Below are 71,306 nucleotides of genomic sequence, written 5' to 3' on the forward strand. Positions count from 1 at the left end.
ACAATGCTGGTGTGTGTCAACATACACCATCAACGAAGTGTTATCTTTCTGCAGGAGCTCATGATGATTCAGTCCTGGAAATGTGGCGTCACCTTGTGGAGCTTTTGACTCTCTGCTCCACTTAAACAGAAACAATTTCCACAACACCAGACACTCCCCACACAAATGTTTTTATTGGGTATGTGTCCTTGATTAGAATACATGAGATACATGGCAGAAATTAAATATTGTAACCACGAATCATTTATTTGTGATTTTATTAGCATAATGTTGTTTTATTCTCTTAAAAAAACATAACATGGTGGCTCATCTACTCATTAGTGTATCCGTGAAGATATATCCTGATAATAAAGGGGGTGCTCCTTCAGTTTTGAGTTTTCATATTCACAGCTAGCTTGTTCACATTATTTATGCTGTACAATAATTCACTCAATCACATTATGCAGAATTCAATATGATATTTATCAATATAAACATTTTATATAAAGCTAGGGAAAGCACTGAAGGACATTGCATGTACTTTGGACATAAATTCAGAGAATCAAACAAAGTGAGGCACCTCATGATGAGATGTAGCAGTGGACACAGAATCATGGCACAGAACCAGAAGCTACTCTGCTGTACATACAGATTATGTATAAGGCAAAAGTGACTTGAGCTGGACTTTCAGAGTGTTCTAGTACATGTGTGGAGGCAGGTCCAGGAAGGTAGCACTGACATGTGAACCATACGCACAAAACATTCCAGTTTTAGAAATACGCTGTGTTCTTTGCTATTCACTGAATTACCCATTAATCAAAAAAGCTCCTCCTCATTAGTCAAACCATTAATCTGTTTTTCTGTTTACCTGAATGATGAGACACCAAGGAGCCAATGGTACGTCTTTGGTGATGAAGACACACTGATCCAGCTAATGCTCTAATCACCCAAAACAAAGCCAATTCAACAGACTACATTCAGACAGAAGTGCAATGGAGCTTGATGGAAAAAACAAAGATTTCACCCAGACAAAGACAGTCCTTTACCTCTCATACACGCATGGAATATAATATTCGATGCAGAGCACATCACAGTTGTTCTGAGGTGAAAGAACTCATTAAATCAACATGTTGGTATAAAACTGAGTGGAAGGAGGAAATTCTACGCAAACATGGATTCATGGACAAATCTGAAAAGCAAATGATTAGGACCTTTCAGACATTCAAGAATAAAATCATCTACATAAAAATTTGTTCACTTGCTTACTTGCCAGAATTACAACTTCCTATCCATAAAAAACAAAACAACAAAGAACGCATAGTTTATTCAACAGAGGCTAGGATGGAGAATGAGAGAAGTAAGAGGATGAGCTGACACTGTCTTTTGTCTCTGTGAGGTGAGTCCAACTGTTTCTTTTATTTGAGTTTTTTAATCTGTTGGTTCGTGTTCTGGATCTTGTCATCCATCCTGTCCACTTTATTCATCAGAGCATCAATGGAGTCGTCCTGGTCGTCAATCTCAGACTGAAGACCAAGTCCAAGGCTTTTTAGTCGACTCAAACCATCACACATCTCGTCTAGGTAATTCACAAAGAACATTAGTTAAACTGTGGACTGGCAGAAAATACTTTAAGACAGATTATTGTCATACATTCAAAAGAATAAAACATTTCATTGTAATGGTGTTTTGATGTAAGGTAAACTATGGTAAAAGAAGTTTTTTTGTTATACAGAATTCCAAAAATTGTAACATTATCGAAAGGTTCCATCTCCTTGTGACTGTGTTGTATAAAACTATATCATAATAATGTACAAAAGAATTAAAACAGAAATGTTTTTTTACCTAAATTTTTGTCGAGGGTATGGTGAGCCTCTCGGAGGTGTCTGTTCTGAGGGTATCCATTCTGTCTAGACGAGCCGTCATCTACTGATGAAGAAGCTCCAAATCCTGAAACACAGAAAACAGGAATGGTGGCAGCCACTTCGTGCTATGGTTATGCCACGCTGAGGTTCTTGTGCAAACTCTTACCTCCTGTATCCAACTTTCTTAAGTTGGGGTGGCTGGCTTGGTACTTATCTTCATGTTCTCTGCTGCTGGCCAAGGCATTCTGTAATCTGTCAGATAAATCAGATAAGTATATTGTTCGGCCGTTTAGTGAAGGACAGTCAATAACAGAAAGCTGTACATGGATCAAGCACCAATTTTACAGTAAACACTCATTTGAGTCACTGTTGTAATGACTGTGAAATATGATCACCAACTTGGCTCCAGATAGCTTGAATATAGAAAAGTAATCTGTGTGTGACATGAAGACATTTACCTACTGTTGAGGCAATGGATCATAGATTACACAGATGCATTAAACATATCTAATAGTGTTCGTCTGTTTGTGACTTATTCTCCATCAGACTTTGTGTCACACTCATGGTGACAGGTGATTCTTACAACTCAAACAAAATATACTAATACCATGGGTATACTAAATTGATAGAGACTATAAAATATCTGTCTGTTACATAACTGCCTGGTCAAAACAGGTGGAAAATACTGCCCCTTCCCTTTTTAACTTCAGTGGGTGAAGTCCTACTACATCTGAGACTAAGGCCTCTCTATTGTTGACACAATGTACCGACTTAGAGAGCAAAGGACAAACAAAGTATATTTGAGCAGTCAGTGTCAGAAACACTACAGTGCAGCCATGTTTAATTCAACTCTCACCTTTTTCAAGTGATGAAAATAATTGACTGAGGTAAGATGCGAAATTATGGGACATAATGAGCAATGGAATAGTACACTAAATGAACCATGTAGCATTAGCGTACAGAATAAAATACATGTACTATTATGTCCTTATAAACATGATGAGATCCTAGTAGAATTTAGCCATAGGTTGAAATGATGTTGGTTCAGTGTTTATGTATGTTCATGTAAGAGTCTTGGGTATGTTGCATACTTTCCTGAAGAAGTCAGAAATTGATAATGTCATTGTATTGTTGTTTTAATAGGGCTGGGACACATGCCACATCTTAAACCGCCTAGAAACCGCAAGGTCAGACACTGGGTGTTACTCTTGTGCCAATTTTAAAGAGTGCTGAGGCAAGTTGTGTCTGAGGTTGCTAAGCGACCACAACCAGCCTACTTGCCAGAAACCTAAATCCCACATAATATTTTTGCCTTCTATCCTGCCATTAGTATAATATATATATGAGTCTTTCAACTATTTGTAAATATGATTTAAAATCCTATCACCTCATTACATATTTCAGAAGATCAAAATAATAAGAAATACATTTGCTTCAAAAAATAAGCAAACAAAATTAAACAGCAAAAATTAATTCTAATTTTCATCACATTCTTTGAGGTACATTGTCTTTGTGGTTTAAGAATTCGAACTATGGCTGAAAATCATACAGACGATAAACAGAGATTAACACATGACCATTCTGAGAATACAGGACTGAATCTTACTTTTCACTGGCCTGGTAGGCCTTTGGCTCCTCAGGTGGTGGCTTTGTTTCTGGCTTGGCCTTGAAGTAATTGACAAGGCCGCCCCACACACTCTTGATACTGTTAATGTGCTTCTGGCTGGTCTTCAGGTCCTGGTCCATGTTGTCCATCATCTTGTCGGCCCTCTTCAGAGCTTCACCCTGTCGCATCAGCTCCTATAGACACATAGACAGAAAGATAGATAGAGAGAGAGACAACGAGACAGAGAGAGAGAATCATTTGTGAATTGCCACTCTCTTAGAGACAATACAATTCTCTGTGTGTGCCAGGGCAGATCTCATTATTACGACATACCTCTGCAGTTTCAACGCCCATCTTCTCTGATTCATAGATGAGGCCGAGGGAACGATAACTGCTGTCCACAGCAGACTGAGCTGTACGCATCACTTCCTGCTGGAGGTACCTCTGCCTTCGCTCTGCTTCACTCAACCCACTGTCACTGGGGTCGTCATCGAACCCCCTGTTTTTGGGCCTAAAGTCCTCCTCATCGTCATCACTATCAGCAAAAGGGTTGTGGGATCTAGGGTAGGCCATCTGTGGAGCAGACACACAGTGTTTTAACAAAATAATCTTAACTCAAGGACTACAAGCCTTTTCCAGACTTTCTACCTTCGCAGTTTTTTTTTCTAAAATCAAGAATGAACTTTCAAACTCTCTGGTGTTTTATTCTGTGAACAGCTGGCCAGTGGGAATGTGTTTGAAATGGGAACAAGAAGAAACTAAATTGGCTAACAGATAATTAATAGGTTTCAATTTAGATATCGTTTGATAACAGATATAGTTTTGATCAATTAACTCTAAGAGTTGTTCATCTTCATGCCATATCACTACAGATAGAATAGGATGACATGTTGGATGATGCTGGTTTGAGAAATCATAAATATTACACCATTTAACATATCTTTTAGGCTCTGGTAACTTGCATGTATCAGCTTTTACCATTATCCGTTATCCCAACTTTAAGAGAAACGGATTAACCCTACCTTTGGACTGTTAGCGTCAGCTAGCCTCAACTTGCAATAATACGAGTTCTGAGCAATGGAGAGAGCCGGTCAAGATGTTTCACACTAATCATCTGCTAAAACAACCACTGGGTCGAATTAAAGCTAAATAATTCACACTGTTGCTACAACAGCTAGTGTTATGTTTTGAAGAAGCTAGCTTGCCAACGGGTGTTGGCTGGCTAATTAACGATGATTGCAAGCTAGCCAAATAACCACACCCATAAACCACGACAAGCCGGCGCTGTGTCAACATTGGCGTTTCTTACTCGTAGAAAAGATGATAACTAACATAAAACTATTAAGATAAAAAGTAATATGGACTTAAAAGACAAACCTTTGACCGTTACGGCTGTTGTCGTTGCTGTCGCTGTATCAGCTGACTGTTAGCATCTGCACACTTCCTGTCACGTTCGGTGACGTTGCAGCGTGCTGTCCCAAAGACTATTCCTGCGCAACAAAAACGCACACAATAATATTAAAGTCACACGTTAAAGAAAAGCGCCTAAATATGACACTAGGTGATATTGTGTCTTGTTGTTTTTGTCATTTTCATAAATGTAGAGGTTTAATTGTCTAACTGTCAAATATAATGCCACTAATGTAACTGTGAGCTCTCGTTAGGTTTGTCCGCGCTGGGTTGCCGTACTGCGGCTTTGCCAGCGCCAGCTGCCGCGGCTTGCCAGTTTCCTCTCGTCTCTGAATTTCGCTCGTTTGATGTCGGGGTAAACATGTCTGTAATGGGAGGCGGTACGAGGGGGTTTTATTTCAACACAGTCCTGTCGCTGGCCCGATCTTTAGCTGCCCACCGTCCCGCACCGGTCGAAAAGGTGAGGAAGAAGAAACCGAATGAGCCCAAGTCATATTTGTGTTAATTAGCCAACGATAGTAATGTTAAACAACAGCGCTGTTGAGGGTGTAGCTCCGCTTCCGCACAGGCAGAGGCTTATTTTGATCACTGGCGTGACAGCCAAGCTAACATCTGACAGGTGTGTTGCGTCTGTTTTCATTAATCGCGGGGGTCTTTTACCTGTTAGAGTGACAGAGAGCAATGCAGAAGAAAGTGGCGTCGCTGTCCGTGTGGTGCCTGTTACTGCATCATACACGCAGAGCAGCCAGGCTTTATCAGCACTGCAGTCAAACAGGCTCTGTTTAGCATGACAGATAATACCAGACCAACCTGTTGCAGGGATGATCAGTTGTACATTAAACGGGTTTTGTGGTCAGTATGGTGGATGAGTTAAAAAGGGCTAACTTTCATTTAAATTTGGTGCAGTCAAACAAAGCATTTGAGATAATATCGAGGCAATCATCCATACAGTCACCGAGTATTGCTATTTTATGCATCATGTGGTTATGTAATGTCAAGTTTCTGTGCGCAGTCTTGAGGTATAGTGACCTAACTGTCTTGCACTATATCGCACATCACACTATGATTCTAAATATATCCCCAGAGTTAAAATGACAGCCTGCAATAACATGGTCTCTGGAGAGTTAGGAAGATATCCACTCTGCAGTTAAAAAGAGAATTATTGGCTACTGGGGGAGGCTGATGGAGGGTAAAGAAACTAAACTCAGTCCAGTAATGTACAACTATTTGCTCAGCCAGCACAATATGGGTGTATTAGTGTCACCATGGGTCTTGCAGGTGAAGCAGATACTGGATGAATGTGACTTGTCTTACCTCTGGCTCATACAAAGTGTAACAGCATCAACTGGTTAAAACTAACTGTTTAACAGAAGCTAAAAAAAAATCAGTTTATACACAAGTGGCAAAGTGAGCTCAGAAGTATGACATCAAGAGTTTAAACTGGAGAAGTATCTGTTGCATGAAAACTAAAGTACAGACAGGCTATCTGTAATTTTAGAGTAAATGATACCTAAATTCCTAAAGTCACTGGGAGATATAAGGGCCGGACAGAAACCAGAGGATCTGCAACCTCTGTGACGATAATCATGTGGGAGATGAGTATCATATTTTGTTTGAATGTCTGAGTGTAAGCTTATTGACTTCCAGAGAAAGGTATTTGCCAAAGTATTATTTAAACCGTCCATCTATGTTTAAATTCATTTTGTTATCACAATCAGGTAAGCCAAAAGTAATCTGTAAACTAGGTGCTTATTTAAAGAATGTCCTTCCTTTGTTTAAGTGACATTGTTTGTACTCCATACCATGTGATATGGTCATGAGTCAAATACATGATATGAATGAATGAATGAATGAATGAATGAATGAATGAATACCATATAGTGGGCAGCAACATAATAGCTTATGGTTCCCACCTTAATAGCTGCATAGAGTAATCTTAATTGATCCCCAGGAGGGAAATATGCAGATAATGTAGAAACAGAATGCAGACAAATGTGTACAACTACTATAAAAATCTATGATAAAAAAAAGCATATATAGTATGTAACCACAGAGCAGTGTGGCAGGACTCTAGCAAAAGTAAATGCTCAGTATTGGAACCTGCAGTCACTCTCAAACACATATTTCATTGCAGCACAAATCCAATGACTCTATTTTGTCTGATTTTCAGGTCCAGAAGCTACAATGTATGTGTCCGGTGGAAGTCCGCGGTGTGTTCACATTGGATGTGCGTCGCAGAGATGCTGTTATTGCGTTGGCTGTATTTCTGGTGGAATCTGGCTTACAGGTGGGTGGTGGTCACTGAAGAGTCGAGCTGTAGAGCCCTTTTGAACACAGTGGGTGGGTTTCATCATCACTTTAAACAATAGATCTCTAGGCTGTCTTGGCAGTTGCATGATATATTTAGAAATTATGTGTATTATTCTATTCAGCCCTTTTTTGCTGCCAGCCTGTCAGCAGGACTCCACATATATCGCCATGATAAGCTTATTCCCATAATCTGATTAAACTGACGATTAGACACTCAGCTGGCTGTGTAAGCCTCTAACCTCATCACACTGAGACACAGTGTGGGATGCTTCCCTGCCATCTGATTATGTAAAGATTGCAGCTTCACTTTTCAGTGTCAGTAAAGTAAGGTTTGATGTATTTTCTTTTACCCACATTTGAGTCCTCATAGTTTTTATTTATCAGTGCTTGTTAGGGAAACAAACGTGCTGCTGCGTGCCGACAAGTGCAGTTGTTTGTGGTGTGTAATGATTTGCTTCACTCTGGCAGCACAAAGACATACTTGTTTCCTACTTGCTGAGCCTATTGAGAGGGCTACCACGGGTCCAATGGATCGAAGAGAGCTCAGGAAAGAAAGGAAAGGGTGAGAACAATCCTCTTATCGTGTGGCATTTTGTTTTACAATGGCCTCTATTTACTTGTTGTAACAGCGCACTGAGTAATATTTGTAGTTATTCCTAATCAGTTTCAATGCTGTCTCAAGACCTGTTGAGATTGTACTGATATCCATAAATTGCTATGAGATGGCAGTTTTGACTTGCTAACCGAATATTTGTGTTTTGTCATTTTCTGCTCTTCAGAATTCCTTCCTGTAGCAGAAAACTTCAGCTACTGTTTAGTGACTCTGTTGTCGGATGTGGCTCAGAGGGACCCAGAGTCCCGACAAGAGGTTCGTTTGTTAAGTTAGAATAAAATATTCTTAGGTTAGGGTGCACTGCAGTTAAAAAACAAGTTATTTTACTTATTCTACTGTTTCCCCTCCAGATCTTAAACACCATAATGGAAGTCATGCAGGCATTGCAGGACATGTGCCAAACCCCTGATAATCATGACAATGGTACACACACACACACACACACACACACACACAAAGGCAACAAGGTGCATAACATAAGTCCATCAAAATCAAAATGCTTCATAGATGTTCTCTCGCGTCCAGTCTACTTGTGCAGGTATATTGTCCCCGGCCTGCTCGGCATGACTCGAGCATTTGGCCGTTACAGCTACACAGATGACGCCCTGCTGTCCAAGCTGTTCCCCAAAGATTCGCCACAAGCCCGCTGTGTCACAGAGGAAACAGAAGGAGTGCGGCGCAGATCCTTCAATGACTTTCGTTCTATCCTGCCGTCCTCACTGCTTACAGTGTACCAGAGTGAGACGCTGCGCAGAAGCACTGGGACTAACCTGGATTCCTCTGGACAGGTGTGTGTGTGTTTTAACAGACACGTGTGTTCAGAGCAGTTGTCATTCTCTGCAGAATTAAATTATATGCTCACATGCTTTTTGATTTTATTTTACTAAAACCTAAATGTGTTGTAATGTGCCTCGTATGTCTCACAGGTCTGTACAGATCCAGGAGGCCACTCACCCTGCTCTCCTACAGCTCCAGGCCCACATTACTTTGAAGGTAACACTCTAGAAACACAAGATGCTTTGATTAAATTTGTGTTTGCCAATGTAAACCTGGATTCTGTCAAGTCATCCTAAATTATCATTGTCAGACATCAGCATTATTATCAGTTACATACATGCATGTTACTTATATTCCTATATATCCTAAATGCATGATATTTATTGGGGTTACACTGTTGACATATCTCACATATGTAATAATACAGTAATGTATACAGTTAAGGGGTATTAGGGTATTAGTATAAAGTTGTAATTTAAAAAGAATACAGCTGTAATTATATGAGGAAAAAAATTGTAATATTACTTGATTAAATTTGTAAATTTTAAAGAAAAAAAAGTCAGGTCCCCGATGACCTGCAGATGCGGTGGATGAATGGTTAATAATTCCAGCCTTAATCTGTGACTTTTTCTTGTGAATTTATGAGTTTAATCACATAAAAATGCAATTTGTGTCTCAGAAATTACAACCGCAGTCCTGTAATATTACAACTCTTTTTCTTGAAATAGCATGACTTTATCCTCATTAAATTATGACTTTATTATCAAAATCTAATTGTTTTTCAGTATGGCTCTAATCTTTCATTGTTTTGAGGTGTTTTAATTTGGGTGAAACTTTTGTGACATACTATACATCCAGTGTTTTTTAATGCCCTCTGCTCACCTTCATTTCAGGTGCCTACGTCCCAGACAGCAGTACAATAGATCCTGATTACTATTTCTCTACGGTCAGCTCCAGTTTCTCAGTTTCTCCTCTCTACATTGGAGCTGAAAACGAGGTGGAAGTGCCCGTAGATCTACTCCGGCAGCTCCTTGGCATGGTACAGTAGCCCGCTACCCCTTTACCAAGATACTGAATCTTTTGCCTCCTGTTCTGTGTGCGTGTGTTGCGTCTTTACCAGTTGTTGTGTGTATTGATTTTCAGGTGAAGAAGTTTGTTTCCGACTCTTTTTTGAAAACTCTGGACGCCACTCTGACGGAAGTTATTGAGGTAACTATGTAACCACTGTCTGTAAGAAATTGTAAATGGTAAATTCAGAGTTATATTTGTGCAATAATCAGTTAAATAATCTTCTGTGTTATTGTCTCTTCTGTTTGTTGTTAAGTCTAATCCTGGAATCAGCCTCTATTACAAATCCTTCAGTGACACTCTGTATGTGTGTGTGTTCAAAATGCTGCGGGACACACTATACCACATGAAAGGTATTTATCACACATTAAAACCATATTATTGTCGTATTCTGTAGTCCATTGAATAGCTTACTTCATCAGATTTTCATACTTTCTTCATGTTCTCAGCGTTGCAGCCGGCATTTGTACGGGAAGTGCACGACTTTGTACTGGAACAGTTCAGCAGCAGTCAATCTGAGCTGCAACGGGTACTTCATGACACGGGGGGGTTGCCAGGGGAACAGAGCCCCCTCAAGCTTCGTTGCCAAGCCAACGCTGCCTGCGTGGACCTCATGGTGTGGGCTGTCAAAGATGAGCAAGGTAATCAATTGTTTGAGAGCGTGAGAAAACCATCATGTTCAGATGTCAAAATCAGAGGGATGCTGGCTGTGTTTTTTTAAACTTTTATTTAACTGTTATTTAACCAGGAACTCTCTGGGGATTAAGTTTTTTTTTATCGAGAAATACCTCGCCAAGTTAACACGCCGTCGCAAGGTTGCAAACATTGTGTTCTGGTTGCATTACTTTTTCCAGGAGCTGAGAATTTGTGCACCAAGCTGTCAGAGAAGCTGCAGTCGAAAACCTCCAGTAAAGTCATCATTGCTCACATGCCCCTGCTCATCTGCTGCCTACAGGTATAACACTGCCAGGTCGACAGAGCATGCAGATATTAGATAATAAAAGTAAAATGTTACATAACACACTAGATCATGGGATTTTGTCTAGAAAATAGCCTTACTATACTCAGTGGGCTAATACACATCCTTGTCTGGTTTTGAAACTTACCCAGACCTGTGATGCATGCCATAAGTTTCTTGGGGGGTATTTATTTTATTTTATGTTTTGATTGTCTCCCCGTCTGTTTCAGGGCCTGGGTCGTCTGTGTGAGAGGTTTCCAGTAGTTGCTCATTCTGCCACAACTTCTCTCAGGGATTTCCTGGTGGTTCCTTCCCCTGTTCTTGTAAAACTCTACAAGTATCACAGCCAATACAGTACAGGTACACATATTTATTTTTTTATTATTCAATATATATCTGTAACTCCTTATTGAAACTAACAGGAGTTAGTCTGAAACTACAGCTACAAAATGGCTGAAATTTTGAAATGTAATATTTAACCAATTGAGATTTATATTTCGTAATTTAAACCAAAACACAATGTAACACCTTAAAAGTCAGAATGTATCTGTGATGTGTCTAGCAGGAACCTCCTTGTCCCATATACAGTACAAAGAACCAGAGCCAAAAGTTAATGGGACAAAAGTGCTTTAGCTGATGATAGAGAGCAAATATATGTCAATAACAGTCACATCTGGCTCTCATCCACCATCGATCTGAACAGAGTGTTCATTGATGAGCTGCTGCAAATACAGACAATTGGAAATGCAGTTGAGGTTACTGGTTATTCTGTGTTGTCCTTCACAGTGTGCTGCCTTTTCATTGATTAGCTGCCGATTTGTCAGATTGTAAAAAATAACATGCAGTTAAGATTTGGCTCTGCAATCAGCCCTTTTCTGTGCAGGGTCAAACTGTATACTGTGTCATGTATAGTGCTTTAAATTGTAATAGATTTGGCAGCTTGTTTTGTATTGATGATTCTGACTTTGTGCTGTTATCACTCTTCATTTAAGGCACAGGAGAAATTAGGATTAATGTGACCAATGAGCACTCTCAGGCCACCTTCAACCTCCTGTCGAACAGGAAAGACCAGCCGTCCATGTACGAGCAGCTCAGAGACATTTCCATTGACAACATATGCAGGTCAGACACGGACACCAAGCACAGCTGTGATTAGAAGAAATTATTCGTGCATTTTTTTTGAACTGTCATTGTTTATTTTTGTGTATTTCTTATTTCTCAGGTGTCTAATAGCTGGTCTGACCATGGACCATGTGATAGTGGAGGCCTTTCTGGCCAGTCTGTCCAATCGTTTATACATTTCACAGGAGAATGACAAGTGAGCAACAATTCTGCTTGAAATACAGCCACATTTTGCTTTGTACTCACCCTGAATAAAATCTTCAGCACTGACCAACAGCCACTCTAAAAATAAACCTTGTCTCTCTGCCAGGGATGCCCATTTGATCCCGGATCACACCATCCGAGCACTTGGCCACATTGCAGTGGCTCTGAGAGACACTCCTAAAGTCATGGAGCACATCCTGCAAATCCTTCAACAGAAGTTCTGCCAGCCTCCGTCACAGCTGGATGTACTCATCATCGACCAGCTTGGCTGCATGGTCATCACAGGAAATGTGAGTTCAAAGATACAATAATAACACATTTTTAAAGCGTCTTGCCTCTTTTATATGATACATCTGTGGTTTAAAGAGATATCAGGGCAGCACATAGCCACCAGGCGATCAATGAAAAGTGTGAAGCACTGGTACAGTTATAGGGGGAGTGCAGATTTAGGCCTATTTGATAGTGACAGTATTATACTTTAACTATCACTTAAATTGAAGTGATGTACCCTTTAATTCTTAACTCAGAGGGGCTGACATGCTGTAATTACTGGCAACCTGCTGGCTGCTGTGTACTTGGTGGTCTACTGCACTGATATCAGTGCAGTAGACATTAAGAATAGGTTTCAGTATTTTAGTTGGCATCCCCTCGGAGCGTAATGAGGTGTTTTTGACAGCCAGTGTACCCAGAGTGTGATAGACTACAATAAATGCAGCAGATACAGATCACTTACAAAATACCTTCCTTGGTAATGATGGGGTTTTAGATTTTGAGAGAATTGTAATTAGTAAGAGAAGATTAGCTAACAAACAAAGCATTTTTCATTTTGTCTTTCTGTCTTTTAGCAATACATCTATCAGGAGGTGTGGAACCTGTTCCAGCAGATCAGTGTGAAGGCCAGCTCGGTGGTCTACTCAGCCACCAAAGACTACAGAGATCACGGCTACAGGTCAGCATCTGCTCTCACCCTGTTCACAGAATTACCAGCTGCACCAGGTCACTGTTGATGTATAGGTAGTGATAGTTTGGGAGAATGTTAATAATTGTTGCTCTTTGCCAACAGCTGCTAAGTCGATAGCAGTAGTAGACAAATGCACATTCCTTCAGCACTGCCAATGCTTTTCCAATGGAAGTAGCTAGAATTAGCTCTAGCAGTCCTCAGACGACATCATATGCTCATTTATATATCAGTGAGGGCATCGCACGTTAATTTCTACAGGATAATGGAGACATTGAAACTTCACTGAACTAGAATCAATAGAAAAGTGCTCAACAAAATATTTAAATAGTTTGAGAGCTATGGTGCTTATACTATATTTCACCACTTAGCTGTACCTTTATGAGCTCGCTAAAACTGAGCTCCCACTTCTGTGGTGAGTAATGTCTTCACTCCTCCTGCCTTCCCCACACCTACTGCATGGTGCAAGAGAAGAGAGGTGGAGAGACCCCATGCTGATAGTGGCAGAGTCGTGGAATATGATTATTATGAGCAGCACGATGGGAATAGATTACAGTGCAATTATTTCTCTCTTTTTCCCTGATGATTTGACTAAGTCACTAAATTTGTCGCTAGTCGTTTTTTAAAAATACAGTCACCAAGAGAGTCTGAAAAGTTACATCATGTGTTCTGTAATGTTTGATAAATAAAAGTATATACTTTACTTTTATGTCTACATTGGAACTGTGTTTAACTGTTCCCTCTCTATGCTGTCTCTCCCTCCTCAAGGCACTGCTCTCTGGCAGTGATAAACGCCCTGGCCAACATCGCAGCCAACCTGCAGGGGGAGCAACTGGTGGACGAGCTGATGGTGAACCTTTTAGAGCTGTTTGTCCAACTGGGCCTGGAAGGAAAGAGAGCCAGTGAGAGGGCCTCAGACAAGGGACCAGCGCTGAAGGTACGTGCTCAAATGCACAAACATCTAAACACAACAGGAAATTGCTAACAGCAGTGTTGGTAAAGTGGTAATGACTCTTTATCTCCCACAGGCATCAAGTAGTGCTGGAAACCTTGGAGTCCTCATTCCAGTGATTGCTGTGGTGAGTGTGTGATGTCTGTGCACGCTGCTGCCACTGTAGAGACAATTCCTATTTATTTAAGACAAGACTTTGTGTTATAGAGCACATTCAGAGCACAGTTAAATGATGAACAGTGAGTGCTTCAGATGGTCAGTTAGCATTTAACTCTGCGGACAAATATTTACCCAGTTAGCTGCAGTACAAACATCTGTGTCACCAGTTCACTGCTGCATGTCGTCACAATCACACAACCTTTTTAAAAAAAAAAAAAAAAAAAAAAATCAGCAATAATTTTATATAATTATGTATTTTAAGAAAAACTAGTTTTTATGAATAGTCCTATAGTCTTGTATGAATAAGTAATATTTTTATTGTACTGAGATAATAATGATTTTAAATATTTTGATGTAGTTTGAAGTAATAACTTAAAAATTATCATGTGTTTTTAATTAAATAATTACAATTAATAAAAAAATAAGATGACTTTTCCCCATTAAAGTTCTACCTTTTCAGAAAAAATAATAATGTAACAATTTTAAGCTGTTTTCATAGAAATTCTTAGCTTGTAGTTTTATATATTATTTTATTATCCCCTTCTTGGTGTTATTCTTGTTTCCATAGTCTTTCTGCACTTATTACAATATCACATTAGGGTAGTGAGGGTTGCATAATGTCAGTTTTTTTAGTACATTTCTGCACTTGCTTCATTGCACAAGATAAAACATTAACAGACAGATAACAAACTTTCATTGATACACTCAGACAGACTCACAGCACTTTGAGAAATAACGAAAAGTTTAAGTGTTGAGAACGAGACTACATACACGTAAAGACTCATTACTTGAAGTTACATGCACATATTGTACTAATAAAAGTCGCTGATTATTAAAAAACACCAAAATCAGAAATGTTTTAGTCGGAATATCAAACCAAACTTGGGATTTGTAGGCTAATAGTTTAGCTGTTTAAAAGTGCCTTTGGGTCAGATTTAGCTCTGCGAAGGATTGACCACCCGGCCCATGAACACAAGGCAGTCTGTGCGGTGCTCGTAGATCAGGAAGAGGAAGGGATGGTCCACGGTGAAGCGGATCTGAGAGGAGAGGGGCATGAAGCCCACCTGGGTCAGAGCAGCAGCCTCAGTCCCCTCCTCATTCACAGTGATGGTTCCCTGGTGCTTCAGCTGGGGAGGAAGATCAGAAGGCTTCTGTTATTTTGAACTAGTTTGTTGCAGTTTATAAGGTGTCCAGGTGACTGAATGTTTGATGTTTGCCTCATGGCAGATTTAGTCTTACTCACCCAGTTCATGAAAACCTTTTCAGAGGTCATTTCAGAGAAATCTCCAGCCTCCTGGAACAAGTCAGTGAGGCCCATCTCCTTCATATTTACAATCAAGTCGTAGTTCTGCTCCAGTTTAAACCGAGGTAACACCACCTCTCGAGTTCTGAAGGGAAGAAAAGTAAGGTTTCCTCATGGTATAGCTTTTAAATATAAATATTTTCATCATTTAAACCCAAGCCAGTGTGTTTTCTCAGCTATTCATTAGTTTGTCGGGAGAGTGCCGCTGACCTGTTTGTCATGTTCTTGAGCCACTTGTTGACAACAGTGGGAGAGATCTCCTGCTCCAGGGTCCTCATGCCAGTGATCTTCCTGGGCAAGGCGATGAGCATGCTGATTTGTCCTGTGTAAGGGAGCTATGAATAAGAAAGTTTACATCATTATTATGCAGCCTAGTTGACTTGTTTGTGGATCAGTTTGTCACTCTTCAGATGCCAAGTTCAAATTTGAAATCAGTCCAAAGCCCCCCACCTGCAGGACGTCGCAATCTAGTTCGTGGTCGGCAGCAGCCAGATAGTTTCCTTTGTTGGTCATCATTGGCACGCGTACATTTGTCTTTTCTGTAACTCGGAAGTTGCGATAGTGAGTCATTTCTTTAGGGAATTTCTGTTCCCATGTACCTGTTAATACAAACAAACAACAAAACAGATTGTACTGTTACTTTCCTCAAAGTTCTGCATCATCATTTAAAGTAGGTGGAGGACAGTGTGTCTCTGTTTTCACTCACCTTTGAAGTACAGGTAGTTGAGCAGCATCAGCACCATATTTGGGTCCACAGTCTTGAGCGGTTCCTTGATCAGACCTTTGGTCAGCTTTAGGATGCGACGGTTAGCCTTGTTCAGAAAGGCCGGGTCCCTGAAGTCCACTGACTGTGGCTCTGCAAAATAATAAGCCTTTGTCTCTGTACGGAACGTGTCTTTCACTGTGACATCCTTCTTCACGTAGACATCGTTAACAGAGCGTAGTGTGTAACCAAAGTTCCTCCTGAAGAGCCTGTGCGTCAGCTTCCTGAAGAGCTTGTGCACTGTCGTGTTGTCATAGTGATGGCTGGCATTGACAAACTCGGCGAATCCCAGAGCTTTGTAGATCTGATCGTGCGTTCCAGGTCCTGCTCCCAAAGACATCATCCCCATGGCGATGGAGATCCCAGCGGGTGCTAGCAGGATGTTGTCAGTCTGGTTGACGTCGTTACGAAGACTTCGATAGAGGTTGAAGCCGAAATGGGCGTTAACAATGTTGAGGCGCTGGAGGCGAGACCGACCTTGGAACAGTCGCAGGAGTCTGGCACGGCGGATCTTTGGGTCGGAGGGTTCGGCAAAGATGTCAATGTCTGGGGCTGGTGTGGCAATGTCATCTATCTCGTCCCCTTCACTGAGAAATATAAACTCATTATTCAGACATTCAAAAATCACTCTGATCTTGTTTTGGTATTTTGTTCCAGAAGACTCAAAGCACTTCATTTTACAATCTGCTATATATGTAACTTGTCTTTTTTGGATGCGTAAGTATTTTATGACACACAATATTTATATACACTTTTATACGTATGAATATTCTCGGCATTGAATCGGGAAAATCCCGCCAAGTTGGCACCAAGTCAATGATAAGCGCTGTCGCTGTTAGGCCTCCACCAGGCAACTCATATATTTTTATTTAATTACTTCACACCTCAGCTTTTTTCCTCAACATTTTCTTTTTCATATAATCCTTAACAGTTAATGCTCACATGTAGTCATCACTGCCAGCAGCCAGGATCTTTTCAAAATCAATATAATCTTCGTCCTCGAAGCCATCAAAAATCAGGTCATTGGTGACAGTGTTTTCTTTGTGGAACTCCAAGGGGACGGCCTCCATATCTGTTGCCCCCCCTGCATCAAAGCCTCTGGGCTCCGGTTCAGGTTCAGTGAAGTGGGAGCCGAGGTCTTTGATCCCAGCTAGGGATGGACTGACCAGCAGACAGGCCACAGAGATGACGGTGATGACCCGCATGCTGAAGGCTGAGGCAAAGGGACTGTACATTTAATATGACCTAATTAATGATCAGATCAACATTTAGAAGAATTGAAATTACGTTTTAGGAGTAAAGTCAGGCCTTTACTGGGTAAAAATACAAAATATCTTCCATAAAATCCCCTTAACAGCAGTCCCAAATGTCTTACCTTTACTGTGAGCTGACGGGAAGTGCTGTGTTGCTCTTGTGTGTAGGACTAAGAGCAAAGAATTGAATACAAAACTGAACTTTGATGTGGGCTCCTCCTGAACAAATAGACCAGATCAAACAGAGCAAAAAGTGCTGTGACTGACTAAAATCTTTAACTCTTCACAATTCAGCTCATCTCTTAAGAAAATTTAGTTGTAATAAAATATTTTAGGGCTAGTTTTCAGTTATTGTTCTCTTTAATTTATTCTGTTTGCAGCTTATTGAAAATAATTTTAGCTATTTGTATATGAAGGAATTCAACATGTATTACTCCTTTAGATTCCCTTTTGACAGAACGAGACAGTTTGAGTAGTGCAACAATAATCACTCCACAGTTTTCACCCTTTTCTTGTGTACATTTTTCTAACTCACAGCTGACCCGACGGCTTCCGCCAATCAAAGAGGCCAAGCCCCGTCTCCAAAAGCTGTTCAGGGACTTCTGGTTGTACTCGGTGGTCATGGGTTTTGCTGTGGAGGGATCAGGTGAGCAACTGATTTCAGCGTGCTAGATATTTAGTTGAAACCTTTTACACTTCTGGATAATGTCACATAAATTGAGTGTGAGTTAATTTATAAAGGCACACTCTCTGATTTTGTTACAGAGTCAACAGCTTCCCCAAATCACAAAATGTCTTCCCCGTTCAATATTGTTGTTTTGAACTCAGCTTTGACCTGTGGCATTACAAAACATCAGGGTGCTCTTTGCCTTCATTTGTAGGTCATATATCTTATTATCTCAGTTTACCCAGGCTATCTCAAGAAGAGTTATAAGGAGCTGCTGTAATAACACCATGAATTTACCTCAAAGTAATTATGGAGATTTGTTTCACACCAGATGGGGAAATAGAAATATTTTATCTGTGTGAAAAAAATGGTTCATCAAATAACCAATTAAACAGATGTTTGTTTTTTCTCTTATCAGTATCAACCCACATACTGAGAAGTGTTTTTTCACAGCTCTACATAATTAATTCAAAGCAAAGATTTTACCAACATCAGCGTCAGACATAACTGTCCAGAGGTTTCCTGCATTTCTGGAAAAAATTTATTTGTACCTTTCAGGGCTTTGGCCAGAGGAGTGGTACGAAGGTGTGTGTGAGATTGCCATCACGTCTCCTCTTCTCACCTTCCCCAGTGGAGAACCTCTTCGCTCCGAACTGCAATACAACTCTGCCCTGAAAAATGATACAGTCACACCGGTACAGTGTTCACAATTTAGGCTTTTTTCTTGGAGTTAGGAAGTTAAAAAAACTTCTGAAATCATAAACATCGGGACTAAATTTTAAAAAGTACACTTCTGTCCATTAGGCCGAGTTGAGTGAGCTGCGGGCAACCATCAGCAATCTCCTTGATCCACCTCCTGAAGGATCTGCCCTCATTAACAGGCTAGACTTCGCCATGTCCACGTACCTGCTCTCAGTCTACAGACTAGAATACATGAGGTCAGCTGCTTTACTCTTCTGTATTTGGTTTACATTGCTCATTTTGTGTTTATTGTGACATCAAATGATGACACTTTGTATTATCTTTCAGGATGCTGCGTTCCAATGACCCTGACAGGTTCCAGGTCATGTTTCGGTACTTTGAAGACAAAGCCATCCAGAAAGACAAATCTGGTAAGTGCTTTACGTCTGTTCACCTTTGGCCATTTTTTCTCCTCATATAGTCTTATTCATTTTCTCAAATCCCCTTTTTTAAAATCTTCTCAGGCATGCTGCAGTGCATTATTTGTGTTGGCGATAAGGTGTTTGACGTCTTCCTCCAGATGATGGCTGAGAAGGTTGGTAATATGGTTTCTCTTCAATTTCAAAAAGCTTGGACGTCTCGTTGACCACATGTTGTATTCTTTGATATTACTGAGTAACAGTCAAATCATGTTTCTCATGCTTTAGCCCAAGACCAAAGAGAATGAGGAGGAATTAGAGCGACACGCCCAATTCTTATTGATCAACTTTAACCACACCCACAAGAGGATCCGCAGAGTGGCGGACAAATACCTTTCTGGTTTGGCTGAGACGTGAGTGTTAATGATCCAAAAATTGTGTATGCCTACCCCCACCACCACCACCATGTTGTACACAGGATGAATCCTATTTCTCATTTGTTTTACTTCTATAAGTTTCCCCCATCTGCTTTGGAGCGGTCGTGTGTTGAAGACCATGTTGGACATCTTGCAGACACTCTCTCTGTCACTAAGTGCTGTAAGTATGAACAGAGGTCTGGTGTGAACAACATAGTGTCAGAGTGTTTGTTTTAATTCCTGTGATAAACAGGAGTGGAATATTAGTGGGATATTCTCTTTATATTTAGGACATCCACAAGGATCAGCCGTACTATGACATTCCAGACACCCCGTACAGTATCACTGTTCCTGATACATACGAGGCCCGAGAGGTGAGTTTGGCCTGGTATTACACTTTGGACCACTAGAGGACAGCAAAGCATTGGTTTTGAAGACAGTAGCCTCTTTTCTCCCTCAGTCTTTGCTCTTACTGGATTGTTTAATTGTGTTTAGTGATATATATTATTGAAATCGATTGTTTAACAGCCCTTCTGTATTTCATAGTCTGTATTTCATAAATGGTTGAATCCTGGTTTCCTTATCTCCTCGTAGAGCATAGTGAAGGACTTCGCTGCTCGCTGTGGTGAGATCCTGAAAGAGGCAATGAAATGGGCCCCTTCAGTCACAAAGTCCCACCTGCAGGTGAGTTTCTTTACCTTTATGTTCCCTCAGTGTGGAGATCTCTTCTTTGACATCAGAAAGGTCAGTGTAGCAGACACGTTAAGAAGATGGTCAACACACACTCAATAAAGAGGGTTGATTTAATTGTAGCTAGTGCTTCCCTTTGATTAAGACAAAAAGAAGAGTAGTTATTCTGAAAATAAGAAATAGTAACCTAATACCCCAAATAACTCATTTGTTTTTGAGGGAAATCCTTGCATATTTTGACTATAGAGGATACTTGTCATTGTTGTTCCATTACTGCTTCTCCTTCTCCCCTTTTCTCTCTTTTACTCCATGCTAATATCTAACCTGTGTGTTGTGTCTTGTGCAGGAGTACCTGAACAAGCATCAGAACTGGGTGTCAGGACTATCGCAACATACAGGCCTGGCCATGGCCACAGAGAGCATACTGCACTTCGCAGGCTACAACAGACAGAGTACTACACTGGGCGTGAGTGTCACACACATGTGCGGGCATCCCTGCATGTTTGTACACAAACCCTCGCCCCACATTAAGGGCGAGCTAGATTTATACAAAACTACACATCCCAAATTAATGCTTAGGTCTTAATCTGAGCTGCCTGTTGCGTTTTTGTATATTGTAAGGCTGCAGGAAAAAATGTCAGTCTGTCACTTTAACGAAACATTAAAACCACAACAACCACAACGACACAGTCTTAGCAAAGTTTTGTTGTTTAAATATTGAGGTTACCCCAGGCAGTGAGAAATGCCTTGTCACTTCCTGAAGTATCAAGAAGGACGCAGCACTTTTGTAACATTGTTTGAACATACAGCAAACTTAAAACCAATATTTGTGTTCTACCTTTGGCCTTTCGGGCTTGTTGATTTGATGCTTATTAACATTTGTCCAACATTAATGGCTTTTTCAGTTAACAAATGTGCCATTTAGTTGCTTTGTCGAAGTCTTTGGAGTTTTGTTAACACTGAGCAGAAGTGTCTCGTATCTATATATGTGTTTTATTATGTGTTCTATTGTACTCTCTAGCTCTCTAAACACTGGTCTACTTGTCTAGTTGTGTATAGTATTGTACGTCCATGTGTGCATGCTTACCAGTGTGTGTGATGTTATTTTGCTTGCTATGCGTTGCCTTTGTGTTCTTGGGCTTGCATTCTGCTATATCTGTCTTTTCATTTGCTTCATTTGTTGTATTTTGTCTTTATTAAACTGCACCGAACTACCTACCTGGTTGCTTGGCTGGTTTGCGGATTTGCTGGCTACCTGGTTACTTACCTGCAATGGACGGGTGGGTTGATTGGCTGGTTGCCCATTTGGCTAACCGGTCATGCTGGTGCTGTCCTCCACCATGTGGCCAACCGTAGGCTGCTTTCCCTCAGGTTGGTCTGAACTCTAAATACAGAGAGACAGGGCTCAGACATGATACCTTCAGTATATCCAGAAGTGTCAGAGTACAGCTATGTATCTTACCTTCGTAGCTTATGATAGTGTGGACCTAAGTGGCCCCTAAACTGTGTTATTCATTAGACCACCCAGCTGACTGAGAGACCAGCATGCGTGAAGAAAGACTACTCCAACTTCATGGCATCCCTCAACCTGCGCAACCGCTACACAGGAGAGGTGAAGTCTTACTTTTATGAAGGTGATGTGACTTTCTTAGACTGTCTGCATACAGTTTGATTCACACCTGTCTGTTTATGTGCTGTCAAGGTGGCTGGTATGATCCAGTTCTCAGAGGCGACTCACAGCCAGTCAGACCTCAACAAGCTGATGATCCATCAGATGACTAGTGCTCTGGACAAAAAAGACCCAGAGGCCTTCACCCAGGCCATGTTCAAGATGGCTGCTCTGCTTATAACCACCAAAAGTGAGCACATTCTATTTTGTATTTAATGTCTTTCAGCAATAGTGCTGGTTATTTATTTATTTATTTTTTTAGATGATTCAGTTTTGGTAACTTTCTATATTTTGTCTTTCAGACTGCGATCCTCAGCTGCTGCACCATCTGTGTTGGTCTCCTCTGAAGATGTTTACAGAACACGGCATGGAAACTACTATCGCCTGCTGGGAATGGCTCCTGGCTGCACGCAACGGGGTGGAAGTACCAGTATGTATATTTATTACTTTTCCTAAAATCACGTTACAGTAGTCAAGTCTGCTGGGGATAAAAGCATGAGCAAGTTTTTCAGTGTCTTAAGATAAAAGAGGTACGGGCATTTTGGGCAATGTTTCTAACTTTGGGGTTCAAAACACAGGTCACAGTCGAAAATAACACCAAGGTTCTTTACTTCATGCTTTTTGTTTAGAGCCAGCTTTTGTAAATGATGGGGTCTGACTCTTCTTCTCCTCTCTTTTCCACCTGCCTAGTTTATGCGTGAGATGGCAGGAGCTTGGCAGATGACAGTAGAGCTGAAGATGGGTTTGTTTTCGGAGGCTAAGGTGGAGACCGGCCCTCTGGCTGTCTCAGAGGAGAGTCCACCTGCACCCTGTGCACCTGACGTCATTCCTCACTTCCTCTGGATAGAGGTCAGTGACACACTGACATAAACTACTGCTTTTATTAATGGTCTGATGATACAGTGATCTGGATCGCTATATTGATTCAGTGACCAATGATCCAATATCATAGATGCAAAGTGAAAACATTGATACGTACCATGATCTTTAAGATGCATTTTTGTTTTCAAACTCCTATGGCATTTTGAATCATATTGTGGCAGACTTTGTTATGTCAGCATCATCAGTATTGTTGTCCAAAGAATCAACATTATATTGTATTGTGAAGAAACCTGTGAGCTTCTATATTGCTTCTATTTCTTACACAGTTAAATACAATATTTTCATTATGTAGAGTTTATCCTTCCACTGAGTTTCAGTCTGATTTTCACTAAGAATGGTTCTATCATTCGACGTATTTTTAATAAAACTGAGTTATTTATTTAAAGGGTAGATTCATTATTCATTCTTTCTTTCTGTTCTCCCTTCAGTTCCTAGTGCAGAGATTTGAGATAGCCAAGTACAGCAGTGCTGACCAGGTGGAAATCTTCACAGCCATTTTGCAGAGATCTTTGTCTTTGAGCGTCGGGGGCCCCAAAAGTAGCCTGAACCGACATGTTGCTGCCATTGGACCAAGATTCAGGTACTGTGTCTCATTATTACAACAGCAGATTGGTTTTTATCTTACATGCTGTAGTAATAACCTACAAGAAATACTGTATACTAAACATGACAAGACTGTTGTGTCATCACTTTGCTTTATTTCAGACTGCTGACTCTGGGTCTGACTCTTCTGCATGCTGATGTTGTGACAAATGCCACCATCAGAAATGTGCTCCGAGAGAAGATCTATTCCACTGCTTTTGACTACTTCAGGTAATAAAAACTGTAATCTGTTTCGTAGGCAAAAAAGGAAACTCTAATCTCCCTGTTCATTAACTTCATTGCCACCTCTGTCTTTGTGCAGTGTCACTCCAAAATTTCCCACTCAGACAGATAAGAGGCTGAGAGAAGACATCAGTATAATGATCAAGTTCTACGCCAGCCTGCAGTCTGACAAGAAGTATCTGGCAGCCAACCAGCTGGTTCCTCCAGGTACAACACTTAAAAACACAGTGGCCTCATCTTCAACTAATGATAACTGAATTAGAAACTTCACACAACCCAATAATCTACACTTTATGTTTGATTTTCCTTTGTGTAGATCCCCAAGACATGTCTGTGAACAGCCTTTCTGTAGTGGCAGTGACAGATAGCAGGAACAGTCTTGATGCAGCTGTGGGCCAGAGGCAGCAGGTGGCTCAGGGGTGGATCAACACTTACCCTCTGTCCTCAGGGATGTCCACCCTGTCAAAGAAATCAGGTAAAACACACACACAGGATGTTAAACCTAAAGGATAACTTTGTTTTTGTTTTTTTTTAACCCGGATGCTATTTTCCCCTGTTTTTATGTCTAAGTGACTAATGGAGTTTCTGAAATTGGTCTGCTAGTAAGCAAGAGGGCTGCAGCTGACAATGTTGAAACAAACTTCATTATTCATTAGGAAATTGTGCACTTTCATTTTACATCCACTAAAAGCGCTTGTTTTTGCCACTGACAGGCTCAGACTGTTGTAATAAGTGTCTGACAATATACTGTAATTGAAAGGTTCCCTACAGTGTTGTTAAAACAGTCATGAACTTGCTATTGCCAAAACGCCAGACTCCATTTAGATAAACAGTAATTTTATCACTGTAAAACACACATCATGTAAAGTCCACAAAGAAAACATATGACACACTGAAACCATCTTGGTTCGTCTTCCCACCTTTCCAACAATCACCAACTCTGGTTTGACTGAAGTAAACCCTTAACTCACCAAGGTAGATGTGAAAATATGCTGGCTCTGTACATGCTAAAATTACTCATTATTTAAATGGAGTCTGGTAGGTTTGGCGATAGCAAGTTCATGGCTGTTTCTGGTTAAACAGAAAAGATCTTACACTTCAGCAACGCTTAAGGGATCCTTTCCATAATTTTGTCAGACTCCTTTAATAATCTGAGCCAGTCAGTAGAAAAACAAACACTTTTAGTGGACATAAACTGACAATGCACAAATGCCTGTAAGGTTAAATTGCAGCTTGTTTTGCAGCTGCTGGCTGCAGTGGTCTCCTTCAATACTGGACCAGTTTCAAAAATTGTTATCTCCATTAGTCACTTAGATACAGAAACATGGGAAAATATAGTCCAGAGTGAAAAATACCAAAGTCATCATAAAATGAGCTGTGCTAGATCACACTATGTGCTGCAAAAATGGTCACAGTGAACCTAAACCTCCATCTGCTTCTTATTCATCGATGAAACAAGCTTTCGATAATATAATATTTCCTCTCTCATTATGTATCACTGATGTATTGCTCTTGTTACGTTTCAGGACTGTCTAAAAAAAGCAACAGAGGCACTCAGCTGCACAAGTACTACATGAAACGCCGAACTCTTTTACTGGCTCTACTGGTATTTACCTTTTTTCAACCACTATCTGTATTCACAAATGTGTGATAATAAAGAAAATTGCATCAAACATTTCTGCATGTAGATCTATACTTAACACCATATTGGGTCATTATGATGAATCCCATTCTCTGCGTGTCTCTTTTAGGCCAGCGAGATTGAGCGGCTGACAACATGGTACAACCCATTATCCACTCAGGAGCTCGCTATCGCCACTGAGCAGTCGGTGGAGACCAGCATTGCTAACTGGAGATCCAAATACATCAGTCTGACGGAGAAACAGTGGAAGGACAACATCAACCTGGCCTGGAGCATAGCACCTTACCTCGCCCTGCAGCTGCCTGCTAGGTACACAGAGAGACAAAATGCATTACATCCCCAAGTTTCATCAGTAGGTATAGGTTTTGTCTAACAAATAAAATTGTCCCACACAAGCCAGGAAGTGAAGTTTTTAAAAGCCGAAAGCCTTAACCATCGCACATTGTTGCCCTTTACTGCAGCCAGAAGTAATCGAGTGATGGTTGTAGTATAACACAACAAAGCAGACAGATAATTCAGTGATGTACTTGTGACATCATCCTACAGCATTATTGTGTGTAGACAGCTACAATTTCTAGCTGAATGAAACTACCCTCAACATTTTTCCTTTATGTGCATTATACATTCACCAACAAATGGCTGATGCACAGACTATGATTTACTTATACTGCAACTTAAGCAATCTTCTTGTTGTCATCAAGCAAACATAACTGGCAAGTGGACCTGTCAAGCACCGACTTTATCCATACACAATGTAGTTCATACACACATAGGTGCAAGTTTATTAAACTGCATTTTATCTGAACAGATAAAGTCAGTCATTGGGCATACACCTATTCAATTTGTTTTTGTTTTTCAGATTTAAAAACACAGAGGTGATTGTCTCTGAGGTGACTCGCCTAGTGCGAATGGATCCGGCTGCTGTATGTGATGTTCCAGAAGCAGTCAAGGTGAGGTCCTCCACCTGCCACTACAAACTGACAGGATGACAGTTATGTCTGCCATCGTGTTATTGATATGTAGATAATGATAAAATAATAAGGATGGGGCATTGGTGGCTTAGTGGAAAGAGCAGGCGCCCCATGTACAAGGCTGTTGCCGCAGCGGCCCGGGTTCGACTCCAGCCTGTGGCCCCTTGCTGCATGTCATTACCCCTCTCTATCTCCCCCCTTCATGCTTAACTGTCCTATCTATAAAGGCAAAAATGCCCCAAAAAATATCTAAAAATAAATAAATAATAATAAGGACAAGGACACATTTTTACTAAGTGGGTTTAAGTTCTGTAACAGGTTTAAGCCTCTGGACAAGACTGGTTTCTATGAACCCCACATATTTTGTGGCTAAATTCTGCTCATGCATGTTTGGTATAGTAGGCTTTATTTTTCTACCAGCATGTATATTACACTTACATGCTTACTCATTGCGTGAGGTTTGATTGCTGTCACTGTACCGTGACAAGTTGGTAGTTTGTCTTTCCACTCCGCTCATATTTTTTCATCACTTTTTCTTTTTTTATTTTCATGATAAATCGAAAGATCTGTTGTGACTAACACCCTTTCTTGACCTCATTTTGCATTTGAATGAAACATATATAGAGCCATTACAGTCATCTATAACCATAGCTACACTTTTATCTTCAGCAAGATTTTTGTCATTTCATTGAGTGCTGTTGGCTCTCTTTGGTTTTTGGTATTTCAGTTTTCTCACGTGATGTTTAAAGTAATTTGTTCCTTGAATTCTTAAGTTCCCACTTCTCCATGCTGTTAAGTTTCAACAAAAGTTAAACGTAAGAAGTTTGTCACTCAGTGTGTTGCTCTCACTGACCATATTCTGTCACTAGAGAAATGTTGTCAAAGTAATCTCTCTCCCTCCAGCTTCCTCCAGTCCTCTTCATTTAATTCTACCTGACTGAAGTCTTAATGAGCCTCTTACCTGCCTAAAAACGAAGCAGGGGAAACAGAGCACGGCCCTCCCCAAAGGCCACCATAATTTAGTACATGATCCTCCTTGACATCTTATAGGTGTTTATTGCAGTCACTTTAGTAACTAATAAACACAGTGACCCCTGGAGGCTAATTAGCACACCATCAGGCTTGGGGCTGTAGCCTTGCATCAGCTGTGACATATTTGATGCGGGAATATGGATCCTGTGATGCATGCTGAACATTAAGTACAGTCTATCGATCTCTCAATTTAGTTTCTCTCTTTTTTGGTTTTCTTCAGTTCCTGGTGACGTGGCACACCATTGATGCTGACTCTCCAGAGCTGAGTCATATCCTGTGCTGGGCACCAGCAGATCCCCCAACTGGACTGTCCTACTTCTCCTCCTTGTACCCCCCTCACCCCCTCACAGCTCAGTACGGGGTCAAAGTACTCCGCTCTTTTCCCCCTGTAAGTTCACACATGTGCTACACGTACACAATTGCTGGTTGTCCTTACTGTTGAATTTATTTTTGTTCCCCAATTAGCCAAAGTGATGCCCACATCATTGGTAGGACACATTTATTTCTTGCTGATAAATATGATTTTTCCCACCATTTCTAGGATGCCATTTTGTTTTACATTCCTCAAATTGTCCAAGCGCTTCGTTATGACAAGGTAAATATCAGATCTATGAGTCAGCTAATCCATTTAAAGCCCATGCATCTTCAGATTATGAAATGATCTTTCTTTCCTGTTACAACCTGGTGTAGATGGGTTATGTGAGAGAGTACATCCTGTGGGCCGCTCAGAAGTCTCAGCTTCTGGCACACCAGTTCATCTGGAACATGAAGACCAACATATACCTGGATGAGGAAGGAAACCAGAAAGACCGTGAGATAATCATCCTCATTGTCTCTTTACTGACTCAACACATTCGCACCACGACATGTGAACATACAAATGTTAAAGACTTGGATCCTCTCTGTCCCTGCAGCTGACATCGGAGAGCTGCTGGAGCAGATGGTGGAGGAGATCACTGGCTCTCTGTCAGGCCCGGCCAAAGACTTCTACCAAAGAGAGTTTGACTTCTTTAACAAGATCACCAATGTGTCAGCCATTATCAAGTATGAACACGCTTTACTTTTTCACTACTGTGCGTTATTCAACTTTTAGGCTGTTAATTACAGTAGCATATTTTTTACATTACTGTTGCACTTTTCCCAAACTTGCCATAACATTTTAGACTGACTGCCTACTGACATCCATTGATTTCAGTTTAGTGCAAGTATCAGTTTTTAGACACCTGAAATTTGGTTGAGGTTCCACCACAACAAACATTTACTTAAAGGGAGAGCTTGCTGATTTACAGCCAACTTTGCATTATAACAATGTGGGACGTATGTATAAATGAATGTGGTAGACTTCCCTCCATTTTACCAGGGCCCAGGTATTCCTGCACATTAGCCGCATTATCCTGCAAATTTTCTCTGGCTCTTGGTCTGTTGGTCAAACTACAGCTTGCACTTCCTCATTTTTGGATACCCACCGCAGCCATGGACACAAAGAGTACAGAAGCAGACAAAGCCACCCCTCTTTCTCTGTCTCTCTGGCTCAAACTCAGACGCTAAATACTAGGCAGTGCTGATCAAAGATAAGCCAATATTCTGTTACTGTTGTTGCCTATTTCTCGCCTGAGATGTTTTCAGAAACATATTTCAATGCGCTGTTTGACTATAATACAACATTTGGCTGCCATACTGTACCCTGTATTGTAAAAACAAAAAAATTCAAATCAAACAGTAAATTAAGCAGTGCTGTTCAAATATGAGCCGATATTTTGTTACTGTTTCTCATTTAAAATGTTTTCATAAACACATTTTAGCTTACTGTTTAACTGTAATGCAGGATTGTTTGTTACCAGCTGGCCACCATGTTGCTTTAAGACAGGCAACTTGGTTACGTCATCCATCAGCTGGAGCATTAATTGGTCCAGTGCAGGACAGTGCATTCTAGTAGTTGTAGGTTTTTTACCTCCTGAGTAAAAGCAAATGCCACAGCACTTCTTCTGTGTTTTCTTTGGTCCTGTAGCACCAATTTGCCATTGGACAATTTGCAAATGGCAACTGCAAAGGCAGTCCACTTTTATGAAAAGATGATCTTTCCGGCAGTGAAATACTTCATTAAATGTGTTTTTTGTCAGAGTTTTAGTACTGCAGGTGAGAGCTGGGACAGTTTGGAAGCTGGGACTGCTTTAAAAACATCTAATACAAATTGATGGCTGTGTCCTCTGCCAGTAGAGTAAATGTTACTTGTAGTTGACAGGATTTAACAAGGTCTGCAATCCCTGTTATGTAAGACATAAACTGAATTTCTATGTCTTCCCCTTTCTGCTCCACTTAATTTTATATGTCATTATTGTCATTATCTCATTTTCATCACTTTGTCAACACACTTGTTTTGGCTTCAACCTTATCTCTGACGTTCTTCATACAGTATAATACGCTCATAGTCTTGACAGGGACAGTGAGAGAAAAGAGAAACTTTTATGAAGCAGCTAAGAAACTGATCTTTGCCAAAGGCCTCAAAGTAGTACTAGAGTTTAACTTTTGTCTTAAACAGAATCCTCCAGGTGATCTTCAAGGTGTTTATGAAGTGATAACAAGTGCTCCCCTGAGCAAGCCAAGCCAAGATGTTTTGTTCTTTTCCCTGCCTTGTACCACCTGTGGTTTACTCTCTTAATCCCTTTGTTGATCATTTGTTTAGCCATTTGTTGCTGCACTGTCTCTTTGATTATTCACCGGTCTGGAAGTTTTCTGACAGGCCATTACTGCTTGTTCGTACAGAGTGTTTTGTCAGCCCACTAGAGACTACACAACCCTCATTACAGCGTTAATTGCAACTATCCAGGGGGGAAACTTGTTCTGTCCCCTGGCTTACACTCTCTATTACTCTCTACCCCAGTGACTCCCCTCTGTGAATAACAGCAGAGCCTGACTGTCACTTGTGGCATTAAGTCATGCAGTGAGATACCCATGCATGTTGTTCTTGGTACAGTCAGTCATAGAGGTGTGGAAACTCTGTGTCCTCAAGTTGTTTTTGTTTGTCCTCATCAGACCTTTTCCCAAAGGGGAGGAGAGGAAGAGGGCCTGCCTGGAGGCCATGTCACAGATCAAAGTCCAACCTGGCTGCTATCTGCCCAGTAACCCAGAGGCCATAGTTTTGGATATAGACTACAAGTCTGGCACCCCCATGCAAAGGTGGGCCTCAAACGCATCTTCCATAATGCTCAAAACTGTTTCCAGGATTTACAAAGAAATGTGACTACTTCTGTGAACTTACAAAAGCACTTTTCATCGTCGCTTTGTGTCTCTGTGTAGCGCTGCCAAAGCTCCCTACCTGGCTAAATTCAAAGTTAAGAGGTGTGGAGTCAGTGAGCTGGAAAAAGAAGGTACTGCTAATGTTAAAACGAGTAGATGTTGTATTTCTCAGATTTGTGCACAGATGAATGAGTCATGACATCTTCCCCTCAGGTCTGAAGTGTCGCTCAGATTCTATAGATGACGAGAAGAATGAAGAGGTGGCCAAGAGAATCTGCTGGCAGGCGGCCATCTTTAAAGTGGGAGATGACTGCAGACAGGTCTCAGTTTCACAGTTTCCTCTCCTTTCACTTACCACACTGCTATGTCCCATCCATTTAATGACATCTTCCTTTGAATTCCCTTTTTTTTTACCATTTCGTCCTTTGTGTTCACAGGACATGCTGGCTCTTCAGATCATCAGCCTGTTTAAGAACATCTTCCAGCTGGTGGGCCTGGATCTCTACGTGTTTCCTTACAGGGTGGTGGCCACAGCCCCTGGTGTAAGTTCATCTAAATGTTGTCCATCTACCAGAGGTGGGCCTGAGCCTGGAGCTCTGAGGTGTTACGATGTTGATATTACTTTGTGACAGGAGCTACTGAATTTCCAAAACAAGTTTTCCTCTGAGACTAACTTTCCCCCTGTAATCAAACAACTTCTCATACTTCCTACTTCTGATGTTCCACCACAGTGTGGAGTGATCGAGTGCATCCCGGACTGCAAGTCTCGTGACCAGCTGGGCCGACAGACGGACTTTGGCATGTACGACTACTTCAGGAACCAGTATGGAGACGAATCCACACTAGCATTCCAGAAGGTAAATGCCAAAAAAACAGGCTTTAACAGGCTTTTCCAGTCATTTCTCAGTCATGTACGCCTGTAAAATTGTAAAATGAGTGCTCACATTTATCTTTTCAACACCTCTCTTTCAGGCACGGTACAACTTCATCCGCAGTATGGCAGCTTACAGCCTGCTGCTCTTCCTGCTGCAGATAAAAGACAGACACAACGGCAACATCATGCTGGACAGCCAGGGCCATCTCATCCACATTGGTGTGTATTGTGTGCATTTCCTCGTGTGTTTATTGAAGTTCATATGTATGTATGGTCCTAAGCTAATGTGTTTGTGTCTCCTTGTGAATGTGTGTGTTTCCAGACTTCGGGTTCATGTTCGAGAGCTCTCCTGGTGGGAACCTTGGCTGGGAGCCAGATATCAAGCTCACTGACGAGATGGTGATGATTATGGGTGGGAAGATGGAGGCGACACCCTTCAAATGGTTCATGGAGATGTGTGTTAGGGGATACCTGGCTGTCAGGTGAGTGTGCATGCAAGTGACAAAGCAAGTGTGTTCATTTCATTACCAAGATGGCTGACGTGTAACATTAAGACAAGTCTCTGTGGTGAATCAGGCCCTACATGGATGGAGTGGTCTCCTTAGTTACACTCATGCTGGACACTGGCCTTCCCTGCTTCAGAGGACAGACCATCAAATTGCTCAAGTGAGTCGGGCGTGTGGATGCGTCTGTATGTGTGTGTAAATGTGAATGTGAATGATAATAAGCAGTTTGCATGTCATTTGCTGTTGTTGCTCATACTTTTTCTCCCCACATTTAGGCAGCGATTTAACCCTGGTTTGAGTGAGAAAGATGCAGCGGCCTTCATTATCAAAGTTATCCAGAACTGCTTCCTCAGCAACAGGTCAGTGCAAGAGCCAACCAGTTTACATATTCTGCTCATATTCTAACTCATATTGGTTTCCAGAAAACATTATAGGCCGAATCAGATATTGTTTTCAATTGCAGATAGAAATCAGCAAACGTGATTATGTTTGCTGTCATTTTCAGCTGCGACTGTAACGTGTAAAGATATATAGTTAAACACGATGGAACGACCTATCTGACATGACTGCTGTGCTAATTGTACGTGCTGTTCTGCTTTGCTATCAGCTTTTATATTTTTCTCTCTTGCAGGAGTCGAACCTACGACATGATCCAGTATTACCAAAACCAGATCCCATACTAAACGTCTGTGCCTAAGCATGTGCATATATTGAGTGGTACATGATGTCTGTATGTGTGTGTGTGTGTGTGTGTGTGTGCATTTGTGTGTGTGCCTCTGTTAATGTTCACCATTGAAGATTGTGGCTCATTGTTTCTGCTGATTGTTGGACGTTGTTCCTTGTGTTTGCCTTTGCTTCTCGTTTCCTCGCAGACCATGTTTTCTTTATATTAGATGTTTGTTCCCTTATTTATTATCTTATGTTGAAGTTATTGTTATTATAAATTATTGTTATATTATTGCACTAGCATCTTGACTTCTGTGCACTTAGAAGAAAAAAAGCTCTTAGTAACATGCACGTTGAGTAAACACTTAATCAGAGTTTTGTGCCAATTTTAAATCATGTGTAATGTTTGTGAATGTGGGTTCTTAAAGCTGTTGATTTTCGACGGGGTTTGAAATGTAATTGGATACTTGAAGTAGCTAAAGTAGACGGTTTCAGTTCTGACCAGTGTGGCCTCTTCTGTCATGTCGTACCTGACTGTACTACTGTGCTTCTCTTTTTATTGGACCAGTCAGAGTTCTTAGATCTGTAGCATGGTACTCGTCTTGTATTTAACAGTGACGACTGACTGTACATACATGAGTTACACTGTCTGTTCATTTGGGTTTGCGTATTCGCACTTCACACGGGAGAAATAATGCACACAAGTTCTGGGAAACACTGGGGCTGAGTTTTGTACATTTAGCGTTGCCAAAGGGGGGAGGGGAAGATAATGCACATAAATCAGACTTTTCTATTGTTTTTTGATGAGGGTAAAAACACAGCTTGAATGTTGGGCAGTTGCATGAAGTTAAGCAGTAACTACCCTGTAGCCTGTGTCCAATGTGGCTTTTGGTGAAAAGTTATTTTAGTAATCCAAAGTGCTGTGCCTCATGTCCATATGGCTAGCGTAAGCCTTTATGTAATGTTACTGATTGTAAAGATTTGCCTCTCTTTGTATATTTATATCCATGAACCATTTTCTGTCTCCTTTTCTATCTTCATGCCTTTTGAATGAGAATGCATAAGATATGAAATCAAATAAAGATCTATTAACGTAAAGATTCTTATGCTTGCTGGTGGTGTTTCAGTTGTTATATATACAGAGGCGTATATTTCAGAGAGGATGCAGGCTACATGTCCATTAATCCCTACCAATAAAAACATGAAAGTAGTAGAGGTCTTTTATTTTGTGGAAATTAAAGACATTTCCACCCTAAATTGATGCATAAAAAAAATCACCTGAATGCAGAAAATTAAATGTTTCACACTGGGAGAGGACCCCCAAACCCCTCGTTTCATATGTGTTGAAATGGAACCTACACCCTTGTACATATGTAAAATAAATCCTATATAGAAAAATTTATAGCGCAGACACTTTATGGTACCACAAAGTGCTGTTTAAGTGCCTCACATCTGCAATGGGAGTTAGAGAAAAATAAGTTTCAATGAATGAAGCTTTGCATTAGTTCATGCAGGACACAGATGTCATATGCCCCAGCTGTAACCAGCTGACCACCAGCTGATTGGATTACTGCTTTAAATATGATCCAATCATTTAAATATGGCCTGCTACTCACCAATAACCGTTACACTAATGCTGCCACACACTGCTGCTGCTTGCAAAGCTTTGCCTCCACCACCCCAGCCTCCAGCTTTCTAATTCAGGGTCCTAACATGGCTTAAAAGTAAAAAGATTATTTTATGTCCTGCTTTGGGCCCACTCTTGTAAACCTCTGGGGAGTCTCTGCATTGCGCCCCCTGTATTGGTTTAGCATGCTGCTTGTCTGATCCAGGGAGTTGAGCCATAAGCGTGAAGTATAACTGTGTCTCCATTTGTTGCAATAAATGGTTAAATCTCTGACGAGTGTGTTCCTGATTTAAAGTTAGTTTTTTTTGTGGACCAGACAAAAAAAGTAAAAGTCAGTGCTACTTTAAAGTCTGTTTTTTAAAGTGTGATCCAAAAACTCAGTAGGCTGTTAACATGGAGGTTGTGCTACTGGAAAGACACTTGATAAGTTAAACATGTTATTTATACAGAGAATTGTCAAATAAGTGCAATCAATGAGATGGGTTTCTTTTTGTAAAACTCAGCTGTGTGGCACATCATTTGCTCTGTTTTATCATTTTTCTATATTTCATGTTTGCTGTAACAGTGAGGCACCCGCATCAGGAGATCTTGCAGCTGAAGGCATCATCCCCCAGTATGGCTGTTTTAAGATCAATGGTGGTGAATTAATTATTGGTCTTTCATTTTACAGTAAGAGGGAAGGAAAATATCATCAATAACTGTTAAAAATGTCTTCCCTTGAAACAACGGTAGGAGTAGAGCATAATCAATACTCACTGAAGTGAGGGATGTACCTGGGGCTATATTTATGGATGCCCCAAGATTTCTCTATTAGGCCTTGAAAATCATTAAATAGTCCTAAATTTGAAACTGTGAGGTTTTAATTGCCTCAGACATTTTATCTTATTTCATTTATCCATCTTTTAATCTCTTTTTGACAAAATGAGCCAACTCTTGTGAGTGAAAGTTCAATTTTCTGACACTACAAATCTTTAAACTTACCACTGAACCTAATACTGTGTCTTTATTTTATACTTGCACTTACCTGCTGACAAATGTAGATTAACCTGACTCACTTTAATAACTGTATTCTTGCATAAAACCTACCTCTGCATGGGACTACATATACGTAGCTGCAATGCTTGAATTAGAAAAACATTTGACCAAATTTTGTCTTACATTTGGTCAAAAGTGATCTCAAACAGGTCTTTAAAAGCATTGAATTTAAATGTATGACAGCTGTAGACACCCTGAACCAAATGATCCCTCCTCCTGTTATGTAGCACAAGCCTCATTTATGTTTGACATGTGCCAGCAACTTGAGACAATGTGCAAATCATGTTTCTCCACATCCCCAATGTGTTGTATTTTATATTTATATCCACCAGAGGGCAGCACATAATGACACATTTAATGTGTCTCCAAGTTCTTGACAGTGTCACTCATGATTGATTCAGTGGCACTCAGTCATAACTAGCGTGAAATCAAATCCACAGATTTCATTACTGCTTTTGAGGTTGGCTCTCACTATTGATAAGACATAATACACTGAAATAATACCAGGAAAGGTGTGACACAGAGCTCAGGCATTACAGCTGTCAAAGTGTTTCCCTGTCAGATAATGAGAGTGGCCTTGAGCAGGCCTTGGAGCATTTGCAGATGCAATAAGTGACTCTGCTTTTGAAGAGGATCCTGCCCTCTGACAGCAGTGTGGCTTTAAATAGAGGCTAACATGTGCTTACCTGTTTCTGCCATGGTGGAATATGGGCTTTAGACACAGCATTGTGTGAATCACATAAATTCTTGCAAACGTGCCCTGCCCAAAAACGCATCAACAAATTGGCAGATCTCCCTCCAGGTTCATGTTAAACTTTGATATACAGAAACACCTGGGAGTGGGTGTGTTACATTCTGCAAATACACTAACAGGAGTGTATTAACTCAAAGAGGTGACATCAGGGAATTGATGAATTGGAATTGATTTACATAACATGTAAATTATTTATTCATCTACATTTGGAAAGACAAATGATACTCTGGCATTCATATAAATGACTGTGTGTTGCTGGAGGGATGTGGGAGTGGATGTTGGGTGTGTCAGCAAAGGAGAGTGAGAGCCCTGAGGAAAGAGACAACCAAGCTCAGGTCAACACACTGGAGGCCAAACAGGGAGTGGGAGAGAGTGAGTGGCGGAAAGAAAGGTGTAGATCCCATGACAGCACACAGGGCGGCTCTTGCTTTTAGTTCTCACGGCTGATGCACAGGAGGTTTTAATGAAAAGCAAAATGTGCTGATGGTTGTTTATGGCTGGATTCTCGACACTCTATTTGGTTAATATTTCATTGCATACAGATGTCCAGAGGGAAACACCTTGATGTATTTTTGATGAGATCAGATCACTGACTGTCATGGCTACTCCCCGTGGTCTTGCAGGTGTACTGATCTAATCCCTGTAGTTAGTGTAGTGCGCGTGTGTGTGCGTGTGTGTGTGTGTGTGTGTGTGTGCATACAGCAGATTGTACATCTGCACTGTACTAGTCTATAGCCAAGAGTGACACATGTAACTTCAAAGCTTAGGCCGGCTCACAAATCTTGAATGACAGCTTAAGCAAAGTTTTGTTGGCATCCATTTTTAATTGCGGTAATATGTTCCTCATACTCTGTTGTTAATTAAAGGTTCTGTGTTTGACATTTAGAACATTAATATGGCAGCAAACAATTGTGTTACGTAAAGATATTGTGGAGTATTGGTGTCCTGAGCGTGGAATGAAGTCACACTCCCTGTGTGTGTCCTAACCTGAGCCACTCTGTGCGTTGTTGTGTTAGATGGTCCGGCTGCTGGTGCATGATGGTGCATGTGAGTACCTGTGTGTGTATCCCACTGGCTAGCTTATTGCTGCCACTCTGAACTGCGCTCATACAACAGTTAGCACTGATACTGCAGACAATACTGTTAAACGTCGTCCTGACCCACGGTGGGTGAATGGCATTGTCTTGAAGGTATAGTGCCCACCCTCTGGTTCCCTCCAGGTTAACACTGTTAGCTCTGTCAGTATTGTTGCCATTGTCAACACTTTACACTTTTAGCTACTGGGACCATTAGCTGATCACTGCCAGCTCAGTCTCCTCAATGTTGAGAACAGTATGCAGACGTATGCTGCACATATGTTCTGAGTAAAAAAAAAACACAGTCCCCTATGTTTCAAATTAATGCAGACAATGATGAAAAAAAGAAGGAACTCCTTCTTTAGGTGAAATAATGTCACATCTATTCTTTGAGCATTTGCAATCTAACAGACCTATGCATAATGATTCAAGGTCTTGATCAGACATAGACTGGATAAATAACAGGCGTAGCTACCTGACATCATCCAGTGGTTTCTGGACTGGCATTTTGAAGCCTCAAGTGTGGCATTTCGGCCGTCGCCATCTTGTTTTTTTGGAGCTAGAACTATCCATTTTGGACAAGAGTCTGCCGCTGTGGAGGAGTGAGCGTGGATCTGACTGAGAAGCTGAAGACACTATTGGCAGACAGCCTTTCACTTGAGCGGCCCCACCTTTAGTTATGCTTAATTTTAGACCTTAATAAAATAAAAACAAGTATGTTACAAAAAAATCACCCCTTTTACAGTTGTCATGAATGTTGAAATTAGTTATGGAGGCTCAAACTATTTTTTGTACCAGGTTGTAAACATATTTATTTCTGCTGTTAAGTTGGCCTTTCAATGAACTGCAATTTTTGGCACTTTCGCATTGGCTTCATTTTCCAGCCTCGGAGGGTGACTCTTGATTAAACCCTGATGAAGACTTAATTATGTGAGATAATTTCACCTTAAGAAGGACTTTCCGTGGTTATCTGCATTTGAGACTTCCAACATCTTGTTTTCTTTTTTTTTTTTTTTTTTTTTTACTTTTAACTGCCTCAACAAAAAGTACCTGTCAGACCAGGCATCAGAGCCAAGCAGTGCTTCTTTCCTTCACTGTAACCTCATATGCTCGTAACGTCATGCACAGCTTCTTTAAAGGAATGTTTTCTATGCTATATGTCTATTTCATATAGAGAGATGACAAAAAGAGAAGTACAAATAGAGAAAACTGTCACCACAAACTGTATAACTGAGAGACAAAAAAACATTCAAGAAGAAGAGAATAAGCTTCAAGATCTTAAACGACACAAAAAGGTGACGACAGTACATAAACAATGGCATAAAAAAAAATCAGCTCGATGTAGATAATGACCACATAAATAGAAAGAATTAAAAATAATAAACCAATACATTTCTAATGCCTCGTTACGCTGAACCCGACTCTGAATTGTCAGCGTCTATTGAAATCAAACCATGACAGAATGATGCTGAGAGCTTAAAAGAAAAGTAATTAATGTTGTGGATTTCACACCACAAACAAAGACATATTGATGCTGACAGTGTGAAGTGCAGTGGGTGTGTTGATGTGGGAGGTGTGTGTATGTCTTTGGCTGGTATATGCTCGTATGTGGGTGGTGGTGTTGAAAGGATTGATATTTGAATTGTCAGCACATGTGAGTGATTATCCACCATGTGCATACTGAGGTGTTTGTATTGGCTCATGCATGAATCATATAATTGAATAAAACTACCTATTCTATTTACTGAAAACACTCTGCTTTTCTCTGTGTGTCTTTCTTTCTGTACGAACAGACGCTGCAGCTTCTTACATCCTTGTTCATCACATGCATTAAACTGTGGGGTGTCTTGTGACACATTCATGCTTCCTCTACTGGTGCAGCCACGGTGCTGTATGCCAGCCATGTGCTATGCAATAATTAACTCTTCTCTGAGCTGTTCCAGCCATTAAAGCAGTAAGGAGTGAGGTTGAGTAGAAAGGGCTATTTGTCCAAAGGCAGGAGCAGACAGTCAGGCCTATTGATGAGATGCTGGAGCTAATCAGGAATAGTGGCTGCCGTGCTCTGAATAGCAGCGTTGATGTTTTTTTGTGGGAGAAGGGAAACCAGTGCCACACAAAAGTCAGGCTGTCCGCCTCGTCACCGCTGTCATAGCATTTCATTTTCACATCACTGGGGCATCAAATAAAGCTGAGTCCTGACTGTAATGTATAATCTTTGGCTCAGCATTAAAGGCCCAGCGTGTTAGATTTAGTGGGACATAATGGCAGAAATGGAAGATAACATAAAAAGTAAGTTTTCTTTAGTGTATAATCACCTGAAAATAAGAATTGTTGTGTTTTTGTTTCCTTAGAATGAGCCATTTATATCTACATAGCAAGCGGGTCCTTGGTCACTGAGTGTGCCATGTTGCACCGCCATGTTTCTACAGTAGCCCAGAATGGACAAACCAAACACTGGCTCTGACACTGGCTCTGGATAGGCTCATTCATGTTCTTGTATTTTCATGTTGGCCACCATATTTAGAAACCCCTCTGTGACAAGAGCTTAGAAAACCACTGATTTTTTAACATGAAGCTGCTTTAATAACTCTTTTTACCCGCCTGATCACCGTGTCCATTTGTGATGGAGAGGAAGCGACCTCTGTGGATAAGAGAAAATAGGTGTGCGCACATTAGCAGGTGCAAGCCTAACAGCCCGTCTGCGACATGCTGAACAGCGTCAGAGAAACACTGGTTTAACTGCTCTATTTGGTGTTTATACCGGTTTAAATCTCCTGGTCCATTTGTTCTGGAAAGGAAGAGACCTCTGCAGATAATTCAGCTCCCAGTAAAAAACACCTAAAGAATGAACACTGAAGGAATTCTAACCAGGAAAAGTTTCAGCTGGTTGCAATCTGCAGTCCTCACCCCTAGATGCCACTAAATTCTACACACTGCTCCTTTAAAAGCCTATACATCATAGAAGTGCTGGAATTTGTGATGTGGCTATGACTACAAAGGAGACTGAATAATGTTAATTTAGTTTAAAAGAGACTGTTCAGTTTAATAGGAACCTATTTATTCCAGAACCACAGTCTGACAAACTCATGGATGCCTTCTTGTGCTAAAAACATCCTCAACCATAATGTTCACGTAGCTCAGCTCACATCATAAATGTTTGTCATATCAAGTGGCAGCTTGTTTTAAAAGTCAGTTTTCGACTTCTCCAAAGATGGATGGCCGGTCTAATGAGAGCACATATTATAATTTGCATATATATTAAGTCACTAATTTCACTGTTAACAAAGAATGAGCTCATATCAAACCTCCAATTCATTTCCGAACACATACGTCCACAGTAACAGCACACAAGATGGATAAATATGCATTGCTGAGAAAATGGCTTTGATGAAATACTACAAACGCCTCTCTATATAATGCAAAATGGTTCAATAGAGCGCCGTCTACATCCTCCAAAATGACAATAAAGTTAAATCACCACCTCTATAAAACAGTTTCAACAAAAATTTAACAGAAATAAACTGGCAGCTGAGTGTAAATTGTTGTTCTCTTGGTAAGAAAGAGAAACCCTTTCATATATGTAATTTCCATCTAGTGGCTGTTTGCTGCAGTTTGCATGAGCCTGGAGCGCGATGGTAGGGTCAGCCTCTCCTCTGTGCTGCTTCCACTGCTGATCAGTTGTGTTATCTAATGGTGTGATGACTTAAGGGAGGGGTCAGAGCCACAGGCTTAACCAACATGCACTGTTTACCTGTGAGTTAAAGGCCACTGGCCAACATTTAAACATGCAAACTGTATTCACACGCAAACAGAGGGCAAGTACTGTTGGTCCACACAGTAAGACTAAATCTACCTCAACGATATATTTCACTGTATTCAATACAATTTGCCAGATTAGCATAACAAATCAATGTTTTATAATGCTCCTCTATGAAAAGACTTTCCCAGAACTCTCAAAGGGCTTGTCAAGACACACACTGGGGCCAAAACTCTTTCTTTTTTCCTTTCTCTCTGTCTTTTTCTCTCTGTTTCTCTGTGCCCACGTGTTATACGCTTTTGGTCCAGGCTGCTGAATGGGCCCCAGTGTTTGCCCTCTCCTTATCGTGTGACCTTTGATCTGTTTGGACAGCGTGACCAACAGAGGCTGCAAGGAGAAGAGACACCCGAGTCAGAGCAGAAGAACGCCGGCACAATTCAATCGCAAAGGCACTAAATGAAATGCATGGATTAAAACAAAAACATCCATGGCATGTAAAAAGCATCAAGTGCACATTTGTGCAGATAAAATGCAAATATGATATGTCAGTGGTATTTTTAATACTCTTTTTAGCTTCACTGTGTCCCTGTTAAACTCTGATGAATCACAGCATGGCTTTGTACTGTCGTGCATGAGAGATATGCCACACCTGCAACCTACACAGTGAGATGTCCGGATGCAAGCTTATATCATACTTCCACATAAAGAAAACTGTGACATCAACAAAGCTAAAGCTCCATTTCTGTGGAACATCATGGCACCACTTGTTTGCATTTACAAACGGTCACTGCCCTTGGGTGTGCAGTATAGAGTAAAAATAGCCCAGTCAGCCTTTGTCCCCTTAACTCTTTGTTGCTCCTGCCTCCCTGCTGTCCTCTTGCCACCCATTTACCACCGCTGCCTCCCCTCAACCTGCTGTCACCCTGTCCTGCTTCTGCGTCACTCTCTCCATTGACTTACTGTAACAGTACCTTTTTCCACTGTATTGACAATTTATTTCTGCAGTTAAAATGGAAACCACTTTTGATCTTTATTAATTTCTTTTACACACTAGAATTCAAGTAAAAAATTGCATGGATAGTAATGACTTTTAATGATCTGTCAGTCCAAGCATATACGTTTTCACATATTCGTTGCTTTGATAAGTATTTCATTATTTACTTTAACATGTGTAATGTCCACGTTTGTATGTTTTCTCGACAATACACTATCCCTTTTTTCCTCCATTTTGTTAAAACATTAAAGTGTGAAAGGCACATTTGATGTTTTCATTAGATCCGTCAGCAAAAAAGAATATGAACCAAGACAAGCAGAATTAATCAACATTTATCTCGATTAATGCATTTAAGTTTTCCCACAGTGTACTGGCTCGTGCCAGACTGATGATGTGAAACCATGCAGTTGTGTGTTTGTCCAGCAGAGGGCTGAGGCAGCACCAAAATCAGTACAGAAACAATAAATCCAACACAGGATAGAGGAGCTGTGTATGAAATATGCAGGACTTGTGTAAAACACTCTTTTTCCCTTCAAGCCTCACTTTCTTTAAAAGTTTAATCTAAATTTCCTTTTAAGTGCTTTGATTTAAATTTATTTCCAAGTTAAATAAAGATTACTTTTTCGCTTAATGACCACTTTAAACTGAAAAAGTATGATTTTCTTCTAAATCATACACAGTTTTCTCAGTGCTGCTGAATCAGATTAATTAAGCACTGTCCATGGCAACCAGACGACAACAAAAAGCCTCTGCCACTCTCTCAACCGCCATGGCCACTGTTGCCACGGAGACCCATTCAGATGCCCGGTGGTGACCTCTGACCTGAGGGGAGGCTGGTGAATGTAGCTGAAAGGGGCGGCTGGGCCGGGGCATCTGGGGTATCATCTGGCGCCTAACAAAGCCCCTCGCCAGCTGGGGAGGAGGGCAGGAGATACAGAGAGCAAGGGAGCTGGAGGACGGGGCACAGAGGAGAGGGGAGTGGAGAGAAAGAGAGAGCACCCTTTTCTTCTTGCCCTCTTCAGAGAGAGTGGCCATTGACACTGTGCATCTCATTAAAATCTGTGCACCCCCCCTCCTCTGCCCTCCCCTCCTTCTCTCTCTGGAGCACAGGGCCCAGGCAGCTGCCTGTCCTGCTCTGGCCATTCAAGCTCAAGTGCAGTCCACTGCAGGATAGAGAGAAAAAAGGCCGACAGAGAAGGCTGGGAGTTGTGGGGTGGCGGGGGGGTTTGGTTTGGAAGAGGCCTTGGACATATGCCACCACCACTGGGAGTGGAGAGGCTGCACAGAGAGAGACATCGCTCTGCAGTTATATCTTAAAATGCTTTCTTCTTCCCTCTTCTAAAAATGTTTTTCAAGCTAAATATGAAACAAAAATGGTGCTGATGAGAAAAAGATGTGCACAGAAACATTCCTTCTCCCCCCACTTTGATTCACCTCTTCTAAAACACTGCATGTTTACTGTTTGATTTCATGGTCCTCCCTCTTCATTGAAAAAAAGAATGCCACACACAGCATGCATTTTTTGTGCATATTTTAAAAGATGTAAGTAAGCTCAAGAGTGATGTGATGTCACCAAGGCGCCAGACACGGCCCCATCCATGTGCGTATGGACGGCAGGATAAAACATGCAAACAGCTGCTGGGTGGCAACACGCGTAATCACAGACTGCAAACAATGACACACACACCCGTCAACCTCCCAGAGCCCCTCTGGTGTCCCTACGCCCCCGAAGGACATTGTGGATATGCACAGGGCTTTCTGAGGGTCATGGTCATGCAATGCGTGTGTGTGTGTGTGAAGCCAAGAGAGCACAGCAGGACTGCTGTCAAAACAGAAAATCTGCCATGGGGTGCAAAAGGTGGGGGATCTGTAATAAGGGAGGGGAGAAATTACTAATATGAGGGGCGGGGCTTAAACTGGTGGGTGCTATGCTAATGAGATAATAACACTGCAGGTAGTGGAGAGTGAAGCAGAAGCAGAGGTGTAATTACTCAGAGAAATATGACATGTTTAAATGTGTGAACACGAACAAACTTTAGGCATGTGATTGTTTGAGGACGGTGCACAGAGCTGATAGAGTGAAAACAACATGTAGCACATGTCTGGAGGAATCAGCCTCAACTCTCCTTCCTCTGTTTTTCACTCCTCACAAGCAAGTTTGGATTCCTAAATTCAAGGGTACAGCAACAGAGCCCCTTGTCCCCCACCTCTCTCCTCTCTCTCTCTCTGTCATCTCCGCTGATGAATGGGGCTTTGCGTGTGGATTTTAATTACTGCTCTGTCGAGGTGGGAATTGGCCATGCATTAAATTGGAATGAGACACATTTTTCCCCTCAGCAGGGGCGGGAGGAGAATGGAGGGTAAAAGGAGAAACTGGTTACTGTATATTAATTGAACCATCCAGTTCTCACATAACTGTGCGAGGCTGACAAAAAGAAGGGGGTATGGAGAGAAGAAGTGCACATGTTTACAGGCAGGAAAAGTAGAGAGGAGTTACAGAGGTTCTGTCAACTTGGCCAGTTTATCCCAAGTGTCAGAATCGTAGCATAAAGGTGACTTATTTTATGACTTAAAGACCTGCCAGTGGCTTCTCTTTGGATTGCAGTAATTTATTTATCCAGTCTACTATAAGTGGAGGAAATCATAGAGGCAGAGCACCGCAAGGCTCTGGCATGGTTGGCAAGGGCATATGCAGTTATGATGAAGGTCTATCTGTGTCAATTACCTCTGATTAAAAAGGACATTACATAGGTCAAATTCCATTTTGCAGTCTGCCAGTGCAGCTTAGCGGCATCAAAGAAATGTGAGCTTTGAATCCATTCATGCACACATGCACACACAGATAGGCTCCCATTGCAGATGTGGTGCTCAGTGGACCAAGGAGGGCACTAGTTTTAGTTTTTTATTTCCAGGAATTAAAGAAGCACCTGAGCTCTGGTGGAAATTGTAGAGATGTTAAAGTTTATGACCAGGACATCACCTTTAAATGGCTGATAAAATGTAAATGCCATTGGGAACCTATAGAGCAAGTTCAGATATTCCAGATTTTACAGCATCACTTGCGACGTATGACAAATGAGGAATGGTGTGTAGGTTTAATATCTACAAATAAATTCTATTTTCCTGGAAAGCCCAGTGATTAACAGTGTATTTAGGCTGTCAGCAAGAGCAAACGTTTGCTTTTTCCTTTCATAAGTTCAAGTAGCTACCATTACCGGTGATCAATGACCATCTGAGCTGCTTGACATGGTCATGTCATATTTACCAACTTTATGAGCTGAAGAGGATCGCCTAGACGCTCCATTAAACACCTGACTGGTGGTGTGACATTTTCAGCTGCTCTATCAGGAAGCTATTCCAGAATAACAGTGCTTTTATTGTGGCACATAAGGTGGGGAATCAATCATGCTCTAAAATAAGGCAGCTCGTTCTGTCAAATGGGGAGAAAAAACTAAACAGACCAGCAATCACATTAACTGGCTGTAGGGAAAGGTGGCTCATTCTGGTAGGTGGGGGGATACCTATCAGAGGTCTGCTCATCTAGTCCAGGTTGATATTTCCCACTTGTATTCCACTCCTCATCTTAAAGAAGCAACTTAAATAGTCTCTGGTGCATGGTGGATTAAGGGAAGATTCACTGGTTGTGTCCTTCAAATTTGTCCATGAGACATTCACTGTCACATCTGCAAGAGCTGCAATTGTTTGAAATGTCAAGAAATGTGGATCCAGACATAGTAGTGCACTGTTGTATCTTCTGTTTTCTGGTTATTATATGTTAATATTACTGTATACTGTATTAATCCTCTCCAGACTTGACATGCACTGGATAAATTACTCTCCAGCAAGTGATGTGCCTCACTCACTGTACAGATTCTGTCATTTACGGTTTGCTGTATCAGTAGTGGTTGGCTTAATCACGTAGAGCAGTGGTTCTCAAACTGTGGGTCGGGACCCTCTGGATGGGCACAGAGCCACTGCAGGTGGGCATGGATGACCAGTTTGCTGATGCTATCATGCTGACCTTTACGTCACTAACATTCACAAAAATAATTTTTTTATTAGTTGCTTCCTTAATTTTTGTTAATGATTGAAAAAAATTGTGGGGCAGGGAGGCACAGACTTTTTTTTTTTTTGGCTTCTGAAGGAGGGCATGACAGAAAAAGTTTGGGAACCACTGACTTAGACACACATAGCCTCATGTGAGATAGAATTAGAACTAAAATATGATGTTGGATGAAAGGAATACACAGTGTCAATATTCAACTGTCTCTTAATTTAACGAGCCACTCGAAGTATTCGGAGGTCAGTATGGCTGCAAGACATTAGCCAAAGTTTCATATTAGCAAAACTACACAGTCTGGTGTATCATGAACCATATAAAAATAAATCTAATCCCACAGCTCCCAAAAGCAGCTCAGAAATGAATTTAAAGGCATCCAAAGACATTTCAGACTGCACACTCATTCCTGACTTTATATCAAAACATAGGCCAACCAAAACAGCTCGATTTCAAATATTTAAATCTAACAAAATACTTTTGAGTCAAATTTATTGTTGCTGAATGTTCAAGATGTAACTTGTCACCTCTTACCTGTGAGCAGAGTTGTATTCCCAGCTGTAGCGACTGTACTGGGGTCATGTCTCTGTATTTTTAGTGGGAATTTGGGAGCTTTGGTAACCTGGAGGGATTACATTTTACATTTTGGGTATTTTATAGTATAATTCCTGAATTTTTAGACTTGGCATGCTTAAAATTGACTATTTTTAGGGTTAATAAAAAATTACATACACAACTGGTTCAATATGTTTTCTATGGGTGCATTTAGTTTAGTTTAGTTTATTTAGTTTATAAAAAGGACAGCATGTACATTGGTTGTTTACAAAACAAAAAAATGTTTGCACCAGATTTAGCTAAAGGCTAATTTCCATCTGTAGTCCTCTAACATAAAACATGAAACACAACAAAATACACAATCCACAATTAACACAAAAGGAACACACAACATCAGATACAGACACATCATTTACATATATATGAGTCTCACGTGACATGCCCATGTATGCCCCGCACGCTGCATGGCACATAATGCTATACGGCATATGCTACCACACAATATGCACAGCATACCACACAGTGTCATACATACATACGTACATACGTACACAGTCTGAAGAATTATTCCTAATGTAAGGTGCAGAGCAAAATGCACCTAGTGTGCCCCTATAAAGTGCTGTTTAGCCTATTATAAATATTCAGTGTTGGCTACATAAAGTGCCAATGCAATGCCTATGAAATTTCTTATTTTTTAAACAGTAAAGTATAGTGCTGATGAAAAGTATTAAGATTACAATGAGGTAAAATGCACCTTTTGTGCTTGTACAAAGTGCTGTTTAGCCTATTATAAATATAAATAAAAATTAAGTTTACAGTGAAAAAACAATATTGACATCTTACAGTTTCTTGTTTGCTTGTTGTTTCTTCGGGAGGATGCAAACTCCCATTCCCACCAGCCTTCAGGCAAAATACAAGCCTTTTATTCTTTGAAATTTGGCAAATCTACACATCACTATCTCAACTGAGGCAAATGGATATTCCTACCACTCTGGGATTCAGGCTGAAAATATAGGTCTTTCATAAAAACACAAGCTGAAGCTAATTTAGATGTTTTGTAACCAAACTGAAGGAGGGATATTAACTGCATCTCAGAGCCAGTAAATGTTGCCTATAAGGAACTTTTCTATAAATAGTGTCATCATTGTTTAGGTCACATTGATGGGAGATGACTTAAGACTAAACGTGACTTGTGTCTATTGGATATTGGGTGCATGGAACTTAATAGGATTACACTGTAACATAAGACTTTGAAGTGCATATCTTATGGCAGTGCTTGCCTTCACAACAATCTGTGTTTCTCTGAAGTAGCTGCAAAATGATAGAGCTGAGTGTAAAACCCAATATCGCTCACATTTTCTGTCAATTATTTACTGTGTCTTGATAAGACCATGACCTTAAGTGCCTCCCAGTCAGAGGTCTTTGCTGTGACGTGAGCTCAGCTGCTGTTAAGGGATTCATAAAGTTCTCTTTTGTTGGAGGATGAGCGTGTCCAGCTGACCGTGGCTTTGGAGCAAATTCAGCCATCATATGATTTGATTGGAGGTTGGAGAGGTCAACACATGGTCATCTGTGATCAGCTGACGGGTCGAGCTGCTCTGTGATAACAGACCAGACGGGCAAAGGACAGGAAAAGCGTGACTTGGAAACAACACGTGACCCTGACAAATATCTTTGTTTGTTTGTCCATGTTTGTCTGCTTCATTCTTTATGACTGTCTCTGACACTCTTCTTTGAAGTGTGTTATAATCAGCTCTCTTCAACCGACCACCTCCCTTTCTCTGTATACAGAAGCCGAGTGCTCCAGAGATTTTTGTCTTTGCTGAATTATCGAGTTGTTGAGATCTGTAGCATGGCTTCATTTAGAGTTTCTTAGGCCTGACGAAGCAGTAGTTTTAGTCCTTCTTTTTTTGGAATTACTCCCATTTTTAATTCTGTCATCATTACACCTTAAATGTTTGTTGTTCCAGAATATTGATGCCCCGCTAAAAACCCCAGTCAGGAAAAAAGGCAGGGAAATTCACCACTTTTTATACGAATCAGCACAAGTAAAACAAGGACGGGATAGTCAGAATGATTTGAACTGGGGTTGTGTAAGGTACTTACCAATAGTGAGTGTAGTACATAAAGTAGATGTCAGTTGGCACACCCCCAGTTTGGAGAGGCAGCAGGAAGAATTCTGCTGTGGACATGGTCAGCAGCAGCAAAACATATTCTAGCTGCCAAAGAACAGGCCCACCTAAAAAAATCTTTAGCAGTTTAAGCGTACTCTATATTCAGAATATTTTCTGTGCTTTATCTTTCCATCAGACACTGATTTCCAATGGGGAAGTGACGCCATTACATCACTCTTCAAAGCCAGACTCCATTGAGAAAAACAGAAATTTAACACTGCTGAACGCAGAAGTTTCTGATCCATCGCTGCCCGAATCAGCAAGTTAGTTTGTATTATTGTGTGACTTTGGTATTTAAAAGGGTTAGTTCAGATTCACCAAAGTCACACAAAAAGACAACTTGAATAACTGATAAAGGCAGCAGTAGATCAGCAGCTCCCACACCCAGCAAGCTAAAATTGTTGTTTTTCTCAATGGAGTTTGGTGGCTTTGATGAGAGCATAGATGGAAAGCTGAAGCAAATAGCAGCTTCCCAAAACACATTTTGCTTCTGCCCCTGTCCACAGCAGCTTCCTGTCTGCCTCTTTAAACTAGGGTCTAAACTAGGACATTTACTGTGCATAATATACTGGCTATGTATAAGTACAATAAGTAACTCATACAACATCACTTCCAAAGATTCAAAAGATCTGAACTAACCATTTCAGTCAGCTGCTTCAGATCTAGTCAACATATCAACTTTTCTGGAACATTTAAACACAGTGAATCAATTGGATTTGTTGATTCAGTTTTGGTTTACATGGCTTTTAAAATCCCTTAATGTGTGGTTAAAAATGAACATTTTATTGCTTATGTCTCCTAAATCACCATCTGATATCTTTTCTCCCTCTGGCATGCTTTTAAATATCAGATCAACTTTTATGATAATCCGATTACTATATTTTATAATAACTGTGATGGAGCAAAGTTACCCGTTTTCAAACTTTAATCTCATTAAAGTAATTTACTCCATCAACCTTCTTATCCTATCAACCCAGCTCTAATCCTCAGATTATAAAAGGAATACACAGGCCCTCAGAAGTTTATTCTATCCTACATTTCCCCATACAATCAACTTTTTCTACTCCCCTTTCCTTCCTCTCCGCTGCGGCTTTTCCCTCCCTTTTTCCTTCCTCTTCACCTCCTCTTTTTCCCACTCCCTCCCTCCTTCTCTCCTTCTCCTCCTCAGCTTGTTAATGGAGTGTTGGCAGCGAGCCAGGGGAAGCCTTGCTCTGTAGGTCTTCCCTCCTTGGCAGAGCTCCCAGTGTGTTTGTGTGTGTGTGTGTGTGTGTGAGTGTGGGTGTGTGGTGCAGAGCTCTCTCATAATCACTGCCATTCAGCACCTCGCCGGAGTGTGTCCGTGTTTACACGAGAGGGGTCAGGGAGCAGGCAACAACTCTCTCTCTCTTTCACTTCAAACACACACATGCACACACACTAGCATAAACAAATGCCCACACAAGCACGTGCACAAACAGAGGTCAAGCAGGAAACAAGGCACATACTCAAAATATTGCGGGTACGCTCTACAGTGATCTTAGCGGGCGACAGAAAGAGGTGGAAACGTTCTATTTTTAGCACCAAAGATGACTTAATTCATTCAGTATCAGTGAATAATATTGTCTATATCATGCTCATGGAAAATACTATTCTGATTGGTCTGTTGGTTTGTGAGTTTCCTGGAACATCCCAATCATAACAACATCCTAAATCAGGTCTATGTTATTGCAGCTTGATTGTTTTCATGGTTTGGGGCATCATTTCAAATTGTAATAATAAAGGAGACTCACCAAATTAATCGCTGTGATTTAGGGAAAGTCTGACAATTATATTTTAAATAGGTTTTTTTAGGCTTTTTGCCTTTGGTTATGGGGTGTGTAGGGTGTGCGGTGGAGGCTGCAGGCTGGAACTGAACCTGGGTCTGCTGATGGGAGAGGAGACAAGGGTACAAATCCTTAATAGCTTATTTATTTACAAAATAATGAGAAATAACCAAATAAACGTGAAAGTCAGTAATCAGTCATGTCTGCGTACATGGGTGTGTGGAAATGTCTGTAGAAAAACAAAAGAACAGCAGCTGCACTGTGAGGGACGAGGGAACCTCTGCAAGTGGTGGTGAGCATTTACATCGTGAAGCACACCAGCCCCAGGTGCTGCTCATAATGTTAATGATGACCCTCGGCCTTAACTCGCATCCCGTAACAAGGGGAACAGCCAGGAAAACGGGCACACCTGGTGGAGTGGAGGGGTCCTCAGAAGATCATTTTGCAATGAGTTACACTCATTCAAGTTAGACAGTATCACTAAAATAAAAAAAAATCTAAACCTATAAAGTAAGAAATTGAAGAGATTAGAACAGATACTCCCAATCAAACCAGGATGTTTAGAGTAGCAGCCAGTTTTATGTGTACCATTGCCATTGCCAAACCATTACTTTTGAAATACTACCTTAACTGTTATTGTACTTTTTCCTTTTGTTGTTGTTGTTGTGTGTTGATACATGTAAACTGAAACTGTAGCTGCCTCCAAAGAACGAGTAAGATCCACTGCTCATCAAACAGCTGAGAGGCATAGAGGGACCATAGACATGAGGAGTGTCCAGATCAGCATATGTTCCCATCTAATTCAGTGAATTAAGAGATTAGTTTGACCAAACCAGAGCTGTTGTTTGTTGGAACAGAACACCAACATACTAGATGAATTACCTAGACAAATTGGTGACTTTTATTTTGTTTCTGTTGAGTTTGAAGTGTGTTTTACGATGAGATAACAAGGCAAGTTAGCTAATGTAATCTTAGTACAAGAGAAACTTTTATTGGTGTACACTTGTATTTTTCGGTTTAATAAAGAAAACAGGTGTAAGAATAGGCCAAAAACGTGAGAGTGTGCCACAAGGCTCCAGTTGGACAGCTCCAAAGGTTAGCCTCCAGGCTAACTCGGAACTAAGGGCCATGTTTCCTTGATAACATTTGGTACACCTGTCAGCCGGTGGTTTTGAGATTTTATACTACTGGAAGTTGCTTTGGATTGTTACACTCTACTCTAAAATTTTCCCATAATATCTTCTTGTACTTGCTGAAAGCCAAACGTTATCTGTAACAACTAGTGAACCAAGTGAGAGTGGACTCAAATGCACAACTCTGGAGACAGTTCGGGCAGGCACAGGCAGAGTCAATCAACAGGCTAAATCCAAAAAACCAAGAAAAGGAAACTAGGAAACAAAAGGCTGGAATGCTAGACACACAAAGAGCTCAGACGAACTGGCACTGAGAGAAAACAAGACACACACTAAACACTCTGGTGAGGGGAAGGATAACGAGACACAGGTGAGGCTAATCAGGGCAGGACAGACAATCAGACACAGGTGAAGTCATCAAAAGGGAGGGAAAACACACAGGGGCAGGAAGTGAAGTGATCTGAGAGGCCGTTTACACGTTGCCGGCTATTTTCATAAGCAGACATTTCACCGTCTCCGTTTTCAAAAAGATCTTTGTTTACACTTACCCGTGTATATATACACAAGAGCATGCCAAACCTGTAGGTGGCAGTGTAACGAGAAGCTCAAGCCTTCCATGTACAGTGGTGGAAAAAAGTTTTCGGACACCCTTAAAATTTTACACAATCTCAAATATTATCATGAAATATTTGTGGAAAAATCTTTTTTGTGTTTCAAAAGGTGTGGCTGCATTAGACAGATACAAACAAATACAAATTATATTTTTTTGTTTATTGTTTACAAGAAAAACTAACAAAACTAAATTCTTGACAGTTTCAATATGTCAGTTCTCAACATTGTCGGTATCAAAGTCAACAAATAACAGAGAATGTGTTCAAAACTGAACAAAAAATAAATAAACCATCACATCATCAAATTAATATTTAGTAGTCCTGCCATTGGCATGTAGTAGAGCTCTAATCCTGGCTGGCATGTTCCCCACGAGCCTTTCACACTGTTGAGGGGTAATCTTGTCCCATTCTTCTTGAATTACTGCTTTTAATTCTTCTAAATTCTTTGGTTTATGCTTTGAAACAGACCTTTTGATAATCCACCACAGATTTTCAATGGGGCTCATGTCATGGGATTGAGCTGGCCACTCTAAGACCTGGATACTGTGCTCCTGCAGCCAAGTTCTACTGGCCTTGGATGTGTGGCAAGGGGCATTATCTTGTTGAAACATCCAGTTTTTACCTCGACGGAACAGTGCAGGCGCAGAAGGGAGTGTGTGGGTTTCGAGAATGGTACAATACTTGGTAGAGTTCAATGTGCCATCACAGACAGTGAGATGACCAACACCAGCAGCACTCATGCATCCCCAAACCATGATACTGCCTCCACCATGCTTGACAGTAGGTACTGTACATGCTGGAGATGATGCTTCGCCTGGCCTTCTCGTGCACTCACATTAGTAGGAGGAAGATAAAGCTGGAAACTGGACTCATCTGACCACAAAATCTTCTTCCAATTCCTGGCTGTCCAGTTCTTGTGTGCCTGGGCCCAACGACGCCGGGCTAACCTCTGTCTCTCATTGATCAGGGGCTTCTTGATAGCCTTGTAGGACCTTAAGCCGTGATCTAAAAGTCGGCCACGTACAGTGCGGGTGGAACACTGGACACCAGTTTGGTTTGACCACTGCTGCTGAAGCTCCTGTGATGTCATTTGGTGGTTTTGCCTGCATATGCGGATCAGGATGCGGTCATTTCTTGCTGAAGAAACCCTTGGACGCCCAGATCTTGGTTTGTCTTCCAAGCTGTTGGTTCGTCTGTATTTCTGCAGAGTGTATCCAACTGCTGACGGACTGCATCTGCATTTCCTGGCTATCTGGCGGCAGCTGTATCCTTCCTGGCTGAGAATCTTTATCTTCAGGCGTGTTTCCTGCGTTAGGTTCCTTGTTTTAGCCATTTTTGTGTCTGAAGAACTTTCAGATGAGCTGGCTTTATGTAGACACGAGGCTTGGCAACAAAAATTGTGTCTTTTAATTAAAAGAACGACCTTCATCACTGGTACCAAAATGACCCAATACTCAAAATTTCTTATGTATTTTTATGGAACCAATCAATTTTAAGTTTTTAATGGCTTTTTTAGGATTTATTTAGTATTTTGGCTGTGACTGTACTAAAAGAAATTGCACTTGAAGACCTAAGAGTGATTCTTAATGCAATATTTCACAAATGCATGGGGTGTCCGAAAACTTTTTTCCACCACTGTATCCATTGTCACCATAGCAACATAGCATAGCAAGTTCTGGCGCATATTGTGATGTCGGCTGCCTATAACTTTGTTTATCTCCGTTTATCTCAGTTTACATGCAAACGCGCAACCGGAGTTTACCAAAATCTCCACTCTGGCCGGAGTTTTTAGAAAGACTCGTTTTCAGAGGAGAACTCTCCATTTGCTTGTAAACGAAGGGCACAAACGAAGAAAGATGTCTCTGTTTATAAAATCACTGTGTACGTGTAAACGGCCTCTGAAACGAGAGGAGATGTGAGTTTCTTGAGCTGTGACATTTTCTGCTGCTGTGAATGTCAGCTGATCTGCCTCAACCATATTTTTAGTCTCAATTTAACCCAGAGCTCATGGTAAATTAGTCCCACTTAAGAACTAGACAGCTTTGTGCAACAGATGAACTTAGATGTCTATCTGATGTCTGGCAGTTCGATCAAAGCCATAATAAGTCTGTCTTTGTGAAACAGTTCCTGCATGGGTGAAGATATTGTTTAAGGTTTACGATGCAGGATTGTGTGGTTTCTGTTTGTAAACCTGTTCGCCCCAAAAGTGAAGGTACAGGCCAACCCCAGATTCACTCTCGTTTGGCGTTTTGCCTTCCCATGTTTTTCAGGGCTGTGTTTCTTTTTACGATCTGGCACCTTGTTGCTACCTTTGTATAAAGCCCTGACTTCACCTGATAGCTGTGGAAGTACACACACATAAAAGTCTTAAACACAGAAAATAAGAAAGTAAGAAAATACAGGCAAAGGGCAGAAAAATACACCACACACTTCTAGCGGGGGATTTGAGATGACTGAGAGGGATCACTTCTGTATAGATAGATTGGTGTTTAGAAAAATACTGCACTGTGTGTCTTTAAAAAGAGGTCTGAAAGGGGAAGAGTCACAAGCGTTCATATGATTATACAGGTTTTACACAGAGCCCCAGGTGAGACAAACTTCTTTCAAAGAGAAAACAAAGTCATACTGTAAAGCCATGACCCAAACTGTCTGTTGAAAACATCAATCACAGTTAACAGACCTAAAGGGATTATATACCTAACATTTTTGGTGCACTTACTTTCAGTTTCCTGGGGAAAGATAATTTGATCCAATAACCAATTTGATCACTGTTCTGAGAAAACAGCCTTGCCTCGTCAACCATTATTCCAGATGTAATAAAACCTTGTTGTGTAACATCACTTGCTCGCATGTCAATCAAGACTGCATTTAGCAGGTTGGTATTTAGGCCTGTGTTTAGAAGCACATTGACGTGTGAAATGGAGTTGGCACATGTTGGAGTCGTAATGTGTCAGCGTTGCCCTGAGCAGTGCCACATAAAAACATGAATTTAAAAGCTGTTACATTCAAATACTGGTTTATACGACAAGAAAGCTGATGTTATGTGTTGATGGTTTTTACGGTTTGTGTGAGTCTTCTTTCCAGATCGACACTCAGAATGCTGTAATGGACTAACAGCTACAAAACCACATATGTGCACATAAACACATCACTTGTACCACTGGCTTCTATGTGCATGTAAATAATCTTTGGCTGCACTCATGAAGAGCTCTGGTAGACTGGTAGACTCCAGTTTTTGCCAGCAGAAGCATGTTAGTGACAGCTCTCAGCAGGGCGACCTGTACCACAGGTTTGAATGTACAGTCGCTTTGCTCACATTGACAGGTATTGTAAGTAACTAATTGCAGCAAAGAGTCCCCTGGCATGGAGGAATGCGGCTCGTTCTCTCTCTCGTTCTGTCTGTTGTCTCTCTGTAATCTGTTATTCTTTTTTCTCTCTCTCTAATAGCTACCCTCTGCTCTTCCCCCTGAGGGCCTGCGGGCCATTCTCTTTATATTTGCATGTCAGGAGTGGGTGTGTGAGCAGTTCAACTGTCTGTTTGAATCTCAAATAGCCCAGGGATACACCACTCATCACTGGATGGCAATTCTGCTTCTTGGGAGAAAATGATGAAACACCTTCAACTGTGACACTGACTACCTTTGGGGCTGTCCAAACACAATTACCATTTTACAGAGTTAGAGAGTTAATATTCATGATCCTGGTAACTGACTTTGGTGCACATTTTTTATTAACTGCTGCAGGACCAGTGGTGCTTCTTCTACCGGTTCCTGCCAGTATGTGTCTACGAAATGTTTTATGGGTATTTGTGTATGTCTGCATGTGCGTGTGAGCAAACATGCCATTTGCGGAGTACATTTACATCTGGCCTGTGGGTGAGACACATAGGCAGACAGTAAAAAAAGAGACAGGAAACAATAGAAATACAGATAGAAACATGCACACAGCGTCTTTGCTGTATTCTCCCAGCATGCTTTACCCCCTGAAGGTGAATCTGCTGTTGTAAACAAGCAACATGGTTTTATTAAATGAGAGCATTATATACAATAGACTCACTGTGGGGTTTTTATTAGGTGTACCATCATTTACCATAATTTATTCAGAACTAATCAGATTTAGCTTGATTTAGTGACAAACACTGCGAGGGGACAGCTCCTGCTGTGACACAAGTTGCCTACAGGCTGAGGACATGTGACCCATAAAGTGAACTCAAGTGTTTTCTACATGCCTTATTATGACTTTTATGAGAAACATAAAAATGTTTGAACATAATTTATAGATAGCATTTGCTGTACTTAGTAATCCATAATATATATTAACACAGAGATATCTATTGATGCATCACATATGGCCAACTCAGTCTTCTGAATTTTCTTGCACAGAAGAAGAACCAGCAGAGAAACTATAAAGAACAATAAAGAGGCTTCAAAGGTTCTGTACTTGTTCTTCAACTTAGTAAAGTTACTGACACTACATTAAAATAGCCTACAAATGGTGTGTTTCCAAAGGATAACACATTAAAGCAGCAGGCTGTTCTCATATGCACTTTTCCAACGTTTTACCACGAAAACCAAAATTCGCACATATCCCACGAAATAAGGAGCCAGTAATTTGTATAACCTATGTAATTTGGAAGTCTGTGATCATGTGACTAATGTGCTAACGGGGGTAAAAAATATGGGGAAGTGGTCTCATAACGAGGCAGATTGGGGTACTTAGTGGGTTGCAACACACAGGACTTCCTCCCCCAAGACTTTCCCCACATAACTAGTGTTTGGAACTGGACTTTGATTGAGTTATTTTAAGATACACGATTTTCATGGGTGTGAATGATTGTGAATGATTGGTATTTTTGCTGAAATGGTTTTAATCAATTATCAAAACAGCTGCAGAATAATTTTACTCATTCATTTCAGCTGTACATGTCAGTCAAACCAAAAAGAAAATTATTAATGAAGAACAGGTTTACACGTGATGAGCGACATGTACATAGTGGTTAAAATTTTTATCATTTAATGGCTCCCAAGGTAGAGCTTATAGCTCCAAGATTTTTTACAATGTTATTAGTATGACAATGTATTGGTTAGTTTCACAGTATTAAATTTAAGGGTGGATCAGCTTTGCTCATATAAACAGTGTGGGGTTTAGTTTGCGGTAGACTATGCGTGTGGAAAGGTTCCAACCCTCAGTAACGATGGTGAAGTGAACGGAGGAGGGACAGTATGATGGCGATCAATTAAGGCCAAATGCCGTACACCTGTGTGAGACAGAGAGTCAATAGGAAAACTGTCCATAGCTGTGATTGATCTCAGAGCTTTCTGATTATTTATGAAGCAGCAGTTCCAACAGGGCTCCCAGGAAAAAAAAAAAATCACATATTCCTCAGGAGAGGTTGAACTGCCTGAAGACTAAATCTTACAGCTCCAAGAATTTTATATAGTCAGTGGCAGCAGCTGAGTTTCAGGGTTTTTTGGATGGTCATGATTGTAGAATGAATTGAGCTCTGCTCCTTTTGATCTAGAACCCCAACCAAAGTGCAGAGCTAACCACAGAGCTGTTCAGGTGCTCCACAGAGGTTTTGCACAAGTTAACATTTTCTTGAGGAGAAATGAATTGGCCTAAAACTAAAGCTTGCAACTCTAAGGCAATAGTAATGGCAGCAGAGGAAGCTGAGCAAAATGATATGTATATTTACAGTGTATAAGGAATAAAAGTAAGTTGAAGAACAGGAAAGGAAGGGGTCAGCTTAATTAAAGTTTAGATGACAGTGAATCATACTCAAGAAAGGACGGCAGAGGAGATGCCTGCACACCCATGCAATTGGACTTAATCCACAAAAAAAGGTGAAGTGAATAAAAACAGCAGCAAACATTTCAGTCCTTGGCTGTCATCACTGCTACTGGCATGTGTGCTTCACAGAACAGATATAGACACAGACAGATTACTACCAGGTGTGATGAATCAGTCAGCTGGTGCCACTAATTAGATGAGATCAACTCCAAGGAGCAGAGGCCTGACTACCAAATCTGTCCAATGAGTATTGAACTACTCACAACATCCTCAAACACCAAAGTATGATAGCAGAACATACACAAATGTGCAAAAAACTCAGCTATACACAGAATAATAATGAAAATAAATAAATAAAAAGGAAAGTACAAAATATGACAAAGCATATCCAAAAGGGCCATGCTGGTACATGCAGATGTCTACATAAAGCAGGACAAATTAAGTGTTAAGGAGGAAGATCCATCTACTTTCACACTGCAAGAGTTTTCAGACCTGTGTGCCTGCGGCTAGGGCTAACTACATCAATGCCAAAGAAACTGAGCGCAGTAGCTGGATGTTTGGCTTCCTGGAAGTGTCAGCAGCCCCAAGACTTTGCAATGAATCATAATCAGAAATATTTAATTGATTCCCAGATGGAAACTGGGTCACGTAACAGTTTCTCTTATATATACATGAAGAAAATTACAAGAAACATATAAAATAGAAAAATAAGACGTGTAAAAATATGTGAATTATAACATATAACAGTATACACATAGAAAATAGATAATAAAATAAAATATAACAAATAAGAAATACATTTGAAACATGTGCATCACACTACACTATATAACCATAGTGTAAAAATGAATAAATAAAAATGCTAAAAAATTGGATCTCTAAGTGTATTAAATATAAATGCAAGAATAGTACAACAGTAGAATTAAATAAAGAGTATTATGATATAATTACAGCTTGACAGTGTGAGAGGATACATTGAGGTAATGCTTGAAGAGTTAAAACTATAGGTCTGAGAGCAGTTTAGATTTTATTTTCTTGCTCTAGAAAAAACACAGCTCCACATCACATGACACACTAGTGAAGTCTCAAAATGGCAGTAAAAGCATCACTTAAGACTTAGATAGCTTAAAACCATAAAAGGCAATTACAGCACAGTAGATAAATTGGATGTTAAAGTCAAACAAACTTTTTAATGTTTGAACAGAGTCTGTAGCCCAACCATAGACTGTATAAAATGATAGATGTAACCAACGTGACGCCACTCATTGGTTTGTTGAGTTTGCCATTTTGACCATCCCCATGTTGGTTTTTTGGAGCCAGAGGTGACCATATTTAGACAAGAGGGTGTAGCTGTGGAGGAGCGAGAGTTGAGTCTGACTCAAAGGCCGTGCTTATGCCCTGCAGACGGCCTGTCACTCAAAGCAGCCACACCCTTAATTATGCTTAACTTTAAGCCTCAGTAAAAGGTAAACGGGTCAGTTACAGAAAAATGCATCTGTGATACAGTTGACATGAATGAGGAAATTAGCTATAGAGCCCAAAATTGTTTTAGTACCAGGCTGTGGACATGTTTATTTCTGTTGTAAAGTTGGGTATTTTTTACAGGGGGGTCTATGGGGATTGACTCACTTCTGCAGCCAGCCTCAAGTGGCTGTTTGAGGAACTGCAGTTTTTAGGCACTTGCTAACTGTTTTTCAAGTCTGAGTTTGATCACTCATCTCCTCAACTTCCTTTTTAAAATCATGATTTTCAAAAGCTAATATAACACTACATCGTTAGAATATGCTTGAACCAAATAATAGCACACATTTGTCAAATGAGCTGCACAGGTTGCCGTTCGTGTTTGTAGTGTAAGGCATGCGAAATGTGGGACCAAAAGACATACAGAATAAAAAAAATGGCCTTTACCATCATCTTATACCCTCTGCCTTCCAATAATTCTGACTCTTACTTTGTCCTTCGTTTACGCTGGTGTCATCTCGCTCCCGGAGTGGCTCCCTAATCAGCAATCTGCTTATACCAACTGGGTCATTTGCACCCTAATGAGATCAGGGAAGGGTGATCCAATGCTTTGAGCTTGAGATCACACCAACAGCCCTTTTTATTTCTATGTATACAAACAAACAGCACACATTCCCTGACTTTGTAGTACTTAGTTTTCTTTCACCACAGATTTGTTTCAGACGTGACACAATGTGATGAGAGTGCAAAAATAACTTAAAAAAACCATTTGGATGAATAACTGTAAAACAGACAGTGTGGCCATTAACCAGAGGGTTTTAGATAAGGTCCAAAACACCCATGTCTGTTTGCTTCTCTGTTTTCAAGAAACAGCAACATTGAGCTTAGAGCTGGTTTAGTAATTCTCCAAGCAGATTAGGATGCCTACTGCATGCTTGCAGGGGATTGGGCACACAAGCACAAAGTCCAACAATACATCAAGACAGATTACTGAACCACCGTGGCACATGGCCGACCACAGCTACAGGAAAGACTTATTACTGCTGATTTCTTTCTCTTATAGTCTTACATTTAACACTCACAGGCATTCATAAACACACATATGATGCAACTCCGTCCAGATATGCAGGACATGCATGCTGTACACACACACACACACACACACACACACACACACACACAACATGCTAGCACACATACCAACATGAACACACATGTACACATACCATGCACACACCAGTACCCAAGCACTTGAGCCTGATCATCTGGTGCTGATCTCTTCTGTTTGTACAGAGGTCATATTATATTCTTAACAATACATAGTATTATCTGCAAAAACAATTATATGAGCGTTCACATTGCTAGTTTTCTCCTCAGAGATAATCTGCTCCGTTGTGTGATGTTCATTTAAAGGTAAATGCCCGACCTTGGTTTCCTACAGTGCGTTCAACAAGTCATTTTATTTTTGTGTATCCGTTCCTAAGCAACCCTCAGTATTTGTTTTTTTAGCTGTGGGTTATATATGTGGAGAGCAGTTAAAAACAGTAGTGTGAGAGAGAGTAAGGTGCAGTTGAGAGAACGTGAGAACCACAACAGATATTCAAATCCTGTGGCTGCAATAAATGCTGGAATGCTGCGACTGCACTCCATGAAGATGTTGGCGGGTATGATTTTTCCCCTTATGACAGTTGAAGATACGTGTAAAGTGCGTGTGTGTTCCTATGATACATATACGCTACATTATTCCATAAAGGGACAGTTTACCTACAAAATCAAAAATACATATTTTTCCTCTTACCTGTATCAGTCTAGATTGCTTTGGTGTGAGCTGCAGAGTGTTGGAGATATCAGCTGTAGAGATGTCTGCCTTCTCTTGATTATAATGGAACTAGATGGCACTCGGATTGTTGTGTTCAAAGCGTCCTCAAGAAAATCCACAGACAGAGTTTCATACAGGAGCTATCTTCTTTCTACCGAACTACACCTGCCAACTGTATCACGGTGCAGAAGGAAACGAACATCTACTGTTAGCTCACTCAGCACCACTGAGGTAGATAACATTAAAGCTCAGTGAAAGGGGATACCTTAAATGTTGACATCTCATGCTGTGATGAGAATGAGCCTTTTGACCATGAGTGGATGCACACTTCCTTCTGCGTGGTGATATGGATGGCGTTGTTCTGTTGAGTTTTTCAAATGTATTTTTTTAGCGCTTTGAGCATGCATTGGTTACGTAAAATGAATGAATGATATATGATATTTTTCAATGCCAGTGGACAGTTTGCCCCAAATCTAGCCTCTACCTATTTCAGAAGACTATGACAAAAACTAAAAATGCTGCTTTGATTTAGTTTAAATGTTCAATTACATTTTCTAAACATGTTTATACACTCTACACTGTCAGGATTTCAAACCTGCTGAGGAAATACTGTTTTTTTTTTATTAATGTAGTTATTATTGGCTATAATGTAGTGAACTTCAAATATACTGAGTGAAAAAAATACTGAAATTAGCTTGTGAAAAACACATGTAATGTTTTTAGCTGCAGAATATAAACTCCCACTAGACTGCCCTGAAAAAATCATGACTTCTGTGTCCTCTGTGGTAGCAACAGCCCTGTCTATATCATGAGCAAAAGCAGTAATTTGAACTATGAGGAATACTGACAGAAAATGTCTCTTGTGATCCATCCCCATCTACTCTGCTGAGGGAAAAGTAAACATGGAGCTGTTTCCCTCAACGATTCCCAAGACTGTTGTTTCCTGCCAGAGCCACAACACTGTGGTTTCCTATAAAAAATCAAATTGGAGTCTGCTGTCAAATAAAAACACACATATATATATATTGCACAATTGCCCATTTATTGACTGCAAAATGTTTATACACGGACACACAAAGGGTGCTGGTGCTGCGTTGGCGAAGGCTCTCTCTACATGTCCGCACAGAGAAGGGTCTGACCCAGTCTAAAGGCTCGGAGTCCCAGAGGGCCAGCGAGGGTCTCAGGGCCCCCGTGGTTGAGAATAGGTAGGTGATCTATATTCATTGGCCAGCTTTGGAGAGGCCTGCTGTCATGCCTCCCCTGCCCCCCATGGCAGACCAAACCAGGGACCTGTGTGTGTGTGTGTGTGTGTGTGTGTGTGTGTATGTGTGTGTACTTGCGCGTGTGTGTGTACGTGCTCCTCATGGCACTAATGAAGTCTGACAGAGATGAATGGAGCTGGACCACACGGTTTCCAGCAACGAGGGGTCCAGAGAGCAGAGAGCGTAGGGAGTTATCTGCATAAAAAGGCAGAGAAGAGAGGGGAGATGGAGAACATGTTGGTGAGGAGAGAGGAGAGACTGTAGGGGTGAGGAGAGAGAGGAGGGTAGATAACATGAGGGAGTAGAGGGGGGAGGATGAAGGTGTTGGACCAGTCCTAGAGAGAGGCAGGGAGGGAGGAGGGGAGGTATGAGGCGCTCTCCACTGGCACCACATTTGCATTGGAGGTCAAGAGGATGATAAAGATGAGAGACTTATGATACCTAAACAACAAAGTAAACTGAGAGAGGACAGAAAAGGTGGAGAAAAATGTACCAGAGGGGGACAAGAGATAGTGATGGGCAGGAGAGAGAAGAAGAAGGAAAAACAGGGGAGAGGACGAGCAGTATGAACAGTTTGAGAAATGGGGGCTGGCCCCATTAATGTTAATCAAACAGCCCTGACAGATCCTAATGAAGGTTTCATAAGAAGGGTTATTCATGATTTCTCCTGGTGCTCTCAGTGTCACATTTCCAGGCGAGAGCTGGACTGGCAAGAGCCAAAGTGTTCATCTTTGGTGTTATCCATTGCTTAAAAAGATTATTCCCTCATTATTTTTGCCCACAGAAAGGATGATATTTTAAAATCAATACAGAAACTAGAAAGATAAAGCAGAATCAAATACTATAGGCGCTTGCTAGGCTTCTATCAACAGGAGGCATGTTTTGGGTCAGGGTCCCTTTGCGATCTGATCACAGCTGAAATGAGTTGTGTTTGTCGCCACACACAACATGACACAAGTATAAAACAAGAGAGGACTATACATTTGTAAATGCCAGTGATCTGGGCAACCCATCAAAAATGCACCATAATTCATATGTAACACAGTAACCATGAGCCAGTAATTCATGTATAACCCATGTAATCTGGAAGGCTGTGATCATGTGACCAAGCCCTGTCAGGAGTAAAGAAGGGGGTAGTATAAAGAGCGAAAGTCCGCAATAGGAGGCAGGTTGGGGGGTTGGATGGGTCACACAAATATAGGACGTTCTTCCAGAAGACTAGTGTTCGGGACCGTTTGAAACCAAGTGAAATTTGACTTATTTTAGGGTATGTTCTCAGCATGTGTCCTCTCCTTAACCTACGCTATGTAACTTCAATTAAACCTAACCTACGTCACTTTGCGTTAAGTGTGTAACTTCACGCTAAATACGATACATGACTACGCTATTTGTGGGCACTAATTTGCTAGATATCATATGAGCTGCTTTTGTAAGATATCATACCTTGTATGAGGATACGCTGAATTGAAAGGCTTCATTTGCATGTAAAACTGTCCTTACATTTACTGAGATCTTTCCGATTCTGTCAAATCTGTCTGACACAATAATGCCTCTCTATTTTGGGAGATCAGGTGTTGCCAGCAAATATCCAGGACATGACTCCCACTTCCAAGCTCCACTCAATGTTCACAGTTTGACAACTTCAGACAGGTCCAGACAACATTTCAGCTAATGTCTTTATTTTATTTAACCCATATTTACCCAGGTAAGTCCCCTTGAGAACTACAATCTCTTTTACAAGGGAGACCTGGCCAAGACAGCAGCACACAAAAAGTTACAGCCAAACAACCACACAATAAAAAACATAAAAGACACACAGTAACATGTAGAAATATTATAACACCTACACACACTGACAAGACCCAACTGACTCGTTCATCCTTGTACTTATGAGAGCTGTAAACAGATATCTGCATATACATGCAAATGATGTAGTAAAAAGCTCATAAAAAGCTAAATGGTTGTCAGATGATAGCCGATGGGTTCAGAGACTGTATTCCAAATGCGTTCTTCCCCTTTTGCTCTTTACACGGACTGTTTACCTGCAGGCCACCAAAGCTCACTCACGTGTGATTGCTTAATGCTAACGGAAACCAGAACACTTCCTATACCAAAATCTTGTTGCATATATTTTCTGTTTACAGAGATTAGAGTCTGTCCTACTCGTCATTTTAAAAGACTAGCTAACTGGGTTAAAGGGTTCTAAAGCTAACATTAAATAAAGATAAAGAGTTTAGGAGTAAAAGTGTGGCAGATGGTTTAGACTGCATCTGATGTGATTACGTGTTACATTAATTTTTAATGTTTCCTTTGGAGTTTTTTTTTAAATTTTGTTTGTTGTCTGTTTGCAGGATCTAAATTCCATCTATTCTATTCTATTCTAAATTTAAGTGAGGGGCCACCATTGAAGTGATTAGGCTTCAGTTAATACAGTATAGCGTTACCATCTGGCGATGTTTTCAAAGCCCTTTACATCTGCTTATAGAGCCTGAACTTAGCATCTTTACAGAGTTTCTTGCTTTTTGATTGCTCACGAGTGTAAATATGTAGTTCTGCATTTCCTACTTGGTTTAAAGACACAGAATGCCTAGCGACGGAGCGATAGAGGCTGCACAATTACACATGAAGTCAATGTAATGATGCGAGTGGACACAAATTCACATGGATGAATTGAGGCAAAGACATGTCTGACTGGAGTTTGGAGTCCTGAGATCAGTCATGGTCTAAACTGATTCATAAACACACACAGACACGAATACAACGACTGCTGAAACATTAAAATTTATGTGAATACTGCAAGGTGAAAATTTACAGTCTGAAGACAACGTAAAACTGGCTGAGACGTAAAAGTAATTAAACTTTAAAATGCTTTTTTAATGCTTAGTGAATTATTTTATGCCATTATAAAATCCTAAAGACTGTTACATAGTGTAGGATGTGGGCAGTTGCAGGCTTCTAAGATGTGTGACATATTTAGCTTTGTAGAGTGATGAGACTTTATGACCACCATGGTTAGCTACAGCATCTATCTGAGGTGATTATCCAGCGCGCTGTGATGCATATAACTGACAATGATGTGAGGACCAGCTGCAGAAAAAAACAAACCACCTTTAGAGACCTGTGCTGCTCAGTATTGTGGATGTGTGTGTTGATCACTGTTTTTATTCCAGATATCTGGTGGTCCAGCTCTCGGTGTACACCCAACCTGTTACGGTCATGATAATGACTGTTTTGCAGAGGATGTGCACACATATACTGTCCTGCTTTCCCTTCCTGCCGGCCGTCTGTGGTGGCAGCATTGATGTGTTTATGTACCATATGCACCATGCTGGTTCCCATTATGGACCCAGGGCTCTCTCACCTCCCTCCTCCGCTCGCCACGATTAACAGCACTCTCCTGTCAGACTAATGAACATGCCAGAAAGCATAGGAAAGAGAAAAGAGCGGGAGGGAAGAGAGAGAGGGGGTGGTTATGAAAGAGGCGGAATGAGAGAGATTGCGAGATACGAGGAAGGATATTAATAAGGGAATGAAGTGAGAGGGTAAAAAAAGAGAGGAGGCTACAGAAAAAGAAGGTGATCAGAGAGGATGTAATTTCACACAGTCAGCCATCAGATCTTGTAGCGATCAGGTTTTATTATGACAGCAGGGAGAACAAAGCCTCACACTGTATGGAGATGGCCTGACCTGCATATCAGAGGGGCAAACAGAAAAAGCAAATAATGTAAACCAATAGTGACCCACAAACACTATAGGACTGTATAATAGGAGCGTATTTAATAAAATAGTAGAATGAACAGAATTGTTATTATGAATTCCAATAAGGGAAGTCAGTTTTTTTTACTTTCGATAGCCCAACACCCAATAGGCTAACTGGCCCTAACCAGATAATTCTAAAGAAAGCACTGGTGCTAGAGATGGTGAAAGTTTCATGTTTTGTGATGTAAATGTCTTGCCTTTTATTTTATTAACTGTTGGCTTTGCTGGAAAACAGCTGGCTAGCTGAGTTAACATGCGGAAACACTGTGCCCACTGCCCAACCTCCGGTCTCCACTGACCACCTAACTTTAGCCATGGCCTCTTGGCACTCTGCACCACCTTTGTTAGACAAGAGCTAGCTTGAGGCACCGCTCATTTGGCAATTACCTACCAGGATGGCATTGCTGGCACTGAAACATGGAAGCCATCCTCCAGTCTCCCCCATACATCGACGGTAAGTGACTTCATTTTGAGCCGCAAAACCCCTTTAGCATTATTAACTATGTATGTTCGTACCACTAGCCGTGCTGACCAGACCCCCAGGAAGTGTGCTGGGCTTTGAAGCCAATCTTCATAGTGGCCAAACGGTGGTACTGCAGTTTCTGGGGTTCCTCACGTGATAGTTTGCGGCTCAAAAAGACTTTTTCCCATTGACTTACATTGGGAAAGAGATGGCTGTAAATCAGTGGATAGATTTTTTTTAGTGACAGAAACCCTCACAGATGATTTGTTTCACTATCAGGATTTAATCCATTTAGTCTGTTAACATTTTGGAAGTCCAGATGATTTAATCATTTTATCCCCATTCAAGATGGCAGACTGCTAAAGCAGAAGTTAGCCATTCAGCCGGCGGAAGCGAGATACTCGGCTGCACTTGGTTGTGCTTGGCCGCTGTAGTGTGCTTGCCCTAGGGGCCACACAATGCAGAAGCAGTGCTGATCATCCGGTCAGTTCTATATGCAGCAGTTGAACCATTTTGGATTCCTGCACCAAAGAGCAACTGTTATAGGACGTAACAGGGCCCTGCTGTAAATGCTGTATCCAGTTCTCCTACTACATCCATGGAGCTGACACTACTGACAGTGCCAAAAGAGCTTACAGTGATAACATAGGTAACAATGCTAAATGGGGTTTGCAGCTCAAAACTGAGCTGCTTATTCACCAGGACAGCTTCGGGGGAGACTGGAAGATGGGTTGGATCAGAAGTGCAGGCGTTAGTGGTGGGTCAATCGTCAAATGAGCGGCACTGCAAGCTAGCTAACACCAGACCCAGTAGGTCTGTAGTGGAGTAAACTAAAGAGTAATAAAAATAACCTATAGACTGACACGTGTACCAGGTTTAAAAATATTCTCAACTAATTAACTGTTAACTGTTGACATCCCTTATTTCAATACAGTGGATGTAATAAGCGAATTAAACAACAATACGGATCAACAATAGTGAACTGATACTCTGTTATGATTACACAGTAGAAAGACAGCCCAACAGATTTCATACTGTTTCTACGTTGATGGGGAAAACCACATTTCTTTATTCTTCTCTAGTACAAAGGAATCATTTTTCTACAAGTCTCAAGTTGTTCACATGAGAGAGCAACTTCAAAGCATCCGTGATGAGATGGTTCATCATTAATCTGTCGCCCCTTTCACTGTGTAATATGAAAAGAGCTTGGAGCATGTAAAATGAGTCATTCCACCTTTATATAGTGAAGTGCTGGTTTATCTGCTGTTATTGTTTCTGTTTGTTGTATGCTGGAGGACCACAGTGGAAATAAGACATCAGGCTTTATTGTGTTTCCATCCCCACTGAATATAACTACTGCAGAGTGGAGAGGTATGGTGTATTTTTAAACATAAAACATATCAATCAGCGATGAGCTACTTTGTCATTTCCTGCACACACACTTGCTGTTTAGACCTGTAGATGACCGATTTCCCCTGACACCTATTTTCCTTTAAAGCAGCCCGGTGCCACACAGACTGTACAGCGCAGCGCTTTCAACGCTGCAGTCAGCCTTGAGTGAAACAATGATGACAAGATTATTAAATCTGATAGCGCTGCAGATGTTGTGCTCCTGTATTCTGTGTTAAATGAAAGAGAACCAAGGTAAAATGATAATGATGACCCCGGCGAATGCCCAACCAGTAAATGGCTATTTATACAGCAAATTAATGCATGTACAATGTCACATTTGAGCACTTTGAGAATTAATGTCTATGAATGATGATCAGGAATAATTCCATCAGCTTGTTAATAAATCATTTACTGCTGCTTCCCAGTATCTGGGCTAGATTAGTGGGGGAAATTCATAAAATGGGAAGAGGGGAAGGGGGGAGTTGCTGTGGCAACGCTAATGACACCCACCCCCTCTGTCTATGTGTGCTGGTCCTTTCCTCAAGGTACTATGTAATTGCAGCTGCTGCAGAGGTTGGTAGTGCAAACCCTTATGGAAAATTCTTTGATTTAACCTGCGTGTGTGTGTGTGAGTGTGTGTGTGTTAAGATTTGTGATCCTGAGCAAGTCACTGCCAAAAGCTTGAATGTTATAGCCAAGACTGTGATATATTTGATTTTATCAAGAGCCACAAAAGCACCAAAGGCATTTTCATGGAACATGTTGTCATTATCCTTGAGCTTGTACAGCTATAAAAGAAAATCATTAGGGTGCAGAAGCAAAAACAAATATTTTACAGAGTTGGCAAATCAGTGTGCAAATGCTTAAGTTTCAACAGTTTTCTTTTAATAAAATGACTTAGAGTAGATAATCAGCTGAGGAAATGTGACATTTAAAATAGTCTGTGAAATACATTTATATGTTGTCACTATCAGGTGCAGATTTCAGTCTTTTCAATTAAAGTGAAAATTTGAAAACAACAGCCCAGTCACCAGAGTAAAATGTTGGCATTGTATGTTTCTGCAAACCACAAGCACGTCACATTTCCAAGTTTCATATGTATCATATTAATGTTTTTAGAGTGATGTAATATCTAAGCTGACTTTGGTAATGAGAGGTGGAGGGGAGGGTGGATGGCGTGTCACCTAGTTGAGCCACCTGCCAAGCTACTCCAGACCTGCAGACCTTTGTCTGAAACCAACAAACAACAAAACCAGTTCTGATTTAGTGAGTTATTGCTGTTTTTCCATCAGCATTTCAGGAAACGAATGTGGGTGTTGTTTGGGGCCTGTCGCTGTGTTTCGAGCTGCTTTTAGGCATGAAAAGGGCTTGTTTTCTTGCTACGCGTTAACCACAGCATTGCTGAAACGTAAAATTTTAACATCACAGCTACATAATGGTACATACATATTGGTGGTTTGCAGAAACAACAATGCCAACGTTTTTTTTTTCTGGTGATTGGATTATGTTTGCGCATGTTAATGCAGGTGTCATGTTCAGTATTTACTCCTGTTGTATTCCTTTTGTTTAAGGTGTGTTGTTGTGACCTTGTTTCACTCTGCAAACACTAGGCTATGCTACGTGTTCTCAGGTTATCTGCAGGGTGTAATGCTTAATGACTGGGCTCCCTTATAATCACATTGAATTAATAATTTAAGTGGCATTCTTTAAAATTCTGCCATGCTTCAAAGCCAATACCAGCAGCTATTTCCCACTGATGGAAGAAAGTGCAGTGGTCTTTTCCTGTGTGAGCCATAGGCAGGCACAGTGATGCTTAGCTAACATCCCTCTGACTGGGATGTGATGACTGAGGAGCCTGGGCTGTTGGTGTGAAGAGAGGCTTAGGCCCATAGGCTGATTACTGATTACCACAGTACTGCTGAGTATGCTAAAGCACATAGGCTCAAGGTGGGCTGGGTCACTATGATTAAGAGAAGAGGAGGGTGGGTGTTGTGGATTGGAGAGCAGAGAAGGGGACAGGGCCACTGAGACCCCACCGACAGAGAGAACTGCTGAGGTGGACCGTGTAAAGCCATTACAGGCAAAATCATCTCCCTCCTCTGCCAGCTGCATACCCATACAGGAAAACACAATAGGAAACTGTCCACTTTTAAAGGAAACACATCAGGAAATAACATAAATGTTACTAATGGTAATGTTTGGAGCAGTGCTTGTCCACAGTTGTTGTTAAAAGTGTCAGTCACAGATCCGGAGCTTGACCCCTTTTAAACACTGGAAGGAAAAGGCCGAGGAAGAAGCCTGGAGCAAATCCCTGTCAGTATGTTTAGGGTCGTGATGTCTAGTCTTGAGGGGAAGAGGTTCAACTCTTTGATTCACGAAGAAATACAAAAAGAAAATGTGCTTTGATACAGGAATCTCTGAAAATGCTGAGTTTACCTTTAATCCAATGTGCGTGTGTGTGTGTGTGTGTGTGTGTGTGTGTGTGTGTGTGTGTAAAGAGTCAGAGTGAAGATTATTAAATCCATTTGTGTGTGTATGTGTGTGTTCATCTGTCCCCTTGAGGTAGTTCATGATTTTATTGCCCGTCGACTTATTGCCAAGGTGTAACTGTCCAATCGCTGGGGGTGAGACCATAATGAAGTTGCCTTTTATTGTTTTAACAGTCAAAGTCAAGAGGCCACTTCCAAGCTGCAGGACACAGCTTTTTATGCATAGCGTGTGTGTGTGTGTGTGTGTGTGTGTGTGTGTATGATAGAGAGAGAATAAGAGGAGAGGACGATATGTGTGAAAATCAATTTGCAGACTATTGAAACTTACTCAAATGCTGTAATAGTGACAGTAAATATTTGTTGACCTGTTAAAACGTTTTAAAGTTACATGACTGAAAAGACCCTTCATTGCACCGGCTTTGCTGTTTTTACACAGTACCAAACAACACCAACATCATGCCACCCCAGTGTGTGATTTTAGATTACATGTCGATGTTCCAGAAGCAAAAGAAGCAAGATGTTACACACAACAGCATTCGCTTCTAGCGTGATATGTAATAGCACTTTCTTAACAATGAAAATGGCACAACATGACAATGGCAATCATTTACCATCCATCTTGTGTGGCGGTTGATCTCTGACCTCATTGTTTTTTCCAATTTGCAGACATTTTTGGCTGCTGTTCTTCTTCTTCTTTGAGTTAGCTGCTAACTGCTTCTAGCTGCTTTTTAAATCTCATGTTAGTGGGTCGCACACACAACACATTATCAAAACCAGTGATTCCCAACTGGTGGGTCACCCTCCAAAGGTGGGTCGAGGATC

The 71,306-nt window shown here is 41.0% G+C and overlaps 3 protein-coding genes across 5 annotated transcripts; 1 reads left to right on the top strand and 2 right to left on the bottom strand.

The window, feature by feature from the left end:
- Positions 1 to 244: 244 nt before the first annotated feature.
- Positions 245 to 4,937, bottom strand: snap29 (synaptosome associated protein 29). Its single transcript, XM_049578240.1, has 6 exons — positions 4,825 to 4,937; positions 3,781 to 4,020; positions 3,448 to 3,641; positions 2,008 to 2,093; positions 1,822 to 1,926; positions 245 to 1,555 (listed from the first exon to the last, which is right to left on the bottom strand). Exons 2-6 carry the CDS (start codon positions 4,018 to 4,020, stop codon positions 1,395 to 1,397), a joined length of 786 nt encoding a protein of 261 aa, XP_049434197.1. The 5' UTR covers positions 4,825 to 4,937; the 3' UTR covers positions 245 to 1,394.
- Positions 4,938 to 5,135: 198 nt separating this feature from the next.
- On the top strand, positions 5,136 to 33,572 carry pi4kab (phosphatidylinositol 4-kinase, catalytic, alpha b). Of its 2 annotated transcripts, XM_049578210.1 has the most exons (55): positions 5,136 to 5,317; positions 7,028 to 7,144; positions 7,636 to 7,729; positions 7,947 to 8,035; positions 8,131 to 8,203; positions 8,306 to 8,568; positions 8,707 to 8,773; positions 9,451 to 9,596; positions 9,701 to 9,766; positions 9,882 to 9,978; positions 10,075 to 10,266; positions 10,480 to 10,580; positions 10,814 to 10,943; positions 11,576 to 11,705; positions 11,806 to 11,901; positions 12,016 to 12,199; positions 12,755 to 12,858; positions 13,636 to 13,804; positions 13,896 to 13,946; positions 17,835 to 17,943; positions 18,523 to 18,659; positions 18,769 to 18,902; positions 18,994 to 19,076; positions 19,170 to 19,240; positions 19,353 to 19,477; positions 19,580 to 19,661; positions 19,771 to 19,854; positions 20,075 to 20,164; positions 20,517 to 20,636; positions 21,527 to 21,541; positions 21,690 to 21,782; positions 21,873 to 22,029; positions 22,142 to 22,269; positions 22,530 to 22,688; positions 23,150 to 23,301; positions 23,427 to 23,534; positions 23,626 to 23,753; positions 23,863 to 24,021; positions 25,073 to 25,152; positions 25,298 to 25,497; positions 26,048 to 26,138; positions 27,412 to 27,579; positions 27,733 to 27,786; positions 27,882 to 28,002; positions 28,106 to 28,235; positions 30,225 to 30,368; positions 30,489 to 30,559; positions 30,642 to 30,748; positions 30,866 to 30,970; positions 31,160 to 31,285; positions 31,401 to 31,521; positions 31,625 to 31,784; positions 31,879 to 31,968; positions 32,084 to 32,167; positions 32,440 to 33,572. In XM_049578210.1, exons 1-55 carry the CDS (start codon positions 5,219 to 5,221, stop codon positions 32,489 to 32,491), a joined length of 6,306 nt encoding a protein of 2,101 aa, XP_049434167.1. In that variant the 5' UTR covers positions 5,136 to 5,218; the 3' UTR covers positions 32,492 to 33,572. The 2 variants fall into 2 exon arrangements, with proteins under 2 accessions (XP_049434167.1, XP_049434165.1); XM_049578208.1 differs by lacking the exon at positions 21,527 to 21,541 and having other exon boundaries at positions 5,143 to 5,317.
- Positions 14,489 to 17,481, bottom strand: serpind1 (serpin peptidase inhibitor, clade D (heparin cofactor), member 1). Of its 2 annotated transcripts, none has more exons than XM_049578228.1 (7): positions 17,420 to 17,481; positions 16,987 to 17,257; positions 15,988 to 16,631; positions 15,732 to 15,880; positions 15,492 to 15,616; positions 15,222 to 15,366; positions 14,489 to 15,105 (listed from the first exon to the last, which is right to left on the bottom strand). In XM_049578228.1, the coding sequence occupies exons 2-7, from the start codon at positions 17,247 to 17,249 to the stop codon at positions 14,914 to 14,916; spliced, it is 1,518 nt and encodes a 505-aa protein (XP_049434185.1). In that variant the 5' UTR covers positions 17,250 to 17,257; positions 17,420 to 17,481; the 3' UTR covers positions 14,489 to 14,913. The 2 variants fall into 2 exon arrangements, with proteins under 2 accessions (XP_049434185.1, XP_049434186.1); XM_049578229.1 differs by having other exon boundaries at positions 16,987 to 17,271; positions 17,420 to 17,466.
- Positions 33,573 to 71,306: the final 37,734 nt, after the last annotated feature.

The sequence above is a fragment of the Epinephelus fuscoguttatus genome, linkage group LG6 (genome assembly GCF_011397635.1).
Source record: "Epinephelus fuscoguttatus linkage group LG6, E.fuscoguttatus.final_Chr_v1".
In the NCBI taxonomy this organism is placed as follows: Eukaryota; Metazoa; Chordata; class Actinopteri; order Perciformes; family Serranidae; genus Epinephelus; species Epinephelus fuscoguttatus.

What these genes read in the sequence shown, in the direction of transcription:
- snap29 (XM_049578240.1), bottom strand. Translation starts at nt 4,020, where the DNA reads ATGGCCTACCCTAGATCCCACAACCCTTTTGCTGATAGTGATGACGAT. An exon ending in AAGAAAGTTGGATACAGGAG is followed by an intron (nt 1,927 to 2,007) that starts GTAAGAGTTTGC and finishes TCTGTGTTTCAG; the next exon opens with GATTTGGAGCTTCTTCATCA. An exon ending in TACCCTCGACAAAAATTTAG is followed by an intron (nt 1,556 to 1,821) that starts GTAAAAAAACAT and finishes TGAATTACCTAG; the next exon opens with ACGAGATGTGTGATGGTTTG.
- pi4kab (XM_049578210.1), top strand. Translation starts at nt 5,219, where the DNA reads ATGTCTGTAATGGGAGGCGGTACGAGGGGGTTTTATTTCAACACAGTC. An exon ending in TGGTGGAATCTGGCTTACAG is followed by an intron (nt 7,145 to 7,635) that starts GTGGGTGGTGGT and finishes TCACTCTGGCAG; the next exon opens with CACAAAGACATACTTGTTTC. An exon ending in TCCATTGACAACATATGCAG is followed by an intron (nt 11,706 to 11,805) that starts GTCAGACACGGA and finishes CTTATTTCTCAG; the next exon opens with GTGTCTAATAGCTGGTCTGA.
- serpind1 (XM_049578228.1), bottom strand. Translation starts at nt 17,249, where the DNA reads ATGCGGGTCATCACCGTCATCTCTGTGGCCTGTCTGCTGGTCAGTCCA. An exon ending in TAGATTGCGACGTCCTGCAG is followed by an intron (nt 15,617 to 15,731) that starts GTGGGGGGCTTT and finishes TCTTATTCATAG; the next exon opens with CTCCCTTACACAGGACAAAT. An exon ending in CTCAAGAACATGACAAACAG is followed by an intron (nt 15,367 to 15,491) that starts GTCAGCGGCACT and finishes TCTTCCCTTCAG; the next exon opens with AACTCGAGAGGTGGTGTTAC.